Source organism: Myotis nattereri (assembly GCF_964212035.1).
Source record: "Myotis nattereri genome assembly, chromosome: 1".
Classification (NCBI taxonomy): Eukaryota; Metazoa; Chordata; class Mammalia; order Chiroptera; family Vespertilionidae; genus Myotis; species Myotis nattereri.
Window position 1 is genome coordinate 164,660,075 of NC_138075.1, and position 72,089 is coordinate 164,732,163.

At 40.2% G+C, this 72,089-nt stretch overlaps 1 protein-coding gene and 1 pseudogene across 2 annotated transcripts; one reads left to right on the forward strand and one right to left on the reverse strand.

Moving 5' to 3' along the window:
* The first annotated feature begins 10,578 nt into the window (after window positions 1-10,578).
* LOC308532751 (sodium/hydrogen exchanger 9B1-like) lies at window positions 10,579-11,733 on the forward strand (annotated as a pseudogene). Its single transcript has one exon. The product of its transcript is annotated as a sodium/hydrogen exchanger 9B1-like (transcript).
* A 2,448-nt stretch (window positions 11,734-14,181) lies between these two features.
* Window positions 14,182-46,455, reverse strand: PTCHD3 (patched domain containing 3; the record flags this gene model as incomplete). Its single annotated transcript, XM_081110432.1, has 6 exons — window positions 14,182-15,686; window positions 18,764-18,909; window positions 28,286-28,407; window positions 31,202-32,435; window positions 36,823-36,926; window positions 46,339-46,455. The coding sequence occupies 6 exons, from the start codon at window positions 46,453-46,455 to the stop codon at window positions 14,182-14,184; spliced, it is 3,228 nt and encodes a 1,075-aa protein (XP_080966558.1).
* Window positions 46,456-72,089: the final 25,634 nt, after the last annotated feature.

The window sequence follows — 72,089 nt, forward strand, 5'->3', positions numbered from 1 at the left end:
CTCTCCCACTATACTCGTAACTGGTCCCCACAGCCAATTGGCCCTGGAGGTCAATTCCTCCCAGTGACACCAACAGCAATCAAGGCTCAATTACAACAAAACTGTGCACACAGCCCACAAAAGAGTGCACCAAGGGTGTCCACCTCAGGTGATTGGGGAGCCTAAGCCCCTGGGCCCTATAGGACACCTACTAAAGAAGGTTACTATATCAACTCAAGGAGACTTAGTAGCTACCCAATACATTGAAACAACTTTGCACTTCCCTGGAGACCCAAGAGCCAGTGTACCAGTGTCAGTGTGAGACCATACCAGATTACAACTCATCACATCCATAAGCAACACACTAGAGGGGCAGAGTCAGTGAGCACCGAAGCCCCACTGAAGCAAGTCCTGCCCCATATGGGTTTCTCCTGCACAGCAGCTCTTCCACTGTAGACATGGCTGGTCCTCACAGCTAATTGCCCTGGAGGTAAACAAACACGGAAACAGCCAAATGCAGAGACAAAGAAATGTGTCACAAATGAAAGAAATGGAAGAAAGCAAACTACTGGATATAGAGTTAAGGTTATTTAAGAATCTTCTAGAAACCCCTGAGAAACTTAGTGAGACCTTTGAGGAACTTAGTGAGACCTTCAAGGGACTTAGTGAGACCTTCAAGGAACTTAGTGAGAATGCCAAAAAAATGGAAAAGGATCAGTCAGAAATTAAGCATACACTGACTGAAATAAAGAACAATACACAGAGATTCAACAGTAGAGTAGAGGATCCCAAGAATCAAGTCAAAGATTTGAAATACAAAGAAGCAGAAAACACTCAACCGGAAGAGCAAAAAGAAAAAAGAATCCAAAAATATGAAGATAGTGTAAGTAGCCTTTGGGAAAACTTCAAGTGTATCAACATACAAATTATGGGTGCCAGAAGAGGGGAGAACAAGATATTGAAACCCTATTTGAAGAAATAATGACAGAAAACTTCCCTTACCTGGAGAAAGAAATAGACTTACAAGTCCAGGAAGCAGAAAGAGTCCCAAACAAGAAGAACCCAAAGAGGACCACACCAAGACACATCAAAATTAAAATGCCAAAGACAAAAGACAAAGAGATCATCTTAAAAGCAGCAAGAGAAAAACAGGTAATTACCTACAAGGGAGTACCTATACGACTGTCAGCTGATTTCTCAACAGAAACTATGCAAGCCAGAAGGGAGTGGCAAGAAATATTCAAAGTGATGAATAGCAAGAACCTACAACCAAGATTACTCTACCTAGCAAAGATATCACTTAGAATTGAAGGTCAGATGAAGAGCTTCACAGACAAGAGAAAGCTAAAGGAGTTCATCACCACCAAAGCAGGATTATATGAAATGCTGAAAGGTATTCTTTAAGAAGAGGAAGAAGAAGAAAAAGATGAAGATAACAATTATGAACAACAAAGTGACAACAAATACATATCAAGTGAATCTAAAAATCAAATGAATAAAAAATATGATGAACAGAATAAACTGGTGAATGTAATAGAATCAGGGCATGGAAATGGAGTGGTCTCACAATTCTTGGGGGGAAAGGGAAGAGGGGAGTATGGGGAGAGATGGAACAAAGATCTTATATGCATATATGCTGTACCTATGGACATGAACAGTGGGATGGCGAGGGCCTGGGTGGGGTGGGAACCGGGTGGCGGGGAGCTATGGGGGGGAAAAAGAGGGACATCTGTAATAATCTGAACAATAAAGATTAAAAAAAAAAAGAATATTCATTCTCACCACTGATATTCAACATAGTACTAAAAGTCCCAACCAGAGAAACCAGGCAAGATAAAAAAAAAAAAAAAAGCATCCAAATTGGGAATGAAGAAATAAAACTGTCATTTTTTTCAGTTGACATGATTCTTTATATAAAAAACCCTAAAGACTCCACACACAAAAAAATTAGAAATAATAAATACAGCAAAGTTGTAATATACAAAATCAATGTACAAAAATCTATGGTGTTCCTCTATACTAACAATGAAATTTCAGGGAAGGAAATGAAAAAACAAAACAATTCCTTTTGAAATTGCAACAAAAAGAATAAAATACTTGGGAATAAAAGCAACAAAAAATGTGAAGGACCTGTACTGAGAACTTCAAGAAATTATTAAAAGAAAGTGAAAAAGACACAAAAATATGGAAAGATACTCTATGTTCATGGATTGGAAAAATCAACATAGTTAAAATGGACATATTATTGAAAGCAACATACAGATTTAATGCAATTACAATCTCAGTGGCATTTTAAAGAAGAAATAGAACAAAGAAGATTATATTTGTATGGAACTACAAAAGACTCTGAATAGCCAAAGGAATTCTGATAAAAAAGAACAAAGTTGGAAGTATTACACTCCTTAACTTCAAATTATACTACAATGCAACAATCATCAAAACAGCATGGCATTGGCAGAAAATCAGACTCAGACTAATGGAAGAGAAATGAACCCACAAGTATGTGAGAAAATGATTTTCAACAGAGAAGCCAAGTACATACAATGGAAAAAAAAAAGGCTTCTTAAATAAAGAGGGGAAATTGGAAAGCCATATGCAAAAATATGAAACTAGACTGCCATTTGTAACCATACACAAAAACTAAGTAAAAATGGATCTAACTATAAGACCTGAAACAATAAATTACATAGAAGAAAGCATAGGTACTAAACTTATGGACTTTGGTCTTAGAGAGGATTTTATAAATTTAACCTCAAAGTCAAGGTAAGTAAAGGCTAAATTAATGAATAGGACTATCTCAAGCTAAAAGCCTTCTGCACAGCAAATGAAACTGGCAGCAAAACAAAAATGCAGCAAATGGAATGGGAAAATATATTTGCAAATAACAGTTTTGACAAGGGTTAATACCCCAAATATATAAAGAACTCATACAACTCAACAACAACATAAACAAACAATCCCATTAAAAAATGGGCAGAGGACATGAACAGACACATACAAATGGCCAAAAGATATATGAAAAGAAGCTAAACTTTACTAGCTATTACAGAAATACAAATCAAAACTACAATGAGATGCCACTTCACACCTGTTAGAATGTCTATTATCAACAAGACAAATAATAACAAATGCTGGAGAGGTTGCGGAGAAGGAGGAACCTTCATTTGCTGCTCCTGGGAATGTAAAGCGCTATAGCCACTACGGAAAACAGTATGGAGTTTCCTCAAAAATTAGTACCCAGCAATCCCTCTTGTGGATATCTACCTAAAAATTTTTTTTTTAATATTTTTTTATTGATTAAGATATTACATATGTGTACCCTCTACCCCCCCCCCCCCCCGCTCATCCCCTCACCCCCCCGTTGTCCGTGTCCATTGGTTAGGCCTATATGCTTGCATATAAGTCCTTTGGTTGATCCTTCCCCCTTGCCCCCACCCTCCCCTACCTTCCCTCCAAGGCCCGACAGTCCAATCAAAGCCTCTCCGTCTCTGGATCAGTCCTTGTTCATCAGTTTATGTTGTTCATTATATTCCACAAATAAGTGAGATCTTGTGGTATTTATCCGCTCTGCAGTTCCATCCATGCTGTGGCAAATGGTAAGAGTTCCTTTTTCTTCTTCCTCTTCTTAAAGAATACCTTTCAGCATTTCATATAATGCTGGTTTGGTGGTGATGAACTCCTTTAGCTTTTTCTTATCCGTGAAGCTCTTTATCTGACCTTCCATTCTGAATGATAGCTTTGCTGGATAAAGTAATCTTGGTTGCAGGTTCTTGCTATTCATCTCTTTGAATATTTCTTGCCACTCTCTTCTGGCCTGCATGGTTTCTGTTGAGAAATCAGCTGACAGTCGTATGGGTACTCCCTTGTAGGTAACTGACTGTCTTTCTCTTGCTGCTTTTAAGATTCTCTATCTTTTGCTCTTGGCATTTTAATTATGATGTGTCTTGGTGTGGTCCTCTTTGGATTCCTTTTGTTTGGGGTTCTCTGCGCTTCCTGGACTTGTAAGTCCATTTCTTTCACCAGGTGGGGGAAGTTTTCTGTCATTATTTCTTCAAAAAGGTTTTCAATATCTTGCCCTCTCTCTCCTTCTGGTACCCCTATAATTCTGATGTTGGTACGCTTGAAGTTGTCCCAGAGGTTCCTTACACTATCTTCATATTTTTTGAATCTCTTTTCTTTTTTCTTTTTCGGTTGGGTATTTTTTGTTTCTTTGTATTTCAAATCTTTGACTTGATTCTTGGGATCCTCTTGTCTGCTGTTGGATCTCTGTAAATTATTCTTTATTTCAGTCAGTGTATGCTTAATTTCTAGTTGTTCCTTTTTCATGTCCTCCATGGTCTCACTATACTCCTTGAGGGATTCATTAAATTTATCGGCGGTTTCCATAAAATTCTTGACAAACCTTATAAACGTGGCCTTGAACTCTATATCCAGTCGTCTGTCCTCCTCCGTTTCTGCCAATTGTGACCTGTTTCTTTGTCTCCGCATTTTGGCTGCTTCCCTGTGTTGATAGAGTGGCCCTGCGCGCCAGGTGTCCTGTAGGGCCCAGTGGCTCAACCTCCCCAGTTACCTGGGGTGGACACTCTTGGTGCACTCTTGGTGCCTTGGTTGTTGTAGGATCACTGGGAGGAATTGACCTCCAGGCCAATTGGCTGTGGGAATCAGCTGTGTCTGAAGTGGGAGAATGGTCCCCCTCTGACCACTGGGTACAGTGGCTCCTGGATCTAAGGAGGTGCTAACTCAGCCCCTGCCTGAGGCCACACAGCCGGAGCCGCCACGAAGAGGCTCAGCTGTGAAGCAATGCAAGCTGCTGCAGGGCCTTGGGCCTTCTCTTGGAAGTTCCGGGTCTGCTTGGCTGGGCTGTAGTTAGGTACATTCACATGCAAAAGCCTCTGCCGCAGCCTGGGTGGGGCGGGGTCTCAGGGAGTCAAAAGGGTGGAGAAAGAAGCTATGGCTGATTCTCTGCGCCCAGAGTCGCGTGTCTCAGTGTCCCGGTAACGGCTGCAAGCACCTCTGAGGGAAATCCGCCCTCAAGATCGCCCGCTGCCGCCTGACAGAGCAGCCTCTCCCCGTATGAGTCCTGGGTCCCCAGAGACTTCCCAGAACCGGAGTTCAGAGCAGTCAGGAGCTTGTGATTCAAAAAGACAGCCGCGTCCTCAGGTGCCACCCCCTTTCCACGCGCGCGAGCCGCCGCCGTACCTCTGCACTCAGCCTCCGGAGCTCCTCTGGCTCTCAGCGTGCTTTTCTTTTCTTCTAGTTGTAGAAATTACACTCAGCCAGCCTTCCTGTTGTTCTGGACGATGTTTGCTCTGTCCTTTGGGATATTTCTCAATTGTTGTGGGAGGCGACTATTTCCCGGTGTTTATCTATGCCGCCATCTTAGTTTCTCCTACCTAAAAATTTTTAAAAATATATTTTTATTAATTTCAGAGAGGAAGTAAGAGGGAGAGGGAAATAGAAACATCAATGAAGAGAGAGAATCATTGATTGGCTGCCTCCTGCATGCTCCCCACTGGGGATTGAGCCTGCAACCTGGGCATGTGCTCTTGACCAGAATTTAACCTGGAACCCTTTAGTCCACAGGTCGATGCCCTATCTGCTGAGCCAAACCTGCTAGAGCTACCTAAAAATTGTTAAAGCATTAATTTGTAAATATATATGTATTCCTGTGTTCAATGTAGCATTATTCACAGTGTCCATGACATGGAAACAACTAAAGTGTCTTTTGATAGATGGTTGAATAATGTGGTACAAAGAGGGTGTCCCAAAAAATGTATATACAGTTTAACAGCTGATAGCTCAATGGATGTTTTTTTCTTTTAAGATTTAACCCATTGGGATTAATAATTATTTAAAGTGTGCATATATTTTTGGACACCGTGAAATCCTGCCATTTGAGACAATATGAATGGAACTTGAGAATACCATGCTAAACAAAATAATTCAGATGGAGGAAGTCAAGAACCATATGATTTCACTCATATGTGGGAAATAAAACAAAGCAACAAATGAACAAGCAAAATAAACAAAAACGTATAGGCACAGAAAACAGTATTATGGTTACGAATGAAGAAGGTTTGGGAGGAGGTAGTAAATGGTAAAAGGGGGTCACATATATGGTGATGGAAATAGATTTGACTTTCAGTGGTGAACATACAATGTAATTACATACAATGATCCTATATAATAAAGAGGTAATATGCAAATTGGCCATCACTCCAACACACAAGATGGCCACCACAAGATGGCCAGCAGGGGAGGGCAGTTGTGGGCAGTCAGGCCAGCAGGAGAGGGCAGTTGGGGGCAATTGGGCCTGCAGGGGAGGGCAGTTGGGGGAGACTAGGCCTGCAGGGGAGGACAGTTAGGGGCAATCGGGCCAGCAGGGGAGCAGTTAGGCGTCAATCAGGCTGGCAGGGGAGTGGTTAGGGGGCTGGCAGGCAGAAGCGGTTAGGGGCAATCAGGCAATCAGGCAGGCGAGCAGTTGGGAGCCAGCAGTCCTGGATTGTGAGAGGGATGTCCGAGTGCCCGCTTAGGCCTGATCCCACTAAACCGGCAGTTGATATCTCTCAAGGGGTCCCAGATTGGAGAGGGTTCAGGCTGGGCTGAGGGACACACACACCTTTCCCTGCCCCCGCATGAATTTTGTGCACTGGGCCTCTAGTGTATTACATAATTGTGCACTTGAAACCTGTATTATCTTATTAACCAATGTCACCCTAACAAATTTAAATAAAAATAATTTAAATGTTAATAAGTGGGTGATCTCTTGGTGGAGGAATTATATGCAATTTTTATTTTGTGCTTTCTTCAATCCATATATTCTAAAAATTCTAGAATAGCCTGTTTGGCTTAGTGGATAGAGCATCAGCCTGTGGTCTGAAGGGGCCCAGGTTTGATTCTAGTCAAGGGCACATGTCTGGGTTGCGGGCTTAGTCTCCAGTAGGGGGCGTGCCAGAGGCAGCCAATCGATGATTCTCTCTCGTCATTCATGTTTCTCTCTCTCTCTCCCTCTACCTTCCTCTCTGAAATCAATAAAAATATATTTAAAAATTCGAAAATATACAGGTATTACTCTCAAATAAATAATTTAAGCCCAATAGGTATGCACAGTCTTGGAATACACATTTTATTATGAACAGAAATCACAACAGAAATACATTTGCCCTTCTCACAATCACAAACTCGATTTCATTTATCAATAAATGCTTTGAAATTTTACACTCCATTCTCTCTGATGGTGATTCTGTTTTCTTATTCACCCCTCCAGAAATTGTATCTCTTTAATTGGCATCCTAATAAAAGTGTGTAAACACATACTCATAAATACACACATTATTCCTCCTTAACTTTTCTTTTAGTCTCTGATCCCACAAATTTTAATCATTTCTTTAAAGCTTCCTTTAATTACATTGTCCATAATTACAAGACATCAGGTATCCCTTCCTTTTTAAGTTTCAGCAAATTGAATTACATTCTGTTAGGTTTGATTCAAAAAATGGAATAGGTTCTATAACTATAATACTATGAACAAAAAGGTACTATAAAATTTCCAGATTATTTATCAGGTCAACTATTTTAATTTTCAAATTATATTATTTAAAATAAATGTGTTTTTCTCCAATGTTATTAGCTAATCCATTTAAAACCTCTAAAATAGTTAATGATAATTCAGTGCAGAAATAAAATAAATAAAATAAAATAAAGATCACACTTTTCCACCTCCCCTATTATTCAAAATAAAATGACAGGGAAAATATTAAAATGTATAATTGTGCTGGAAAGCAAGAGAGGATATCATTGATGAACAAATACTTCTAATAAAGCCCTTAAGAGACAGAAAGCAGATAGAACTGGCTGAGGAAAAAGCCATAGCAGAAATAACACAGAAAAGAGATGCTGTGAAAATTGAATGCTCTGAAACGATGGATACTAGGTGAACTGACCCTCCTCCTTCCCCAAAGATCCTCTCCCCGATTTGTCCAATAGAGGACAGCAGAGACCTTTGCTCCAGGTTGTAAAAGTGAGGTTGGACAGGTAAGCTGGAGAGACAGGGCAGTGCCCTTTGCAAAGGACGTCAACCAGTAACACATCTTGCTCCCAGTCCCCAACTTTGGAGAGTAACCTCCAATACAGGACCCAAACCAAGAATTGCCAAATATGTGAGGAAATCCAGTATCACAAAACAGGTGTACTAAAGTCATCAACAGAACCTAAAACCTGAGAAAAAATGCTTAATGGAGCAAATAAAAGGAGGCTTTAATAAAAATGAAATTAATATTCTCAATGATACAACAAATAAAAAAGAACAGCAATTACAACAAAGCAATTTTAGATCTTAGAAATAAAAAATACTACTATTAAAATAAAACTCAATATGTGGGCTGAATGATAGAATGGACACAATTGAAGAGTATGTTAATAAGCTGGAAATCACACTGACTAACTTACCCTAAATGCAGTGCAATAGACTACATGGGTTGGAAAATGAAATAAAAGTTAAGGCTAGAGAGAAAGTCCCAGAAAGTCTTGCATCCATGAAATGGAGTTCCAAGGAGAAAAAAGAGAGAGGCAGGGCTGAAAAAAACAAACAAAAGTAATGATAGGAGAATTTTTCAAAAACATAAAAAAAACCCAATTCTTCAGATTTAAAAGATTACTGAAAATTGAGCAATATGAAAAACAACCATAGATATCTATAATAATAAAAGAATAATATGCTAATTAGATTGGACAGCCGAAGACCTTTCAGACATCATTCCGGATGTCCTTCCAGATGAAGACACTGCGGCAGAGGCCGAGGTAGAGGCGGTTAGAGGCAATCAGGCAGACAGGCAAGCAGTTAGATATGATCAGGCAGGCAGGTGAGCAGTTAGGAGCAATGAGGTAGGTAGGCAAAGTGGTTAGGGGTGATTAGGCAGGCAGGTGAGCTTTTAGGGGTGATCAGGAAGGCATGTGAACAGGTTTGAGAGAGGTTGCAGGCCCCCTTCCCCTGTGCAGAATTTCATGCACTGGGCCTCTAGTGTTATTATAAATTATTAAAGAAGGATAATATCATAAAAGTTTTCAGAGAAGAAAATATCTGCCAAGGAAAAAGAATCTGATATTAGATTTTATTATTGCAATGCTGGATGCAGGAAGTCAATAAAGCAAATTTTTAAAGTAGCAAGTAAAAATAAATCTAATCTAATTTAAATTTGAATTAATATAAAAAACCCTAAAATATTCACTAATAGCAGGACAATTATATGAAACATAGTATATCCATATTATATTATTCAGCAGATAAATATAATGCCATCTCTAAGACACACTGATGGGAAAAAAAGTAAGTTACAGAAATATATACATATATAAGTTATACTGAGATATACATATATATCAGTCATGCCTCAACTAGAGAAACGAAATCACTAGGAAATATACATTAAGAGCTTTATTGCAAAGAGTTGGTTTATACAATTGTCAGAATTGGCTAGGCAAGTCTGAAAATCATAGGGCAGACCATCAGGAAGGGAACTGTTTAAAACAGACACAAACAGAATTTACTATCCTCCAACAGACTTTTAAAAAAAATAATTTTTGTTTTTCAATTATAGTTAACATACAATAATATTGTAGTTTCAGATGTACAATGCAGTGATTAGACATTTCTATAACATAGTTATCACCCCAATAAACTTAGTACCTGCTGATACCATACATAGTTATCAACAGTATTATAGACTGTATTCTCTATGCTATACTTTACATCCCCATGACTGTTTTGTAACTACCAATTTGTACTCCTTAATCCTTTCCTCCTTTTCACCCATCCTCTTAACATCCCTCTTATCTGGCAAACTATCAAAATGTCCTCTGAATTTATGAGTTTGTTTCTGCTTTGTTTGCTCATTTGTTGTTTTGTGTGTTTTTTTTTTTTTTTTTTAGATTCAGCATACAAAAGAAATCATATGGTATTTGTCTTCTGTATGATTTATTTCACTTAACATAGTACCCTCCAGGTCCATGTTATTGCAAATGCAAGATTTCATTCTTTTTTTATGGCTAAGTCATATTCCATTGTATATATTCACCACTTCTTTATTCATCTATAGATGGACACTAAAGTTGCTTCCATATCTTGGTTATTGTAAATAATATTGCAGTGAACATATGGATGCTTATGTCTTTTTGAATTAGTGTTTTGGGTTTTATTAGAAAAACACCCAAAAGTGGAATTGCTGGGTCATTCTTTGTCTCTTATTATAGCCTTTATTTCAAAGTCTATTTTTTCTAGTATAAGTATTGCTATCCCCGTTTCCATTTTCATATCTTTTTCTATCCCTTTACTTTCAGTCAGTGTATGTTTTTTAATCTGAAGTGAGTCTATTGTAAACAGCGTATATGTAAGAATCTTGTTTTCTTATAAATGCATTTATCATATGTAATTTGATAGGAGTATTTAATCCATTTAAAGTAACCTTTCAGCGAGTATTTTACCTTCCGGCCTCACGCGGAGTGTGCGGTGGTTGCTGGGCGCCAGGGTGGAGAGTTATAGATCTAAAGGAGTTATAGATCCTCAAAGATGATAATACTGGAGAAGACGAAGAAAATAAGGAAATGGTCTTCTCAGAAACAGAGGAAACAAAACCACAGGTGACAAAAAGTACTTGTCCTCTACAAGGACGATTGAATAACTGTATTACAAATGTTTTAAGTTTTATTCTATGGTTTGCAATCTGGTCAATCTCAAGCCCTAACCATTACCCTGATGAAAATTTATTCGAACTATTCATTGTCTTTTTTTGTTCCCTAATTGGGGGCAAACTTTTGGAAGTCATTAGAATACCTTCAGTGCCTCCACTTTCATCTCTTCTTGGGATGTTATTGGCTGGTTTTACCATTAGGAGTGCTCCATATATCAGTGAGTGCATCCATATTAGTAACAAGTGGTCTTCAACTTTAAGAAATACTGCCCTTACCCTTTCCTAATAAAAGCTGGACTTGGACTCGATCCACAGGCTTTGAAGTGTTTGAAGAGAGTTTGTTTAAGATTGTCTATGGGTCCATGCCTCATGGAGGCATGTTCGACTGCTATTTTCCACTTCCTTATGAATTTTCCCTGGGAATGGGGATTTCTTTTAGGTTTTGTGGTAGGTGTCTCTCCTGATGTTGTTATCCCCTCCATTTGCAAGAAGAAGGATATGGCATTGAGAAAGGCATTCCAACCTTACTAATGGCTGCTAGTGTGGATGACATCATCGCTATCGCTGGATTTAGTACATTCATGAGCATATCTTCTCCACGGGTGGCAAACTTCATAATCTCCTAACTTCTTTTCAGAATGTAATTATTGGTGTGCTACTAGGAACATTTTTGGGAATTTTTCTTTGATATTTTCCAAGTGAAGACCAGACAAATCTTCCAATGAAGAGAGCATGCCTTATTTTGGGTTTGTGTGTTTCTGCCATCTTAGTCAGCAATAGCATCAGTACACGCGGAGCTGGAGGATTATGCACACTAATGTTGACTTTCATTGGAGGAATGACCAAAGATAAGATTGGAGTCCAAAAAATTATTGCATTTGCATAGGATATTTTTCAACCCCTTCTTTTTGGTTTGGTTGGATTGGAAGTATCTATTGCAGCTCTTAAATCAGATGTTATTGGTATTTCTATTGCTAGTATGAATTTGGCATTATTGGTTCAAATTTCTTTTACAGTTTTCTTGATGTCTTTTGCTGGTTTTAATTTTTTTAAAATATATTTTTATTGATTTTTTACAGAGAGGAAGGGAGAGGGATAGAGAGTTAGAAACATCCATGAGAGAGAAACACCGACCAGCTGCCTCCTGCACACCTCCCACTGGGGATGTGCCCGCAACCAAGGTACATGCCCTTGACCGGAATCGAACCTGGGACCCTTCAGTCCGCAGGCTGACACTCTATCCACTGAGCCAAACCGGTTGTGGCGCTGGTTTTAATTTTAAGAAAATATTTATTGTTCATTTTGGCTGCCTCTCTGCTTTTTTTTTGTTTCTATGTATGAGGTAGAGCTGCTACATCTCCTACGCTTAGCAGCATGGCCTAATGTAGTAGATGTCCTTTAGGGTCCAGTGGAATAGCCTCCCTGATCACCCCAGCTGGGAATTTGAGGTATGCCCCTCATGTGGGCTGTATCCCCTTCTATTGTAATTGAGTCTTGATTGCTCTTGGCCCATCAAGGACTGGCTTTGATCACTGACCACCTACCTGTGACCATCTTGGAAGATCGGCTGTGCAGGGGCCCGCCACACAAAGCAGTAGGGCTCTGGTCACCACTGAGTCCACCCCTTGAATGTATCAGAGGTGGTTGAATGATGGTGCTTCAACATGGTCTGAAGTTTTCCACTGGTTGTACTGGCTCTGGGGCCTCCCAGAAGGTGCAGGCCAACATCAGTCGCTGTGTTCTGCCTGGGGCCACCAGGCATAAGTTACAAAGTGGTCTGTGGATGGCTACTTCTTGTGCTGGGCTTAGAGGTACCCAGGCAAGGCCAAGCTGTGAACCAAGGTTGGATGCTGCTAGTGCCAGGCCTGGGACCACTTAATGAGAGGTATGGGGTTTGCTGAGGCCAGATGCTACTTGTCTGAGAGATTTTAGAAAAATCTGAAGCCTGAGCCAGGACAGGGTATTCCTATGATAAAGCCACTGGAAATAGCTTGGGTGGGCCTGAAAGTTGGGTGGGGCAGGGTCTCAAAATAACGGGGGGGGGGGGGGGACGGGTTGCGAACAGTATGAGCCATATTAATAGAGTCTCAGACATGGCACCCATCTGCTGGCTCTGAGGGTCAAGGGCTCAGAAAAAATAGCCTCTACAAGCACTCCTGTCTGGGAGAAGGCTGCCCCTCTAGCTTTCACCCTAATGCCAAACAATTCACTTCCTTTCCATATGTCTCTCATGCCTTTTAAGCTGCTGCCTTTGAGCTGGAGCTCAGAGGGATTGAGTCCAAGTAAGTCCATATGTGGACCCTTTAAGAGGAACTGCCTGGGATTCCAGCAGTCTCCCTCAGCTTCAGTCCATGCTGGTTTTTACAGCCACAAGTTATGGGACTTCTGTTCCTGGCACTGAAACCCTGTGGCACTGAAACGTGAGCTGGGGGAGGGGGGAGCTTTACCCTCATGGGGGACCTTCACAGCCAAGATATCTCTCAAGGTTATTACCTACCACGTGTGGGAGTGGGACCAGCCCTTCCACGTCTCTGCCCCTCCTACCATTTTTGATGTGGCTTCTTCTTTAATTTCATAGTTGTAGGACTTCCATTCAGCTTGATTTCAGGAGATTCTGAATGATGGTTGTTGTGGAGTGTAGTTGTAATTTTGATGTGGTTGTGGGGGGAGGTGGAGCACCACCTTTACCTACGCTGGACAGATGAATATTTTCTAATCTTGGAATAAACAAACATTTCTTAGAGAGGACACTGAAAACACTAACCAAAAACATAAGATAAATTGGATTTCAAAACTTTAAAAACTTCAGTTCATTATAATACCATTAAGAAAACACATAGAATAGCCCAGACTTGGAGAATAAGTAAATTAAACTTTTACATAATGATACATATAGGAAGTACAATAAAAATAATATTGCCCCAGCTGGTTTGGCTCAGTGGATAGAATGTCAGCCTGTGGACTGAGGGGTCCCGGGTTCCATTCCAATCAAGGGCACATACCTAGGTTGCAGGCTCAATCCCTGGTCCTAGTCAGGGCACATGTGGGAGGCAACCAATCGATGTGTCTCTTTCACATCAGTATTTCTCTCTCTCTGTCTCTCCCCCACCCTTCACTCTCTCTAAAAGTCAACGGAAAAAATATCCTCGGGTGAGGATTAAAAAAAAAATTCCTTTTATGATACAATATATAAAATACTTGCATTCCAAGCATGGACTTGTAATGATGAATGGAAAAAAAAACCTGGAAATTTATACTTTATACTTCATTGTGCATAGATTATAATAAAAATGACAACAATTTCTAATTTAGTAAAGATATTTTAATGAAAGACTAATGAATTTTTCTCAGGATATTTTAAATAACATATTAAAATGGGATTTTCAATTCAAGGAAATGTGTCTTTGTTTTTAGTTTGTTGACTTTTGTTACTAGTGCATTTTTATCAGATTGAGTTGGGGCAATCAGAAATTCTATAATTGGTCTTTGATTTGCTAGTGGATATTCAAACAAACCTTCAAATAAAGGTTAAGAATACTGGAATGAAAATTAGACCATGAGCAGTCCCAAATACCATAACAAGAAACATAATCTTAAAAAATGTCCTGAAGATGTATGCTTTGGCTGCAGATAAGACAGACACCCCTATTATTGTTGAAATTGCACTTTGTAATACAGGGTAGCCTAGCATATACAATGCCTCAATTGTTTTTAGATTTACTGAGGGCTGAGAACTGGAAACAAATGCATAGGAAATGTGTGCAGAAAAATCAAAAGAAAAGCCTATACAAATGACAAGATTAATCATGGATATGGAATCAAGATTGACCTTCCAGAATGCCATGAAACCCGTTACTCCTACAATAACAGAACCAATAGCAAAAGTTACCCACAAGGAGCACAGTGGGTGAGGAATTAACAATAAGGAAACAACAAACATAGCTGCTGATGCCACAATGACATTTCGAATAGTGTTTTCTATTATTGCAGTATACTGGTCAAAATATATGAATGCTGGGTTATACACCATTAGGGGAATTTCACAATTTTTGGCCAAGTCTCGGAACTGGATTAACATCTTCTTCTTATTGGTTGAAGTAGAAATATGCATGGTTTGAATGAAGGCACGGGAAGAAATGATTTCATGTGATGATGAAATATTAACATCATACTTAAAATGTGGAAAATCCACCAAAAAACTGGAAATACTCTTCATAAAAGTATTCTTATCATTTATATCTTGCTTTTTATCTTTCATATATTGCACATATTCTCGTAACCAAAACTCTGTAAGAGCTTTATCTACATAGCCATTTTTTTCATAATCTGCCAGACATTTTTCCAATTTTTGCCTAGCATCTTTATCCCAGTAGTCAAGAGTTTCAGTAACAATAACCATAACCTTGGGACCGTAACGTGGAAAATGTTCTTCCTCTACATCAAAATATGGTGTAATGTAGGAATCGTCACTTGCCAAATTTCGAAGGTCTAAACCTTCCTGCACTTGGAAACATCCATATATACTACCTATGAGGTACGATATGTACAGAAGCACTACAAAAAACTTGGTCTTAGTGCGTGTGAGAAAAGGACCAAAATAGTCTCTAAAGAACAAATTCATTGGATGGATATCAGCTTCTAGTTCATCTGGGAGAGAGTCAAATGGGAGACAGCAGCATCTTTTTAATGAAGAACATTTCTTGTCAGCCATATCTGGCTTTTTTAACCAACGTAGACAGGCTACTTCTCTTTTACCATCCAGGGCCATAACTGCTCCAAAACAGGTGATGGTATACAAATAACAAAAGAACAGGGTTGTTCCTGTATAGATGCAAAAGTACTGTATAGATCTGAAGGAGGTCATAATTCCTGTATAGAAGGCCAGGATGTTAGTGACAGTGGTGATTGTAATGGACACTGCCACTTTTAAATAGGTCCTGGACAAACGATGTCTTATACTATTCACGAGTTTGGTCTTCTGCCAGCCGGAAATCATAATAAACATGTCATCGACCCCAACACCTGTTAATAAAAGAAACAATCTTCATAAATATTAATTTCTATTAAAAAATTAAACAGATCACCCTGGCCCATGTGGCTTAGTTGGTTGAGTGTAATCCCGTGCACCTACAGGTCACTGGTTCGATTCCCTGTCAGGGCAAATGCCTAGGTTACAGGCTGATCCCCAGTAGGAGGTGTGCAGGAGGTGATGGATCAATGTGCTCTAACATCTCTCTCTCTCTCTCTCTCTCTCTCTCTCTCTCTCTCTCTATATATATATATATATATATATATATATATATATATATATAATCTCCCCCCCTTCTCCTTTCCTCTCTCTCTGAAGTCAATGAAAACTTATTTTAAAAATTCAAATAGATCAATTCAAACCATCTTATTTTTCCATTTCTTTCAGGTCTTATTTACCTTGCCCAATCTGTGCTTTGATGCTACTTTCTCTCATTGCCTCTGAATCCACAACAGAATTCATCACTCCTTCTTCTGAAATAACTCTGTGCTTTGTACATATTCCTATTCTTTGGACATAGCACAATATATTCTACTCCTAATCTTCATTTAAGGAGTTTCAATGATGAGTCAGGAAACCTGGTTGACTGGTTGTTAGTGGAAGCAGGGTTAGCAATGCATCTTTGATTTTGCTAGATTACTTGAGAAACCATTTTCTCTCATAAGTCGTTTCATACTAATGCACAAACACAATGAGCAATAATTCTGTTGCTTAAAATATAAGTTGGATTTACCTGTTCTACAGTAAGCATCTAGCTATCAATGTGGTATCATTTGAGAGGCACCACATAGTTTATAGACACACACACACACACACACACACACACACACACACACACACAGAGTTTTCCTGCTGGTCTGTTTTTGATAGACAGAATGCTATCATTCAAACTTCACTTGCCCAGTTTAAAGTCTTCTCTCATTAAAATGAAAGGATTCTTGATATCAGAATTATGTCCCAAAATAAATATCAAGGACCCTTTACATATTAACGCCTACTAGGTGATTAGTTCTTTTCTACATTGACATTTCATGATTGGTTTGAAATAAAGGAGACTTTGAAATTGTCATTAAAGACTGGGAAAGGAGGACTATAAAGAAGAAAGGGGGTTAGAAAGAAAGCATGAGCATGCTGCAGATACATTTTACTTCCTCACGCTTTCTACTAGAGCAATGATACAGTCAGTACTTGGAAGTAAAATGCTGATCTTAATTTAAATTTGGGGGGATCATCTCTATGGATTGCAATGGAGATTGCAAGTCTGCCTCTAATTCAGATGTTCTATGGGTATAATCGAGGTAGAAGTACCTACATTAAAATAACCAAGAATGAACTCATTGATATTTATTAGATATCTAAAATCTAGTTTTTGCCCAGCCACCATGGCTCAGTGGTTGAGCGTCGACCTCTGAAACAGGAGGTCACAGTTTGATTCCGGGTCAGGGCACTTGCCTGGACTATGGGCCTGATCCCCCATGGGGAGTGTGCAGGAGGCAGCCAATCAATGATTCTCTCTCATTATTGATGTTTCTATCTCATTCTCCCTTCCTCTCTGAAATCAATAAAAAAAAATATAAAAGACAAAAACTAACAAACTAGTTTTATTATTTATAGGACACTGTTAAGAAATTGTCCATATACAGTTTTTGATTTGCTGCAATCACAAACACACTCACACACAAACACTCCTATGTACACACAGACTATACAAAAAATGGTTTATATTAAGTCACTTATATACACTTTACTTATTTATGGCTGTGGGGAAGATTGAGAGATTAAATGTGGGTGTATAGGAAGAAGGTATGCACTTAAGAGCTAGAATAAATAAGCTGAATTCTGGTGTATAGCTAATCCACTATCTCCCCCAGGAAACCAAATATTATTTCTTTCAAGTTGCTTGTTTTCCAAAATATAAACACCTTTGTTTTCTCATGCTTACTCTAAAATAAATTCTGAAATTACAGAGAAATACAAACAAAAAATTTAAGTGACTGTAATTCCATCCTTGTGATAATTCCTGCTAACATTTTGATGTTTATCCATTCAGAATTTGCTCTATACAAATGTACCACTCTATTTTAAAATTTCATTTCATAACCAGTATTTTTTCATTTAATATTTCATTAAATGAAATATTTCATTTTTCATTTAATGTGTCTACTTCTTTTTAAAGACTGAAAATGATTTAAAAATTTTAATATACTATATTTGAATTGACCAATCCCATCTTGATATGGGATTAGGTTGTTTTCAATATTTTCCTATTCTAAATCACACCAAAATGAACATGTTCTACTTTTCGAGCAATTGTTCAATTAATAGGACAAATTCCTAGCAGTGTAATTGATAGATCAAAGGTATTTCTTCTAAAATATTTATTAAAATATATTTTTATTGATTTCAGAGAGCAAGGGAGGAGAAAGACATAGAAATATCAATGATGAGAGAGAATCATTGATCAGCTGCCTCCTACATGACTCCTACTGGGGATTGAGCCTGTAACCCAGGCATGTGCCCTGACTGGGAATCGAACCATGACCTCCTGGTTCACAGGTTGATGCTCAACAACTGAGCCACACTGGCAGGGCCCTCTTTAAATTTTTAAGTATTTTTTATTTGTTGCAAAGTTGCACTAAAAGAAAGTGTGTCCCAATTTAAAATTTTCCCCAGCAAAATATGCGTGCTCATTTGTACACAATTTTACCCAAAACTTCAATCTTACTAATTTTTATTAATCTAATAAGAAAACGAGGTATCTCACTCTTGGTTCAATTTGAATCCCTTGATTAATGGAGAAATCAAATATTTTTTTTCTTATATTTTCAATTTTTGGTGTGTATGTGTGTGTACAGCCTGTTCATGTTCCTTGTACTTCCATTTGGGGTGCTTGCTTTTTCAACTCTAAAAATACATAATTCAATGTTATTTTCTTGTTTCTGGCACCTTATTTTGGATCTGTAGAGCAACTTAAACATAATTATTTTGCTTAATATAAAATAAGCTCCTTTCTTAGGTATTCTATAGCCCCAAATACTCAGTGTGTAGTCTCACATTTTGTTTTACTCACCTAGAACAAGAAATGGTGCATTTTTAATTATGGTCACAAATGGCACCCCAATGAACAACATCAGGCCAAAGCCGCTCAACACTGCAAAGGCAGTAGAAATCACTCCAAAAACTGCAACAAACATTTTGTTTCGTACACAGTCACACCTGCAAATTTGGAGGGAAAAAAATCATGGAATTCGTGATGGTACTAAAATTCCATCAATTCATAACAGTCTTGACTTAGACATGTATTTAGAAACCTCTTGGGCAATAATTCCTAAACCTGTCTGCTGGAGACATTTAAGTTCCTGGCACTATGCAAGGGGGAAAAAAAAGGAAGCAGAAAAGTTGGGAATCTTTACTTTTATCAAACTTTCCTGGGTGATTTTTATTTATTGATTGTAGCAGGAGAGAGGAAAGGAGGGAGGGAGGGCGCGCGCGCGCGAGAGAGATGGATTTGTTATTCTACCTACTTATGCAGTCATTGGTATATTTTGTATGTGCCCAGACTAGGGATGGAACCTGCAACTTTGGCGTACTGGGACAATGCTTAACCAACTGAACTACCTGACCAGGGTCCCTGGGTGATTCTTATATAGTTAGATAAGCACTCATCTACTGGCTGGCATTTTAGAACCATAAAGTTACACCAAAACACTGCAGGTGGTTCATTTCACTCTGTTTTTCAAAGGGATGTGGATAGAATACAATAGAAGTGGAGGGCAAGCCTCACCTGTATCAGGTCTTAAATACTCCTGCATTTCAAAGCTAGGTCAATATATACTGTGGTTAACAAAGATTATGCAAAGCCTCCTTCTAAAATATTTTCATGATTGTCATCTATTGGTGAAGTGGGCTGTAGAAAAGTTGCTACTAAATGCAAAAAAAATTTTTTTTGAATCACACAACCAATGTTTGTTTTTTTGTTGTTGGACAAACATAAATGGGGAGATATACACAGCATTTTAAAGTATGGATTCAATACTTTACCTCTCCAACAACCACAACAGCATATTTTAATATATTGACAACAATCTCTGGTTTTATATTTTACTTGGTTGTTAACTGCTTCAAAACAAATGACTGATACCTGCCTCTAGATATGTTTAGTAGAAGAGAGAACTTACGTTTGAAAACTAGAAATGTCATCTATAGCAGTGGTCCTCAACCTGTTTGTCACGACCCCTTTGGGGGTCAAAACACCCTTTCACAGGGGTCGCCTAAGACCATCGGAAAACACATATATAATTACATGTTGTTTTTGTGATTAATCACTATGCTTTAATTATATTCAATTTGTAACAATGAAATTGGGGGTCATCATAACATGAGGAACTGTATTAAAGGGTCACGGCATTATGAAGGTTGAGAACCACTGATCTATAGAAATAGAGCCACTGATTCCAAAACAGAAAGAACATGACTAAAGACCTTCTTCTGGCAATACCACATTAAAATAGCTGAAATTTCTTATATTAAAAAACATTCTACAACATGGCTGTATTTTATTTTTTATTATATTTAAAAACTTTTAAAATTATATTTGACGTACAATATATTCATTTTTAGGTGTAGAACCCAAATGATTAGACATTTATATAACTTACAAAGTGATCACCCATTAAATCTAGAACTCAAAATTAACCCCAAGAAATCTGAGGCATTTCTATACACCAATAGTGAACTTTCAGAAAGAGAGACTAAAAAAACAATCCCATTTACCATCGCACCAAAAAAATTAAGCTACCTAGGAATAAACTTAACTAAAGAGGTAAAAGACCTCTACTCAGAAAACTACAGGACGCTGAAAAAAGAGATAGAGGAAGACATAAACAGATAGAAGAACATACCGTGTTCATGGATTGGTAGAATCAACATCATTAAAATGTCCATACTACCCAAAGCAATCTATAAATTCAACGCACTTCCCATTAAAATACCAACGGCATACTTCACAGACCTAGAATGAACTCTCCCAAAATTCATCTGGAATAAAAAAAGACCCCAAATAGCTGCAGTGATCCTGAAAAAGAACAAAGTAGGTGGGATCTCAATACCAGATATCAAGCTGTATTACAAAGCCACTGTTCTCAAAACTGCCTGTTACTGGCACAAGAACAGACATATAGATCAATGGAATAGAATAGAGAGCCCCAAAATCGGCCCGAACCAATATGCTCAATTAATATTTGACAAAGGAGGCAAGAACATACAATGGAGTCAAGATAGTCTATTCAATAAATGATGTTGGGAAAATTGGACAGATATATGCAAGAAAATGAAACTAGACCACCAACTTACACCATACACAAAAATAAACTCAAAATGGATAAAGGACTTAAATGTAGGACGGGAAACCATAAAAATTCTAGAAGAATCCAAAGGCAACAAAATCTCAGACATATGCCGAAGCAATTTCTTCACTGATACAGCTCCTAGAACACTTGAAACTAAAGAGAAAATGAACAAATGGGACTACATCAAAATAAAAAGCTTCTGCACAGCAAAAGAAACCATCAACAAAACAACAGGAAAACCCACTGTGTGGGAAAACATATTTGCCAATGTCATATCTGAGAAGGGCCTAATCTCCAAACGTTATAGGGAACTCATACAACTTAACAAAAGGAAGATAAACAATCCAATCAAAAAATGGGCAAAGGATCTAAATAAACACCTTTCAAAAGAGGACATTCAGAAAGCCAAGAGACATATGAAAACATGCTCAAAGTCACTAATCATCTGAGAGATGCAAATCAAAACAACAATGAGGTACCATCTCACACCTGTCAGACTGGCTATCATCAACAAATCAACAAACGACAAGTGCTGGAGAGGATGTGGAGGAAAAGGAACACTTGTGCACTTCTGGTGGGAATGCAGACTGGTGCAGCCACTATAGAAGACATAGGAGTTTCCTCAAAAAACTAAAAATGGAACTCCCATTTGACCCTGTGATCCCTCTTCTAGGAATATATCCCAAGAAACCAGAAATGCCGGGAGCAGGTCCATGCTTGCTGTTTCAAGGGACCTAGCATATATGGCATACTGTTCTTAATATGTTTGCTCACCTTCTTGGCACTATGTGTTTTAACCAAGGTCTCTGAGAAAGGTTGTTTCCCCAGGTAGGGATTTTCCCCTGAAGTTAGGGAGGGAATAAAACCTCTTAACTAAGTGCCAGGCGTGTAATTAATCACTTTAACTACGAACAATCATGCTTAAGCTACATAATCTTTACTCCCTGGAATGGAGATAAGAAATGCCCTAACCTTTGAAATAGAGATTGATAGGATTGGAATCAACTGGTATAAATACAGATGTAAGAAGACAGAACGAGAGAGACAGAACCTAGGCACAGAACCTACACAGAACGTTCTCTAGAGACAGAAGAACTTCGCTGGAGAGAACATGGCAAAAGATCCTGGACAGAAACTGGCCTCAGAACCTAGAGACAGAACCTAGCGAGAGAACATGGCAAAAGATCCTGGGCTGAACCTGACTACAAAAATTGGCAAGAGAACCTGACTAGAACCTGGTGACTGAACCTGGCTGGAGAACCTGGACAGAACCTGGCTGGAGAACCTAGCGAGGGAACAGGGCCATAGAACCAGGCTGGAGATCCGAACCAGAACTTCGCTGGAGATCCTAACCAGAACTTCGCTGGAGATCCTGGCTAGGCTGCTGATCAACTGAACTCCGTCTCCATGTCATTCCTTCTTTGCCGTCTCTGTCCACACCTTTGGGGACCCCTAGACCTGCTGGGGCTTGACCCCAACATATGGCGCCCGAACAGGGACCCCTAGGTAAGCGCCCCGCACTCGGGACGGATCGGACTCCACCGTAGGAAGAGGGTGGATAGTCTTCGCCGACTCCGTCCACACCTTTGGGAACCCCTGGAACAGGATTCCCATAGGTAAGCCCCCCCCCCCCCATTGAGAACCCCACACTCGGGACGGATAGGACTCCACCACAGGGTACTGCAGACCCCCCTATATAGGGTAAGTATGGTAAGAAGGTGGATAGTACAGAACTTAGATTGAGAAGATGTGCCATACTGAGTCCAAAGAAAGAAGACTGTATTGATCTTTAGATTAAGAAGATGTGCCATACTGAGTCTAAAGAAATAAGACTCTGTATTGATCTTTTAACACATATGCTTGCTAGCAGAGGAATTAAGGTTACTCCCAGTCAGACAGAACGTTTTATACAAGAAGTATGTCCATGCTTTTCTGAGGAAGGAAAGGTAAATGTAAAGGCATGGGAGGAGGTAGGCCCAAGGAGCCTTATCCTTAACCCCACTGCAGCTTTTCCACCCCGGGAAAGTGCAGGATTGGCAAGCTCTCCCTGGGGTGATAGATCAGGACTCAGGTAATAGCGGAAAGCGCCAATCCTACTCTTAAAATGGATACAAGAGAGCATTTCGGGTTTTTCTTTTTAATGCCTGCTTTTAAAAAATAAAAAAGGGGGAATTTGCCGGGAGCCGGTCCATCCTTGCTATTTCAAAGGACCTGGCATATATGGCGTACTGTTTTTAATATGTTTGCTCACCTTCTTGGCACTATGTGTTTTAACCAAGGTCTCTGAGAAAGGTTGTTTCCCCAGGTAGGGATTTTCCCCTGAAGTTAGGGAGGGAATAAAACCCCTCAACTAAGTGCCAGGTGGGTAATTAATCACTTTAACTACAAACAATCATGCTTAAGCTACATAATCTTTACTCCCTGGAATGGAGATAAGAAACACCCTAACCTTTGTAATAGAGATTGATAGGATTGAATCAACTGGTATAAATACAGATGTAAGAAGACAGAACTTAGAACACAGAACGTAGAAGACAGAACCCACACAGAACCTACAGACAGAAGAACTACGCTGGAGAGAACATGGCAAAAGATCCTGGACTGAACCTGACTACAGAAATTGGCAAGAGAACCTGACTAGAACCTGGTGACTGAACCTGGCTGGAGAACCTGGACAGAACCTGGCTGAAGAACCTAGCGAGGGAACATGGCTACAGAACCCGGCTGGAGAACCTGGACAGAACCTGGCTGGAGAACCTAGCAAGAGAACATGGACACAGAACCTGGCTGGAGATCCTAAGCAGAACCTCTCTGGAGATCCAAACCAGAACTTGGCTGGAGATCCTGGCTGGAGATCCTGGCTAGGCTGCTGATCAACTGAACACTGTCTCCATGTCCTTCCTTCTTCGCCGACTCCGTCTACGCCTTTGGGGACCCCTGGACCCGCTGGGGCTGGACCCCGGCACAGAAACACCAATCAGAAAGGATATATGCACCCCTATGTTCATAGCAGCACAATTCACCATAGCTAAGATCTGGAAACAGCCTAAGTGCCCATCAGTAGATGAATGGATTAGAAAACTGTGGTACATCTACACGATGGAATACTATGCTGCGGTAAAAAAGAAGGAACTCTTACCATTTGCAGCGGCATGGATGGAACTGGAGAGCATTATGCTAAGTGAAATAAGCCAGTCAATGAAGGAAAAATACCACATGATCTCACTCATTCATGGATAATAAAGACCATTATAAACTTATGAACAATAATAGATACAGAGGCAGAGCTGCCTCAAACAGATTGTCAAACTGCAGTGGGAAGGCCGGGGAGGGTTGGGAGGCAGGAGGGAGGGGGGTAAGAGATCAACTGAAGGACTTGTATGCATGCATATAAGCATAACCAATGGACATAAGACACTGGGGGGTAGGGAGGCCAGGGGATTGTCAAGGGCGGGGGGAAAAAAGGGGACACATATGTAATACCCTTTGTAATACTTTAAGCAATAAAATAAATAAAAAATAAATAAATCTAGAACTCATCTCACACCATACATACTTACTACAATGTTATTGACTATATTCCCTATACTGTACTTAACATCCCCATGACTAGACTGTAACTATAAATTTATACTTCTTAATTCATTCACCTATTCCACCCACCCCCTTCACCTCCCGCTTATCTGTCAATCATCGAAATGTTCTGTATCTATGAGTCTGATTCTGCTCTGCTTGTTCGTTTATTTTGTTTTTTTTTTTAGATTCTACATGTAAGTGAAATCATATGGCATTTGTCTTTTCTTTCTCTGTATGACTTATTTCACTCAGAGCAATATCTTCTATGTCCATACGCGTTGTTACAGATGTCAAGATTTCATTATTTTTTACTAGAGGCCCAGTGCACAAATTCATGCACCAGTGGGGTCTCTCAGCCTGGCCTGTGAGGATCAGGCCAAAACCAGTTCTCTGACATCCCCCAGGGGTCCTGGATTGTGAGAGGATGCAGGCCAGGCCGAGCGAGGGACTCCACTGGTGCATGATTAGGGCTGGGGAGGGACTGTGGGTGAACTCCAGGGTGTGTCCAGCCTGTCTTGCCCAGTCCCGATTGGCCAGACCCCAGCAGCAAGCTAACCTACTGGTCAGAGTGTCTTCCTCTTGGTGGTCAGTGCGTGTTATAGCAACTGGTCGAACAGTTGAATGGTCTGACACTTAGCATATTAGGCTTTTATATATATAGATGGTTGGGTCATATTCCATTGTATAGATGCACTACTTGTTCTTTATACATTCATCTATTGATAGGCCCTGAGGTTGCTTCCATATTTTGGCTATTGTAAGTAATGCTTCAATGAACATATGGATACATGTGCTTTTTGATTTAGTGTTTTGAGGACCCAGAAATGGAATTGCTGGGTCCTTTTTTGTCTCTTTTTATAGTCTTTGTTATAAAGTCTATTTTGTCTGATATAAGTATTGCTACCTAAGCTTTTTTTATTTTGTTTCTATTTTCTTGAAATATCTTTTCCCACTGTTTTACTTTCAATCTGTGTATGTCTTTCAATTTGAAGTGAGTCTCTGATACACAGCATATGTTTTCTTATACATTTAGCTACCATATGTATTTTGATTGGAACATTTAATCCAAAGATATCACAAGAAAACTACATAGCAATATCTTTATGAATATAGACATAAAAGACCTCAACACAATTCTAGCAAGGCCAATTCAATAGCATATTTAAAGGGTTATACACCTTATAGACCAAGCGGGATTTATCCCAGGAATGCAAGAGTAGTTCAACATAAAAAAATCAGTGTAATACACCATACTAATACAACAAAAAATAAAAACCATATGATCATCTCAGTAGATGTAGAAAAGGCATTTGACAAAATCCAAAACCCAAAACCAAGGAATAGAGAGGACTTCTTGTACAACTAACATCATACTGAATTGTGAAAAACTGAATGCTTTCCCTCCAAGACCAGAAACAAGGATGCCCATTGTCACCAATGATATTCAACATTGTGGTGTTAGCCAGCAATTAGACAAAAAATAGAAATAAAAGGAATCCAAATTGAAAACGAAAAAGAGTAACTAACTTTTCCCCCAGATTACACGATTCTATATGTGAAAATTCCAAAGAATCCATAAAAAAATGCTAGAGTAAACAAACAAATTCAGCAAAGCTACAGGATACAAAATCAACACACAAAAATCAATTCTGTTGTTATCCATGTGCAATAAACAATCCCAAAAGCCAATTACAAAAGCAGTTCCATCTAAGTAGTGCCTAAAATAATACTTAGGGTCTAGCTGGTTTGGCTCAGTGGATAGAGCGTTGACCTGAGGACTGAAGGGTCCTAGGTTTGATTCCAATTAAGGGCACATGCCTGGTTAAGGGCTTGATCCCCAGTGGTGGGTGTGCAGGAGGCAGCCAATCAATGATTTGCTCTCATCATTAATGTTTCCACTTCTCTCTCCTTCTCCCTTCGTCTCTTAAATCAATAAAAATATATTTTTTAAAAATAGAACAATACTTAGGAATAAATTTGACCCAGGAGGTAAAATGCTTGCACACTGAAAACTATAAAACAGAGGTGAAAGAAACTAAAGAAGACCCAAATCAATGAAAATATTTCCTTAGTTCATGGGGAGGTAGATTTAATATTGTTAAAATGTCAACCTCATCTAAAGCAATTACAGATACAACATAATCTCTATTAAAATTCCAATGGCCTTTTTTTCTATTCATAAGTGGAAAAGTCAGCCCTCAAATTTTATATGAAATTTTAAGGGGCCTTGGATATCCAGAATAATCTTGAAAAAGAAGAAGGTTGGAGGACTGAAATTTCCAGATTTAAAAACTTTTAACAAAGCTACAATAATCAAAATTGTGTGGTATTGGCATATGGAAAGACATATAGACCAATGCAATAAAATTAAGAGTGAACAAATAAACCCATGTATATACCGCTAATTGATTTTTTCTTCTACAAGTACAAGAAAGGAGTTGAACACTTATTCACACCATATACCAAAATAATTTAAAACTGATCAACAACTTAAATATAAGAGCTAAAACCATAAATTCTTAGACGAAAACATAGGATAAATGTGCATTACCTTGGACTTGCTAATGGATTCTTAGATATAGCACCAAAAGCACAGTAGCAAAAGAAAAAATAGATAAATTGAACTTCATAAAAATTAAAAACTTTTGGGCATTAGAGGACAGTATCAAGAAAGTGAAGAGATAATTCACAGAGTGGTAGAACCATATATCTTTCTGTTAAGGGTTTAATAACTAAAATATATAAAGTATTCATCAATAACAGGACTCAACAACAGAAGGACAAATGACCCCATTAAAAAATGAGTATAGGCTTTGAATAGACATTTCTCCAAGGAAGATATACAAATGGCCAATAAACACATCAAAAGATACTTATCATTAGTAATTAGGGAATTGTGACTCAAAACCACAATGAGATAATATTTTGTATCTACTTGAATGGCTATAATCCATAAAACAGAAAATGACAAGGTTGGTGAGGAAGTGGAGATGTCGCTGGTGGGATATAAAAAGGTGTTTTCTGTGGAAAACACTTTAGCAGTTCTTCAAGAACTTAACCTGGAATTATCACACACCACCAATTCTACTTCTAGGTAGATAATGAAAAAGAATTGAAAACTGGGGTTCAAATGGATATTTGTATACTAATGTTCATTGCAGCATTATTCATAATAGCCAAAAGGGAGGAATATTCCCAAGTGCCCATCAAAAGACAAGTGGCTAAATAAAATGTGGTGTATACATACAATGGAATATTATTAAGCAACAAAAATAAATGAAGTTCTGATACATGCTACAATATGGATGAACACTGAAAACATTGTGCTAAGTGAGGTAAACCAGTCACGAAAGGACAACTTTTACATGATCTTACTTATATGAAATCTGTAGAATAGGCAAATTCACAGAGACAAAGTAGATTGAAGGTTTACCAGGGCTGGGAGGAGGCAATGGGGTGTTATTGCTTAATATTACAGCATTTCTGTTCGGAGTGATGGAAAATATTTGGGAACAGAGTTGTACCGATTGCACAACAGTGTGAACGTCATTAATACAACTGAATTGTAAACTCAAAATGGTTAAAGTGACATTTTATATTATCTATATATATGTTTTACCTCAATAAATTTTAAAAAATAGTTTACAAAAACAAATAAAATGTTTTACCTGTAGCATGATGCGATTGAAAATAATATGATTAGAAAGTATGCCACATAAAACAAAGGGATCACCGTCTTAGAAGTTGCCTCAAATTCCAGTTGTCTAGAAAGTGATGTAAAGTAGACCACCTGCCACAAAAATGTACTCAGATGAATAACTCTTAGTTATAATATTTGTGAATGAGTTACAAACACTATTAAAACACTCTAGCCTCTTTAAGCAATAAAAAATAAATAAATAAATAAATAAATAAATAAATAAATAAATAATCTATTATAAAAAAAAACCAAAAAAACACTCTAGCCTATTGGTGAAAAAAATGTTCAAATTCATTAAAAGATCAAAATACATGAATTATCATTTTAGAATAAAGAATATAGATTTGCTTCCCCCCTCCCAAATCTCTGACATGCTCTCTAAAGTTTCTTACAAAAATCCAAAGTTTAAAATGTCTGAAAATACGAAATCTAAATTTTACATAAGACTGTGAAATCCTACATAAAACCCTAAAATGCAAATCGACCAAACAGAGAAACAACAGGTCACTATGATGTGCACTGACCACCAGGAGGCAGACACTCAAAGCAGGAGCTGCCCCCTGGTGGTCAGTGCGCTCCCATAGGGGTGCCGCTCAGCCAGAAGCTGGGCTCACGGCTGGTGAGTACAGGGGCAGTGGCGGGAGCCTCTTCCACCTCTGCTGCAGGTTGACAGTAAGAAGCAAGGAGTCCCAGACTGTGAGAGGGTGCAGGCTGGGCTGAGGGACCTCCCTCTCCTGGTGCACAAATTTCGTGCATTGGGCCTCTAGTTATTAATAATTAAAGGACGTGTGGCTTTTTTCTAAAATTTTAGTAGGTTGTTATATTTTACTATTTTAATTGCATAAATATCCTTTCAGAAAGGCCTGGTATTCAAAGGCTTTTTCCAGCGGGTGACTCACTTTCACCAGGCTATTCAGAAATATTAGTAGGTTTCCTAGCCCAAGAATTACTGAACAGTTACCATGTTTCTGGCACTATAATCTAATTTATGTGAAAAAAAATGCTGAGCTAGTTATCTTTTTTCAGTAACACTATGGAACATTTGTTTGAAGTTTTTTTGTTTGTTGCTTTTTATTCCAGTGAACTTCAAACAAATTTTAGGGGGCTCCTGAAAACAGCAAAGATTAACTAAAAGTATGAATTAAAAGTTATTTTAGCACATTTTTGTGGCAGGTGGTCTACTTTACATCACATTTTAGACAACTGGAATTTGAGACAACTTCTACAATAGTGATCCCTTTGTTTTATTTGGCATATTTTCTAATCATATTATTTTCAATTGCATCATGCTACAGGTAAAATACTTTCATTTAATTTTTTTAATAGCATGCTATGAGGTTGGCTGAAGCAAAATAAGCCAGTCAGAGAAAGACAAATATCACATGATCTCACTTATATGTGGAATATAATGATCACAATAAACTGATGAATAAAATAGAACCACAGGCTTGGAAACATGGAACAGACTGATGAATCTCAGAGGGAATGGGGTAGGAGAGTGGTGGCAGGAAGAGATTAACCAAAGAACTTACATGAATGTTTTCACTGCCCACGAATACAGACAATAGGGTGGTGAAGGTCTGGTGCAGGTGCAGGGTGGGAACTGGATGGAGGAGAGTAAGGGGAAAAGAAAAGAGGGGTGTATCTGTAATACTCTCAACAATAAAGATAAAAATAATTAGTTCATCTGAGCCAGGGGAGAAGAAGAAGTTCATAAATATTGTTGTTTGCTTTGTATTTTTCTTTAAATGATAGAGTCAGCCAACTTCATAGCATGCATAAAAAACAAGACAACAAATAAAAATATTTTACCTGGGCATGATGCGATTGAAAATAATGTAATTAGAAGGTATGCCACATAAAACAAAGAGGGAACCATCTTAGCAATTGCGTCAAATTCCAGTTGTCTAGAAAGTGACCACCTGCCACAAAAATTACTCGGATGAATAACTCTTAATTACAATATTTGCGAATGAGTTACAAACACTATTGAAGCACTCTAGCTTATTGGTAAATAAAATGCTTAAATTCTTTAAAAGATCAAAATACATGAATTATCATTTTAGAATAAAGAATATAGTTTGCTTCTTTCCCCAAATCTCCAGCATGTTCTCCAAAATTTCTTACAAAAATCTAAAGTTTACAATTTCCAAAAAATAAAAAATCTAAATTTTACATAAAACTGTGAAATTATAACTAAAGAAATTGTGGCTTTTTCTAAATTTTTATTAGGTTGTTATATTTCACTATTTTAATTGCATAAATATCATTTCAGAAAGGCCTGGTATTCAAAGGCTTTTTCCAGTGGGTGTCTCACTTTCACCCAGCTATTCAGAAGTATTAGTAGGTCTGCTGGCACAAGAATTATTGAACAGTTACCATGTTTCTGGCACTATGATATAATTTCCTTGAAAATAAAAAATGCTGAGCTAGTTATCTTTTTCAGTAACACTATGGAACATTTGCTTGAAGTTTTTTTGTTTGTTGCTTTTTATTCCAGTGAACTTCAAACAAATTTTAGGGGGCTCCTGGAAACAGCAAAGACTAACTAAAAGTAAGAATTCCCATGTAATTTGGCTGGAAAACCAATCCCCAAAACTAAGCCTGAAGATCAATGTCTGTACTGAACAGACCTACCTTGAGGATGTAGGATTTGTGTTTTCCACCCAAATGTTAACAAGGATCTAAGATTTGTGGCATCCTTCTGGGTGTTCAAGAAAGTTGGATTAAGTGCCAAATACAGTAGCACACGCTCAGCTTCAAATCCAGGACTCCATCACTCAGGGAGTGCTATTGCTATCTATGGGTCTATGGTCCTTGGAACAAGTCGTCTTATCCCTCCCACTTTCTCCTGGCCTCCCTATCAACCCCAGCTGCCACGTACCCGCATCATCTTCAAGGCCAAACTCTCTTCAATATTGCTAAATTCGTCCAGGAAATGTACGAGCCACCTCTTGCTATGCTCACTACTCTCTTTTTCTTGGGTTCTCAGGTAATATTGCAGCCGCATGGCTCTGGCCTGCAGGAGTAAATAGTTTGGTCCCATCTGCTTGCCTAAGGTGGTTCCACCAAGGGTGCCCGCCAGGGAGACAGGCTGGCTGTTTTGGATGTAGATGGGGAAGGTGATGCTTTTCAGGTCAAGCTTCTTATTCACCTGCCAGGCAAACAGGAGGGGATTGGAGGGCACACAGATGCCCTGGTTCTTGGCACACACCTGACTGAAGAGGATCGGGGTTCCATCTTCCTGAGTCGCATTCAGAGCCTGCACCGCACTGTCTAATCTGCTAACTTCTGACAAGAATTCTTGTTCCAGCAGGGTGTCAGAGCGTGACACCACTAGAATGGAAGCGAATTGGACCTCAGAGCTCATCCTGAAGATGGAGAAGTGAAAAGAGTCATTAGTGGTGAAATGTCCCTGCACAAAGCGCCGTTCTCCCTTGGCCGGGCTCCTGACGGGGGTGTACTGCTCCTCGAGGTCCTCTTCTTCATCCTTGGGCAGGTAAATGAAGCCAGTGCTCAGAGCAGTTGTCAGCAGAATGGGCACCAGCAGGAAGACCCAGGGGTGTGAGCCCACCTCCCACCCCAACCATCGGAAGGCCCGGGAGAGCGGAGCCTCCAGGCAGTTGGTTTGGCAGCGGTGCTTCTGAGATACTTCGGTTGAGGACCGTCGCAGAGGTGAATCCCACCCCACCGAACTTGACTCCTGCGTCTCCATAGCTCCTGGTGGCTCTGCATACTGCCCCGAAGCCCAGTCCAGCTCAGGTTTCTGTTCCAAGAGCAGCTCTGCCTTCTGGGCCGGGAGTGGTGCTGCCTGCAGATCTGCCCCTTCATCCAAGTCTGGTCCAGGCCCCGATGGCTTCGGCAGGGACTCTGGTTGTTGCTTCTCTGTGGACTCAAGCTCCATAGATGTGTTGAGACTCATTTCCATGAAGGAAAGGCTAGTAGCTGCTAGGTGAGCACCTATCTCTACCGCAGCAAACGGTTTCCCAACGGATTCCCAACGGTTTCCTGGATATTCTAAGAAGTCTGAACATGGCTGCTCCTGCCTGGATGCTGGAGCTTCCACTGGGGAGCACGTGACTTGTAGCCTGACTAGCCCCAAATGTGTCCTCTCAGGACTTCGTTAATAGAAAAAAATACTTCAGTATTTTAGCGCTGCTCCCAGGGGCTTCAAGTTGTGGCTCCTCAGAGAGAGGGAGCTGAGTGATTTTTTTTAAATTGAACTTATTGGGTGACATTGGTTAATAAAATTATATAGGTTTCAGGTGTACAGTTCTATAATACATTGTCTGTATATTATATTGTGTGTTCACCACCCCAAGTCAAGTCTCCTTCCATCACCTTTTATCCCCCCTTTACCTTCTTCTACCTCATCCCACCTTTTTTCCCTCTAGTAATCACTCTACTATTGTCTGTGTCTATGTTTTTTCTTAATCTCTTAAATGCTACGACAGAAGAGTAAACTGGTTAGTGGTGGTGTGTATGCATGTGTGTGTGCGAGCTAAGGAATCAGGACTTCTTTTTTAGCAGCTCACAGAAGTCTTCTTAGGGCTGTTTATATTACTTTTCATGCATGTTTTGATCTATGAATTTATCTTTACTCCCTAATCTGTTGAGGAAAACCCTACCATATTTTAGACCCTTAGCTTTTAGTAGTTCTCTTGCCACTTGGTAAGGAAAATGTGGAAGGTCAAGAAGAGAAGAAAAGGTTTGAGAATTTGTGTGGTAAGTAACATCTACTCATTTTTATTCTGTTGGGAGAATGACATTCACTTAATATATGCCAGTGATTCAAAATGGGTGGACACTGTTAGAAAATGGTAGGGATGTTAGGCATTTGATTCTGATCACAAGTTGGCCCTCTCTGTGAAGTCAGTATCGACATCTGAGGGCACAGATGCATTGCCCTAGGAACTGGCTTGAATCTGGAGTTGGGATCAGGGGTTGAAAGATTAGGGTCAGCAACAGGAGAGGAAAGCAGAGAGTTGAGCCTGGAGCGGATTCTGAGGATAGCAGTGGTGAAAGCAAAGGCAGGCAACGTGGACTTGAGGGTCTCCTGAATTAAAAGGCAGGATGAGTGGGAGAGAGGGTACTGCTGGGAGGAAGGTATTTAATTAAACTGAATTCTACTGAAGCCAGCCCCTGGACAGTGCTGACACAGACCAAAGCAGGACTGACTCAGGGATACAAACTGCTGCATAAATTATACTAAATGAGTAACACATGGAAAAGGTCTCAGACCCGTCCCTGACACATAATGAAAATTCAATTAGTATTTTTTCATCCCCTTCCTGCTCTTTTAAAAAATAAAAAATAATTTATATATATTTTATTGATTTTAGAGAGGAAGGGAGAGGGAGAGAGAGATAAGAACATCAATGATGAGAGAGAATCACCAATTGGCTGCCTCCTGCAACTCCCTACACTGGGGATTGAGCCTGCATGTGCCCTCACCAGGAATCGAACAGTAACCTCCTGGTTCATAGGTCAACGCTCCAGCACGAAGCCATGCCTGCAGGGCCCTTCTTGCTCTTGATGATGCTACCAGGTAGCACATAAAACACACTGTGTTTGCTTGGGCCAAAAGCATCATTTCGACAATATTGTCTCAGCAGCATTTCCAGTGCAATTAAAAGTTGAACTCAATGTGTGAAATGGTGGAGAAAAATAGCAGTCACTGATCAGGAGAGAACACTTCAGCCTTAGCTGGAGTTGAGAAAGAAATAATAGGGGTCTCCTTTACCCTGGGGGAAGCAGGAGTATCTGGAGGCCCAAAGCTGAGGGGCTTAGTGACCATGACTGTGAGAGGCCTAATCAGCCTGAGTTCCCAGACCTCAGCATCAGACCTGAGGCCTAGGAACTGGGCAAGCACATTTGTTGAAAGAATGAACAAAGGGCTCAAAAGTGGTCACTTTTCTCTTCCTCCTCCTTCTCCTCCTCCACATCCTCTTTGTTCTCTACAATTCAGCATGGAATTGCTGACAGAGCACAGGATGCTGGGAAGGAACCTGTGTTCCCTCTCATATGCAAACGAGTTGGGTGGCCCTGGGCAGCAGCCTGCACTACATCCATGGCTTTCGAGTTTTCACCGTAAGGAACAGTAGGAAAATACATATTACATGGCTGTCCCAGCACATACCTATTTATGAAAGACAGAACATACTCTTACTATGTGTAATGGTATTTTTTATTTTATTTCATTTAAAAAATGCAAGCTTTGACCCAATACACCAATTCTTGGACCCATTCATTAGCAACCAACCTGCAGTTCCTCCTAAAGCCCCCTTCCCAAAGAAACGGGACCAAATAAAATTCATGGACTTTGCAATCTCTGGTTTTATCTCCGTGCTCTTCAACTGCATATAAATATCTAGTTCATTGCTCCAGTGACTTAACAATGACAATTATTTTCCCTTTCCCTGGGGAATTCTTCTTCATCTCCATCTCCTCTAGTTGAAGGCCTGTAGAAAATCGCACACATTCACGAAGAGCTCTCTCTATTTTTTCTTTCCCAGTTAGCATGCAAACAGGACTGCCTTCTTCCTCCTCTGAAATTTAAGGGCCCTATTCGATATATTTATGTGGGCCTCATTTTATGTGTTTTTGTGTTTATTGGTGCAGACCCGTGTTACACGAGCCCCACTGCCACCACGCGGCTTAAAACTCAAGAGAGTTGGTTTCTAACCTTCTCCAGCACAGTGAAGAATAGACCCTCACTGTGCTTCCTGTTCCTCCTCAATGTGCCAGTGAAATTCCTCGGGGTGGAGGGGTAGGAGAATGGGAGAGAGATATAAAATCTCACAGCTCTGGAGCACAGCAAATAATGCGGTGGGGTATACATTTATTTAGAAAACCACAGAGCAAGCCTCAGGAAAAAACATGTAATCGAAAGGCCAGGGGGAGAGCTTGGGTGATCAAGAGCACTCCTTGCCCAAAGACCTTCTGATAAAAAGGAACTCTCTTTGCAACAGCATGGATAGACCTGGGGATTATTATGCTAAACAAAATAAGCCAGACAGAGAAAGGAAAATACCATATGATCTCATTAATATGTGGAATCTAATGAACAAAAGAAACTGAGGAACAAAACAGAACCAGAGGCATGGAAGTATGGAACAGCTGGGGGGGGGGGGGGCAGGGGGCAGGAGGACTGGATGAAAGAAGGTGAAGAGATTAGCCAAAGAACATATCTGCATAGCCCATCCACACAGACAACAGTGTGGTGATGGGCAGAGGGAGGGGGGCGGGGGGCTGGGTAGAGGTGGGTAAAGGGAGGGAGGGGGATTGGGGACATCTATAATAGTGTCAACAATTAAATAAATTTTTTAAGAGAACCTTTAGATGTTGAAGGAAGGTATTTTCTGTTCCTTGAAACTTGGCTCAGCATCACGTGAACTGGAGAACTGGATGCAAGTAATGGCTTCAGAGTCAGGGAAGAGGGGTCGCCAAGCTGCCTGCGGGTCACATTACCTTTCAGAAGGGCACAGGTGTGACAGAGGAGGGCACAACCAGAGTAGGTGCGCCTGTTTGCGCCTTGCAGTGAAAACAAGGCTGGAGAGGTGAAGGAAAAGAACACCTCTCTGCATTTTCTCCCCCCCGCCCCCCTGCACATCTGAAATAGAAATAGCAACATGGGACAAAATGCTTACAACCATGTTATCTCTGCACGTACCTTCCTCCCTCTGCAAAGCATATAGGGTATAAGGTGCAGATGGCGGCTATCGCCACGGGCTAGCCTCGGAAGCAAAGTTTTGGGCTGGAGTGGGTGGGCGCGCGGGTACCCACCTTTAGGGAGGCCGGCTTCCTGCCCTCTCGCCCCAAAGCCCGGGCTGACCCCACCCCGCCTTCGCCTCTTCTCCTGCCTCTTCTCCTCCCTCTTTCCCTGCCCTCCCCCTGGCAGGTCCCCTGCGCACCGGCCCCCCCCCCCCCCCTCCCCGGGAGGAGCTGGCGGCAGGAGCGCCGCCTAAACTCCGTCCGCAGCTCTTGGTACCCGGGGACTGGCTTTGGGGCGCCCGCGCACCGCAGGGCCGGGGTGAGCCCACCTGCGCTTGGAGGCCCTGGGGGCTGCTGGGAGCTCTTGGCCCCGCTTCCTGGGGCGCCGGCCACTGCTGGAAGGCAGGACTTGGGCAAGGACTCAGGAGTCCTTGTAAACTTTGTGGCTGCTCTGTGGTCTTTCACATTTCTTGCTCTGTATTTTCAGGTGATGAAGAAACAAGAGCAAACACATAAAAACAGAAAAAGCAATGGGTTCAAATTCCATTTGACTGAAACTAGGGTGCTAGCCCAGAGCCGAGAACAGAAAGAACCAACATAGGCATAATTAGCAGGTAGAAAGGTCTGAAAAATGCCTGCGCTTCCTTATTTCCATCTTATCCCAGGGGTTCCCAGAGACTTTTTTATAAAGGAAGAGAGCAACATACACCTGCCTGCACCACAGTTTCTTAGAAATTGTGTGTGCAAGTTTCTTCTTTGCAAGGAGATCACCCGCCTACATGCATACAGTACCTATTGCCAGTACTGCCGTTTAATTGCATCCAGGAGGAGCTAATATCGTGGAGAATTCCCTTTGGGGACTTGGGGGCCATGCTCTCCATGGGAACACTGTGCACCTAAAAATAAGGACAGTCACAAATGGTGCAGAGATCGTTCTCTTTTATGTGAAGTGCTTCACTTAGGTATTCTGAAATCCTTACAAGTGCGGCTAATTCATCTCATAGTGAAGGCATTTGTTGCCCAGACCTTACCCAGATCTTTTGATCCCATGTTGTCTTGCTTCCTCTCTGGGCCAGCAATTTTCAACAGGTGTGCCACAAGAATTTTCTAAACATGCAGCACCTGGCTATTTAGTCAAAGGCACTAACCTCTTTCCCCTTAGATTGTAAAAAAAAAAAAAAAAAAAAAATGACAACAGCCAATACAATAGCTGTCCTGTGTAAGTAAATAAAAAATTTACGTATTTTTTGACAGATTGGAAAAATATATTATATACTAGAGGCCTGGTGCATGAATTCGTGTATAGGTGGGGGTAGGGAGGGGGCGGGACGGGATCAGCCATTGGGGCAGGTGGTGGGACACCCTTGCTGGCCAGGGATCCGGATCCGTCCCAGGGAAGCAGCCGCGGTGCCCAATGCTGACTTCTAGGAGGCCAGTGGCACTGTTGGGATCTTGCTGGTGGCCCTGGTCTGTTGGTACTTGGCCCATTCCCCGAGATTGGACCTGCAGGACTACTGAGGGAGTGAGTGCCTGCCACCAGACTGGTGGGCTGCCAGGATGGGTCTGTCAGCTGAGTGGCGGGCGCTCCCACTGTGGGAGTGCACTGACCACTAGAGGGCAGCTCCTGTGTTGAGCGTCTGCCCCCTGGTGGTCAGTGTGTGTCATAGCGACTGGTTGACCTGTCATTCCAGTCATTCTGGTTGTTTGGTTGTAATGGTCGCTTAGGCTTTTATGTATACAGTGGGGCCTTGATGTACGAGTTTAATTCGTTCCGTGACGGAGCTCATAACTCAAATTACTCGTATGTCAAATCAAAAAGTGAACAAGTGAGACACATGATGCTGGGCTGATGTTGTGGCGTTCACTGTGATGTTTGCTGCGCCAACTAGCGGTGGGGTATCTGAAGCTGGCTCGTAACCCGAATTTATCTCACAACTCAAAGCAAAAAATCGGCTGAGAGACAGCTCGTATCTCGAAAAAATCGTTAGTCGGGACACTCGTAAGTCAAGGCCCCACTGTATAGATTTTTATAATGAGTCACTAGATTCACATAAATATTTAACTTTGGGAGGTGGGGTTTGAATGGAGACTCTTGCTCTTACAGAGGATGGATGTGTGTGATTGTGTTAAATCCCAGGATTTCTCAGTCCATACAGATTGTCTTAACTACTGCAAGATTATGCTTATAAACTATTTCAGTCAAGTTTATATTCATCAAGAGCTGGAGGGTTTGGTTGAATAGCTATGGGATCAGATTCTCCTTTTATTCTTGTCTCTCCTTTTAATTGTTTGACACTATTTAGGTAAAAGTCACCCAGAGTACAGAGGGCCACGATCAGCCACAATTGATAAAAATATTGCAGATAAAAGAACACTTTGGAGAAAAAGCTCTTATCAGATGAATCCATGAATTTACATATACTAAAATAAATCTTTGATTGCTTTTAAGTTTAACTACTCATTTAGAATTGTCAAATTAAGCTATCAAATTAATCACAACTAATGTCCAGGAATTATACTTTTGCACAGGAAATAAGTTAGAAAGTCATAAGTTTGCTAGTGAAAACAAGTGTTCTATTTGAAATTGTAGTTGAAAAAAGAGAGAGATTAAGTCAAAATTATAATTTTCTCAAGAATGAGTTTTTATACTTCCAGGGTTTGAAATATTGCCAGTTTTCCCTTTTTAAAAAAAGTCACCTGCCCAACTAGTGTGGTTCAGTAGTTGAGCGTCAACTTATGAACCAGGAGGTCACAGTTTGAATCCCTATCAGGGCACATGCCCAGGTTGCGGGCTGGATCTCCTGTAGGGGATGTGTAGGAGGTGGTCAATCAATGATTTTCTCTCATAATTTATGTTTTTATCTCTCTCTCCCTCTCCCTTCCTCTCTGAGATTAATAAAAAAAATATTTTTAAAAAAGCCACCCTTGCTGGTGTTTCTCAGTGGTTAGAGTGTTGACCTGAGAATTGAACGGTTTTGGATTTGATTCCCAGTCAAGGGCACCTGCCTGGGTTGCAGGTTTGATCCCCAGCCCTCTGTGGGAGGCGACCATTCCATGTGTCTCTCTCATATCAATGTTTCTCTCTTTCTTCTGTCTCTCTCCCCCTCCCTCCTTTCCACTCTCTCTGAAAAGCAATGGGAAAAATGTCCTTGGGTGAGGATTAATACATACACACACACACACAAAAAGTCGTAATGACTTCACATATTTTGTGTGCTTTTTAAATGTTGTTATTGACTTCAGAGAGGGAGAGAGAGAGCGAGAGAAAGAGAGAGAGAGAGAGAGAGAGAGAGAGAAATATCGATTTGTTGTTCCACTTATTTATGCATTCATTGGTTGATTCTTGTTTGTGCCCTCACCGGAGATCAAACTGGCAACCTTAGTGTATCAGGATGATGCTCTAACCAACTGAGCTACCCAGACAGGGCTCTTCTGTGCCTTTTTTTTTTTTTTTTTTATCATCATGACAAAAGTCCTATATTTTAAAGAATTTTTAACAGCTCATTTTGCAAGTTTTAGGAACAACTTAAAATAATATATTTGAAATTTCTACCTGAACCTTAGGTCTTTTGAGGTATGAATTTATTTAGTTGACCTAACTTACGGAAAAAGTATTTATAAAAGTTAGTCAAGTGTTTCAGGAGACACTTTGTACTTCCTGGAATTCAGAAGACAACCTCAAGTCTGAAGAATTACTTTTTCATAAATGTAAATAACTATAAAAGATCAAGTTAAAGTTTTGAGAAACCTTTTTTTTTTGGAGTTATATTTGTTTATAAGTGAATACTTGAAATTAGTTAAGAAGTCCATTGAAATTTATGTTATTACTATTGCTTTTTCCATAAAATAAATAAAATAAAATCACATGCTCATAAAGGGAGCAGTACTTCCCTTCATTTATCTTCCCCAACTTTTGTGTAGAAAGCCCCAGTTCTGCTTATTTGTGTGTCAGGATCACATAAGGATGGAACAAAGAGAGTGTCCATAAATTAATAACTGAAGACATATTTTATTATTTAAAAATCATAAGGCTATTATTTTTAAAGAAAATTCAACTATTTAAACTTAATGTTATGACCATTATGTTAACAATTTAGAAAATGAAATTTAAACACAAGTTGCATTTTTCTTTCCCATTTTGTAGCTGATAACAAATTTTAATAATAGGGAAATTATCCTTTTTTCGCTTATTTGTGACAGAATAAGATGCATTCATGTAATATAATTATGTCATTTTATTCAAGACTTCAGTGTATTTGTTTTTAAGATTTACAGATTATGCTCATACCTCCAAGCAAAACAACTAAAGTGTGAAAGTGCAAAGAACTTCATGAATGTACTATAGAGTCAAAATAGCTTTTGAAAGGAAATATACTGTTGTTTTGCTAGCCAATTATAATGTTTTTCATGAGAAACATGGGAATTTATATTTAATATAAACACTGAACTCCCCAAAGCATATGAAAGCATAAAGCTAAAATCAATGAGGAGAGTTGGATATAAATATTTTTTACATTTTTGTGCATTTTTATGCTATCACTTATTAGGGCCACTGACTGTGACACAATATTCCTTATATTCTGTAGTATTTCCATGACTTGACGTTAAATAGTCCCAGGTGTTCTTTCAGAATTTTATGTGCAAAAGTAAATCCATGGCACTTACACAGTTACTGTGAAAGAAACATGTGCATTTACAAACATCTAATACTTCTGAAGTGTTTGCAGAGAAGTCTAGTCAAAATGATGACACTGACAAGTGAAAAGGCTGCCATACCTTTTCTCATTTTTGAACTCACAAATCAAATAGTTGGCCTACATCCAAGATCACATCTGTATCTACATATCTATAGACTAGAGGCCTGGCACACGAAATTTGTGTACGGGTATGGTCCCTAGGCCTGGCCTGTGATCAGGGCCATCTTCCTCAGCCACCAGCAGCCAGCCCGGGCCCCCTGCCACCACCCACCCCTGGTTCCCCATTCACCATCAGGCAATTGGAGCCTGCCAGCTGGGGGGAAGGAACCAAGAGGTTGGCCATTCCCGCCCACTCACCAGCTGCCCTGGTTCCCTGTTCGCCATCGGGCAATTGGAGCCTACAGGCTCGGGGAAGGGACCGAGAGGTTGGCCAGGCGATCGGCGCCTGCAGCCTGGGGGAAGCTCCTGGGTTGAGTGTCTGCCCTCTGGTGGTCAGTGCACGTCATAGTGACTGGTCGTTCTGCCATTTGGTCTATTTGCACATTACCCTTTTATTATATACTAGAGACCCGGTGCATAAAAATTTGTGCACTCGCGGGGGGGGGGGGGAGGGAGGGGGGGTCCCTCAGCCCGGCCTGTACCCTCTCACAGTCTGGGACCCCTTGGAGGGTGACCATCTGCTGGCTGAGGCCTGCTCCCTGGGGGATTGGGCCTAAGCTGGCAGTCAGACATCCCTCTGGCAGCCCAGAAGCCCTCGGGGGATTCCACTTGCCAGCGGGGAGCAGACCTAAGCTCAGAGGCTGGCAGCGGCAGGTGGGGAACCTTGGCTTCCTCCATCGCCAGGGCAAGCAATCCTCCTGTTCGCTTCAGCTGCCTAGCTGCTGGACGCCATCTTGGTTGGCAGTTAATTTGCATATCGCCCTGATTAGCCAATGGGAAGTGTGTCAGAGGTACGGTTAATTACCATGTTTGTCTATTATTAGATAGGACTAGAGGCCAATGCATGAAATTCGTGCATTGGTAGGGTCCCTAGGCCTGGCCGGCGATCAGGGCCAATCTGTGGGGTGACCAGAAGGGTGATTGGGGCCCCCGCTGGCACCCATCTTGGCTGGCCTGGGCCTGTGGGCTGTGGGCAGCTCCTGCATTGAGCATCTGCCCCCTGGTGGTCAGTGTGTGTCATAGCGACTGCTCATTCTGCCAGTCATTCGACTGTTCGGTCTATTTGCATATGAGGCTTTTATTATATTACTAGAGGCCTGGTGCACAAAAATTTGTGCACTCGGCGGGGGGGTGTGTGGAGGAGGGGTCCCTCAGCCCGGCCTATGCCCTCTCGCAGTCTGGGACCCCTTGGGAGATAACGACCTACTGGCTTAGGCCTGCTCCCGGATGGCAGAGGGCAGACCCAATCCCTAGGTGCAGCCCCTGGTTGGGCTCAGAGCAGGGCCGATTGGGGAGTTGGGACGCCGCCCCCTGTCATGCACAGAGCAGGGCGGATTGGGAGGTTGTGATGCCACCCTTAGTGATGCTCAGGGTAGGGCCGATTGGGGGGTTGGGGCACCGTCCCCTGTCACACTCAAGGCAGGGTCGATGGGGAGCTTGTGGCGCCACCCCTTGTCACGCACAGAGCAGGGCAAATCAGGGGGTTGGGGCGCTGCCCCGTCACACGCAGAGCAGGGCCGATCAGGGGGTTGGGGAGCTCCCCCCTGTCATGCACAGAGTAGGGCTGATAGGGGAGTTGGGGCACCGCCCCCTGTCACACACAGAGCAGGGTGGATCAGGGGGTTGGGGCGCCGCCACTGTCACACTCAGGGCAGGGCCAATGGGGAGGTTATGGCTCTACCCCATCACACACAGAGCAGGGCCAATCAGGGGGTTGGGGCACTGCCGCCTGTTACACACAGAGCAGTGCCGATCAGGGAGTTGGAGCGCCGTACCCTGTCACACACAGAACCGCAGGGTGATCATGGGGTTGGGGAGCTCCCCCTATCAGGCACAGAGCAGGGCTGATCAGGGGGTTGGGGCGCCTTCCCCTGTCACGAACAGAGCAGGGCCCATAGGGAGGTTGTGGCCCCGCCCCCTGTTACACACAGAGCCGCAGGGTGATCTGGGGGTTTGGGCGCTGCCCCCTGTCACGCTGATCCTGGTGCCGGGAGGCCTCTTGGCTCCGCCGATCCCAGTGCTGGGAGGCATATTACCCTTTTACTATATAGGATAGAGGCCTGGTGCATGGGTGGGGGCTGGCTGGTTTGCCCTGAAGGGTGTCCTGGATCAGGGTGGGTGTCCCCACTGGGGTTCCTGGACAGCCTGGGTGAGGGGATGATGGCTGTTTGCAGTTGGTCACACCCCCTTCAGGGTGGGGGTCCCCACTGGGGTGCCTGGCCAGTCTGGGTGAGGGGCTGAGGGCTGTTTTCAGGCTGGCGAGTGACTGAAGCTCCCAACCACCAACCGGTCCTTTTTTCCTTTTTTTTTTTTTTTTATTCTGGGCCAGCTTTAGCTTTGAGGCTTGGCTCCAGCTCTTAGGCCTCTGCTGCTGAAAGCAGGTTTCTGGCCTTTGTTTACCTTCTGTATTTGAAACAATGTTGCGATCCTGCTGGGTGAAGCCCGACAGACTAAAGCAGGTTTCTGGGGTTTTGTTTAGCTTCTATATTTGTAACATTGTTGCTTAGAGTTGCAGCTCAGAGACCAGCAGCGGCAGGCGGGGAACGTTGGAGTCCTCTGTCACTGAAGCAAGCAAGCCTCATGTTAGTTTCAAGCTGCCTGGCTTCCGGCCGCCATCTTGGCTGGCAGTTAATTTGCATATCACCCTGATTAGCCAATGGGAAGGGTAGCGGTCGTACGCTAATTACCATGTTTCTCTTTTATTAGATAGGATATATAGCATATGTACATGCAAGTTGAGTACAAACTACCCAGTTCCCAATTTGAAGGCTAATCAAGCTGAAGTGTTATCACTGATGTCTTCTAGCAAGGACCCTGTAAACTTGGGAGGGACTATGAGTTATGTCAGAAAAATCTCTTGATGCTAACTCTCCGATAGCAGACTTCTCTGGAATATAGAGATGGGTTGCCAAGGTTGTCTCTGTCCCATCATTAAAGGAAAATGAAAGAACTATTCTTTGTGTGATGCCCCTTTTGAGGAAGTTGCCTAGAGCAGTCTCAATGTACTTGCTACTCCAGGTTACTTTATGAATCTTAGAGCACTGAGTACCTTAGGGATGTGCCTTTTTTTTCAGTGTCTTTAGTTTATAACTAATAGAGGAAACTAATTAAACAAAGTCTTTAAATACTTCACCCAATGCTTGACCCATTGATATTCATTAGGTTACTAAATTTACCATCATTAGAGTGCATGCCACAATTCATTGTATTTAAGATATTAATTCTATGATGCACCATATTATATACCTCTGAGAAAGAAAGATAATGCTGTTAATTACAGTATGACTCATCATCAATTGTTAAGATATGTTCTGATTTTAGAGATTTTAATGGAAAGTGTACATATTAGATTCTATGAAATGAAAGTATTTTAGTATTATTTAATTCATTGGACGATAGGGCAATAAAACACTTTCTTTGGGTTTTATTCTTGTTTGGCCTATTATATGTTAACTACTTAAATGTTTTTCCAATAAATTTCTCCGATCAGTTAATTTCGTTTTTGCTTGCCTATCCATTAGCAGTTCCCGTTTGATGAGAGGAGAGGCATTTTCTGTGGCTTACACAGGAGCAGCATGAGATTCCATACGTAATTGCTGTCACTGATTTCTCCATGTTCCGCCTGCAGTTATCTTCTTGTCCCCTGAATTGCTTGTATGCATAACCTTTATTGAAACATATTTCAAATGCTTTTTTTGGAAAACGATGGGGTATAGCTTTTGACATTAAAAAATGCATAGTTTTTGGAAGATTTAAGTGATGGTGTTTTGTACAAAGAATCAAATCCTAATAAAAGTAGGTGTTTAATTTCTACCTGTGGAAATTGACTTTCCTGTTTTGTTTTTTTCTTCAGTGAAGATGTCAGAGCACCTTGAAATTTGTCAATTATGATATAACTTTAAAGAAACCAGCTATCAAAATAAACATGATTCAAATGTTCAGAAACCAATATACATTTAAATAGATTTTGTTTTAAAATGGGGAAAGAAGTAAACATTAATTCAGGTTTAATATATAATTTTGAAAAAAGTACGTAATTTTATTTATAGGATATCAGTTTGTTTTCCCTGCCACTAAATAAATGTTGAACAAGCATTTTAAAAATCATTAGTCTATGAAGGTTATAAAACGTGTGTCAGGTTGTCCCTAATGGCATGTGAGCTCCTTTATCCCCGATTGTATCTATACATCATTGGTATTAGTCAATAAGTTTTCTTAAGTGCATGGATAAGTGAATTATTGAAATGAAATGGATCTATAGAACTTTAATATGTAGAGTTCCTCTCTCTAATTTGATTGGTTTTCTTTCCTGGCTGTGTTTGTCTTGGATGATTGAGTGTGTATATCATTTGAACAAATGATCTTAATTCCTGTTATACATTGTTATTTATCTCAAAAACTCATACAATGAAGCCCTATCCTATCATTCCACAAAATGTGACATTATTTGGAAATAGGGCTGTTTTAGATTTTAGTTAATATGAAGGTGCATTAAAATAGGGAGGGCCCCAATCTAGTACAACCGGTGTCCTTATAAAAAGAGGAAACTTGGACATAGCCATGTACACAGTGAGAGTGCAATGGGAAGACAAGGCAGAGATCAGGATGATGTCAGAAGCCGTTTTTATTTTTCATCCTATATAATAAAAGCCTAATTTGCAAATCGACCAAACAGTGGAACAACTGGTGGAATGACTGTCACTATGATGCACACTGACCACCAGGGAGCACATGTTCAATCCAGGAGCAGCCCCAAGCCTGCAGGCCCCAGGCCAGCCAAGTCAGGTGCCAGTGGGGGCCCCAATTGCCCTGCAGATCGTCCCTGATTGCCGGCTAAGGTAGGCCCAAGAACCCTACCTGTGCATGAATTTTATGCACCGCACCTCTAGTATATATGTAAGAATTTAAGAGTGGTTTAAGAATCTCCTAGATCACAGCTCCGCTCATATTAATCCCAAGATCACCAACATTTCATAGCTTACCATTGACTATTATGTAAATGCAAAGACTTCAACTTAAATATTGTGGTCCCAGACTTTCCATTCTAGCCCTATCTTCTCTATTCTTCATCCCTCCCATTATTCTGTTTGTCTACTATATCATCTAATGAAATTACACTAGTTAATTCCCAAACCATGCCTTGTTTTGTTTTGTAAAGATTTTGTTTGTGTTGGTTCCTTCATCTAGGAATAGCTCATACCTATCCTATATAATAAAGAGCTAATATGCTAATGGTTATGACGCTCTCACACCATAATGACTATTCAGCAGGAGGCTGTGTGTGCAGTGGGGCAGAGCCACCGCATTGCTCCAGAGATGGGGCGGAAGCAGGGAGGTGCCCGGAGGAGGCGGGACCATCCCGTGGCAGGGAGGGCGGGGGTGAGAGCCCATAGTGTCCCCCTCACCAGTCCTTTGCCACCCACCGCTCTCACTTAGTGTGCCCACTGCTCACCTGCCAGGGGAAGGAGCGCAGCATGCACACCTCCAGGAAGCACCACTCGAAATTCTGCAGCAGGCAGGAGGCTTCCATGCTTTCCTCCAGTGCCATGGTGGGGCGAAGCCGCCGCATTGCTCTGGAGACAGTGGAAGCAGGGAGGTGCCCGGAGGAGGCGGGACCAGCCAAGGCGACTCGCAGGACCTAGGGTGGGGGCGGGACCAGGCGCACTAGAGCTCTGGGTGGAGAGGTTAGGGCAGGGGTGGGCAAACTTTTTGACTCAGGTCAAAATGGGTTCTTAAACTGGACCGGAGGGCCGGAACAAAAGCATGGATGGAGTGTTTGTGTGAACTAATATAAATTCAAAGTAAACATCATTACATAAAAGGGTACGGTCTCTTTTTTTTTTTTAGTTTTATTCATTTCAAACGGGCCGTATCTGGCCCACGGGCCATAGTTTGCCCACGGCTGGGTTAGGGTGTCAAGGGTGGGCAGGTGGGTGGGGCCATGTGATTTCCCATGCCGGGTCACTAGTTTAACATTTCCTCAAAGCTTGGGACTGAGTGTATTTAATCTGATTTCATCCCTCTGTTTGCAACCACTCTGTTTAAATGCACAACACTAGGTGTGGAGGATAATAAACTAACCTTTTGGGCAACATCAATTTAAAAAATGACTATTGTTCAGAATACCACCAAATTGTAGCTATTAGCTTTTGGTACTTGCGTCCATACCTTAAAAAGAAACAAAACTATATAAGACTTAAAAATAAATTGGATAGTTTTCTTTATTATCTCTCTTTCCATCCATGCCTGAAACAAAAGCGACTTTAACATGAATTGGTTTTGTGGAGGCTGTGTTTCCAGATGCTTGTGATACATATTATTGGCCTTGTCTGTTTTCTCTCATAATTTTCCTGTGGCCTTTTACCTGAATTCTTCTAGCCATGCTCCTTAGGAGGGCTTATGATGTTGCAGGCAGCCTGGTTTTGAATCTTCCATCTGCAGATTAGTTCCAGTCCACCTCAGGCTGGAAAGACAGACTCTAGCCACTATGCTTCTTAGTTTGTTGTTGTTTTTTCATTACAGGATAGAGAGGTTGGAGAGAATATAAATGAATAAGTTTCTTGCAGCTGTGATCAATTTTAGAAAATGTCTTCACCATTGATGTAATTCTTTGGTTCATACTTGATAGTTACCAGAAGATACTACGTGCTGAAACTGACAAAACTATGGTCTGAGTAGATAATATGCATTGCTAACGATGACTGATTATGCAAACTGAGGAGCACAGTTTTATAGCATCCAAAATCAAAGATGATATGTGGGTTTTTAATGAGAACTATTTAATTTTCTTTGAGTGTTTAAATAACAACAGAAAAAAATTATAATTTAAATTATAATTGCAAAATTAAAATGTTGAAAATTACTCTAGAAGTTGGAGAACTAAGGTGGCTATCTTAGAAATTTGCCAGAGTATGTTCCACAACGTTACCTCTATGAGGAACTGAGGGGGGCAGGGGAGTTCACGATCGAACGTGTGGTGGGACATGCACACATTGTATTACTCCTTTGTAATGTGAGAATTAGAATATCACAGGCGCTGCCATGACCCGCATTAGAGAAACCTGTTTTAACCTTGTTTAATCCAACTTTCCCTAAAAGCATTTGTCTGGAGAGCATTTTATATGTATGACATCAATTAACATCTGCAAAACTTTAATTCTGCAGAAAAAACCTGGGGAAATATTGTTTTAATACTTAGAAAAGCAAAGGTTTCAGTTATTTTGCAAATTTAATAAAAGATAAAACATGAATTGTCAACTCTGCTTGAGTTTAGCCTATTCATTTGGCAAACATATCACTTTTTCACTGAAATACAACAAAATCTATGCTGGAAAATTAGTTATAGGTGATCACACTCATAAAAGACATTTTATTTACATTTCTCACTAATTTGTTAAGGAATATAAATATTTAAAAGAGTAAATGTAAAGCTAATATAGAACCATAAGATAGACACATTATTAACATAGAAATATATATGAACTAGAGGCCCGGTGCACAAAAATTTGTGCACTCGGGGCAGAGCAGGGGGTGGAGTGGTGGGGGGGATGTCCCTCAGCTCCACTTGTGCCTTCTCACAGTCTGGGACCCCTCGGGAGATAACGACCTGCTGGCTCAGGCCCACTCCCAGGTGGCAGAGGGCAGGCCCAATCCCTAGGTGAAGCTCCTGGTTGGGCTCAGAGCAGGGCCAATTGGGGAGTTGGGGGCGCCGCCCCCTTTCATGCACAGAGCAGGGCGGATCAGGAGGTTGCGATGCCACCCTCAGTCACACTCAGGGTAGGGCCGATTGGGGGGTTGGGGCACTGCCCCCTGTCACACTCAAGGCAGGGTCGATGGGGAGGTTGCGGCGACACCCACTGTCATGCACAGAGCAGGGCCAGTCAGGGGGTTGTGGTGCCACCCCTGTCACATACAGAGCCGGCCAATCAGGGGGTTGGGGCGCTGCCCCCATCATGCACAGAGCAGGGCCGATCAGGGGGTTGGGGCTCCGTACCCTGTCACACACAGAGTAGGGCCGATTGGGGAGTTGGGGAGCTCCCCCCTGTCACGCACAGAGCAGGGCTGATCAGGAGGTTGTGATGCCACCCTCAATCACGCTCAGGGTAGGGCCGATTGGGGGGTTGGGGCGCTGCCCCCTGTCACACTCAAGGCAGGGTCAATGGGGAGGTTGGGGTGCCACCCCCTGTCACCCACAGAGCAGGGCCAATCAGGGGGTTGGGGCACTCCCCCCTGTCACACTCAGGGCAGGGCCGATGGGGAGGTTATGGCTCTACTCCGTCACACACAGAGAAGGGCCGATCAGGGGGTTGGGGAGCTCCCCCCTATCAGGCACAGAGCAGGGTTGATCAGGGGGTTGGGGCGCCTTCCCCTTTCACAAACAGAGCAGAGCGGAGAGGGAGGTTGTGGCCCCGCCCCATGTCACACACAGAGCCACAGGGCAATCAGGGGGTTTGGGCGCTGCCCCCTGTCATGCTGCTCCAGGGTCCAGGAGGCCTCCTGGCTCTGCTGATCCCAGTGCTAGGAGGCCTTGCTGCTCTGCTGATCCTGGTGCTGGGAGGCCTTGCGGCTCCGCTTGACACAGGGGCAGTGAGGCCTCGCTGCTCCGCTGATCCTGGTGCTAGGAGGCCTCGTGGCTCTGTTGATCCCAGGTTCGGGAGGCCTTGTGGCTCCACTGATCCCAGGCCGGGAGGCCTCGCGGCTCCGCTGATCCAGGTGCTGGGAGGCCTCATGGCTCCGCTGATCCCGGTGCTGGGAGGCATATTACCCTTTTACTATATAGGATAGAGGCCTGGTGCACGTGTGGGGGCTGGCTGGTTTGCCCTGAAGGGTGACCTGGATCAGGGTGGGTGTCCCGCTTGGGTGCCTGACCAGCCTGGGTGAGGGGATGATGGCTGATTGCAGCTGGTCACACCCCCTTCAGGGTGGAGGTCCCCACTGGTGTGCCTGGCCAGCCTGGATGAAGGGATGATGGCTATTTGCAGCTGGTCACACCCCCTTCAGGGTGGAGTCCCCACTGGGGTGCCTGGCCAGTCTGGGTGAGGGGTTGAGGGCCGTTTTCAGGCTGGCAGGTGACTGAAGCTCCCAACCTCTCCCTTTTTCCTTTTTTTTAAATTCTGGGATTTATTTACGTTCTATGGCTGTCACTGGAGCTGAGAGCCGGCTCTAGCTGTGAGACCTTGGCTGCTGAAAGCAGGTTTCTGGGCTTTGTTTATCTTCTGTATTTGCAACATTGTTTCTTAGAGAGCAGCTCAGAGCCCAGCAGCGGCAGGCGGGGAACGTTGTCTTCCTCCGTCACTGGAGCAAGCAAGCCTCCTGTTCGCGTCAGTTCCCTGGCTGCCGGCCGCCATCTTGGTTGGCAGTTAATTTGCATATCGTGCTGATTAGCCAATGGGAAGCATGTCGGAGCTATGGCTAATTACCATGTTTCTCTTTTATTAGATAGGATTAGGTGCATATTAGATCATAACTTTTTTATACAGTTATCTGGGACTTTAAATTATCTTTTAAAAAACATACAGAACAAAATTTCTCATCTTAATAATTTTTTAAAGCTTTTATTATTGAAAGTATTACATTATGTCCCCTTTCCCCCCCACCTCCCACCTTCACCACCCTATTGTCTGTGTCCATGGGTTTTGCATATATGCATACAAGTTCTTTGGTTGATCTCTTCCCACCCACCCACCAAACCCCTGCCTTCCCTCTGAGTTTGAACACTCTGTTCCATGCTTCTGTGTTTCTGAATCTATTTAGCTCATCAATTTATCTTGTTCATTGGATTCCACATATGAGTGAGATCATGTGATACTTGTCTTTCTCTGATTGGCTTATCATTTTTAAGTGTACAGTTCAGTGGTATTAAGTACATTTACATTGTTGTACTACCATCACCACCACCATCCACAGAACTCTTTTCAATTTGCAAAGCTTGAAACTACCTATTAAACAATAATCCTCACTGCCCCTGGCAACCACTATTTTACTTTCGTCATGATTTTGACTACTATAGGTACCTAATGTAGGTGGAATCATACACATTTTCTTTCTTTTCTTTTGAGTTGGTTATCCTTTTATCCACAGTGGGAGCTTCCTTGATCACTTCTTGTTTGCATTAGTTTTTCTTGAGGACTGATGCATGTTAGTCCTGGGCTTTCATTTTACTAAAGTGCTGCCAGCACTGTATGTTCCAAAGTGTCTTCATTTTTCTCCTGCATTTTCCTATCTGGCTTCATTGGCTTCTAATGTCCAGTTTTGCTGATGCAAATATAATCAGATGGCATTGTATACATTTTTTTCCCTTTGTAGGTGGCTTGTCTTCCTTTCTGTGGAAACACTCAAGATTTTCTTTTTATGCTCAATATTCTACCACTTTACAATGAGATATCTATGGCTGAGTATTTTTTTTTTTTTTTTTTTTTTATGGCTGAGTATTTTTTCTAAATTGCTGTAGTCAGGACCTTTACATTTTAAGAGTCCTTTTACATTTGAGAAATTCTTTTTCCTGTGGCTGTTTTTCTTATCTCATTGAGCTTGCTATACCCACAGTTATGTGCTCTTAGAATAATTCTTATCTCTGCTCTTTCTTTTATAGAGACAATTAGAGGCCTGGTGCACAAAAATTTGTGCACTTGGGGAGAGGGGGGTCACTCAGCCCGGCCTGTGCCCTCTCGCAGTCTGGGACCCCTCGGGAGATAACGACCTGCTGGCTTAGGCCTGCTCCTGGATGGCAGAGGGCAGGCCCAATCCCTAGGTGCAGCCCCTGGTCAGGCTCAGAGCAGGGCCAATTTGGGATTTGGGGCACCGCCCCCTGTCATGCACAGAGCAGGGCAGATTGGGAGGTTGTGATGCCACCCTCAGTCACCCTCAGGGCGATTGGGGGGTTGGGGCACTGCCCCCTGTCACACTCAAGGCAGGGTCGATGGGGAGGTTGTGGCGCCACCCCCTGTCACGCACAGAGCAGGGCCAATAAGGGGGTTGGGGCTCTGCCCCCTGTCACGCACAGAGCAGGGCCGATCAGGGGGTTGGGGAGCTCCCCCCTTTCACTCACAAAGTAGGGCCGATAGGGGAGTTGGCACACCGCCCCCTGTCACACACAGAGCAGGGCGGATCAGGGGGTTGGGGTGCCGCCACTGTCACACTCAGGGCAGGGCCAATGGGGAGGTTATGGCTCTATCCCATCACACACAGAGCAGGGCCCGTGAGGGAGGGGTTGGGGCACCGCCCTCTATCACCCACAGAGCAGGGCCGATCAGGGGGTTGGGGCGCCGACACTCTCACACTCAGGGCAGGGCTGATGGGGAGGTTATGGCTCTACTCCGTCACACACAGAGCAAGGCCCGTGGGGTGGGGGGGGTGGGGCGCCGCACCCTGTCACACACAGATCCGCAGGGTGATCAGGGGGTTGGGGAGCTCCCCCCTATCAGGCACAGAGCAGGGCTGATCAGGGGGTTGGGGCGCCTTCCCCTGTCACGAACAGAGCAGGGCCCATAGGGAGGTCGTGGCCCCGCCTCCTGTTACACACAGAGCCGCAGGGCGATCGGGGGTTTGGGCGCTGCGCCCTGTCATGCTGATCCCGGTGCCGGGAGGCCTCTCAGCTCTGCTGATCCCATTGCTGGGAGGCATATTACCCTTTTACTATATAGGGTAGAGGCCTGGTGCATGGGTGGGGGCTGGCTGGTTTGCCCTGAAGGGTGTCCTGGATCAGGGTGGGTGTCCCCACTGGGGTTCCTGGACAGCCTGGGTGAGGGGATGATGGCTGTTTGCAGCTGGTCACACCCCCTTCAGGGTGGGGGTCCCCACTGGGGTGCTTGGCCAGTCTGGGTGAGGGGCTGAGGGCTGTTTTCAGGCTGGGACTGAAGCTCCCAACTGCTCCTTTTTTTCTTTTTCTTTTTTTATTCTGGGCCCGCTTTAGTTCTGAGGCTCCAGCTCTTAGGCCTCCGCTCCTGAAAGCAGGTATCTGGTTTGTTTCGGTTCTATAATTGAAACTCTGTATCAACTCCAGCTCTGAGATCCCAGCTCTCTGAAAGCTGGTTTCTGGGGTTTTGTTTAGCTTCTATATTTGTTACAGTGTTTTTTAAACTGCAAGCTCAGAGGCCGGCAAGGCAGGCGGGGAACATTGCAGTCCTCCGTCACTGAAGCAAGCAAGCTTCATGTTCAGTTTAAGCTGCCTGGCTGCCGGCCGCCATCTTGTCTGGCACTTAATTTGCATATCGCTCTGATTAGCCAATGGGAAGGGTAGTGGTCGTATGCGAATTACCATGTTTCTCTTTTATTAGATAGGATATTATTATAAATGTTATTATTATTAAAATTATAAAACTTAGCATGTTATTTGATTTTTTAAAGTCTATTTTTTCTAATCTATCTTTTTTCTGTAGGGTCAGTTTTTAAAATTTATTTTGGCCCTGGTCTTTCATGTTACTAGCTCTTCTCATCTGCCAGGTGGTCTTTGGTGTTTGTTCACATATTAAAAAGACTATCTATTTGGGGGCTCTTTGGGTCCACTGACATAAGTGGTACTATTCTCTCCTTCTCTTAGCATCAGTTCTGATTTGCAGCTCTGTCTTATTTGGCAAAGGCAGGGATTTGTTGAAGAGTGGGCTTTGCTTTAGCATGAGTAAGAAGTGCAGCTGACTTCCTTTGCACTATAATACTCTGTACTCACTTCCAGGTGCTTTTTTTCTCTTAAATGCAGGCGTGAAGGATAATAGGGAGTGATGGGCAGAAGGACATTACATTGTATCTTAAATTGCTTAGTCATCAAGGAGCAAAGATCAATCAACACAATAGACAAGAAGAGTTTGGAAGCAGTGTGTTTTAAGGTGTTTTCACTTTTTTTGAATTGTATTATTTTAAAAAGTGCTTTAGTAAATTTTACAATGTCTAGTCATGGGAGTGTAAACCTGAAACTAATTTAGTGTTGTATGTATTCAAGTGTAATTGAAAAACAAAAAAATGATTAATAATTAATTAAAACAAGAGAAGGAAAACGCAAATTCCCAAGAATTTAAGCAACTTTGAAATGGGAAGTTCAGCAGTTTCATTTGGGATAGTTCACAGAATGCATTTATTCTAGGCTAACCACGCCCCTCTGAAGGGAGTGCCTTTGGCATACGTGTTATCTTGTGCATTAGGAACACAGTCTGCAGTTATTGCATAACCAATCCCCCCAGTGACACTTGAGCTAAAATGGTATTTCAGGGAGAAGGATTAAAAAAAAGAAGAAGAAAGAAAGGAAATAAAAAGTACTTTAATAAAGAGCTGTAGAAATAATATCTTTTAAATTCACATATTTGTGCTTAAAAATAAAAAATAAAAACTCAGAGAACTATAACTTGATAAAGATTATAAATTATGCACCAAACATTGTGCCTAAAGGAAGGAAGACAAGGACCCTCACTGTTACCATATATTTGCAAATTATATTTCCAATAAGGAGCTAATCTTCAATCTATATAAAGAACTTATATAACTCAATAGCAAAAGAAATGAGTAGAGGAATGAGTATATGCTTTTTTCTTGGCTTATAAGCCATAGAAATTTATTTCACACAGTCTGAAGCCTAGAAGAACAGAGTAGGTGGTTCACATCGATACCTAAGAATAGAGTACTTACGAACATAGGAGAAGTGGAAGGATTGAAAGAGATAAAACTCCCTTTAATTTCTGATTAAAGCATCATATAGCAAAACAAATTTTTTTTTTTTTCAGGGCCCACATTTCACATTTTATTGCATTTTTTTCCACAATCACTGAATCCTGCTGGGCTGTGCCCAGGGCTCCGGAGGCAGGACCTGGAAGGTGAGGCTGCACAGCAAGCCATTGCCGCGGAGGGGCTGCCCCAGGGACCTAGTGGCCATGGTTGGGACACCCGTCGAGGACTGAACCCCACACCCAGCGCCCACTTAGGTGGCCCTCATGACTCCCATCCCCATCTCCACACCGCCTCCTGGATGCTGCCCCCAAACAGGGAAAACAAATTTTTAAATGCAGAAATTACTAAAACTAGTAAAAATATTCAGCACCCTTGCTAGAATTTGTAATTTATTAGAATTTGTAAATTCTAACAATCGTCTGAATAAAAGCTAGCTAATTCAAGGCTCTTGAATGGGATTACTTCATATAACAAATACAGCAACTTTCCTTATTTTAATCTATAAATGTAATGCTACTTAGAATTCTAGTTAGATTTTTTGAAGAAACTGAAAGACCCACTAAAATTTATGCAAAATAAAGGTACACGAATAACTGAATAAAAAGGAAAGTAATGAGAAACTCCCATACCATTTATCAAGACATATTGCAGGGCTATATTAAAAACATCATGGGTTTTGGCACAAAAATAAGATAAATGAATAATGAAATGAACAGCTCAGATCCATGCATCTATAAAGACAATTTATCATAAAGATGTCACTACAAATAAGAAAAAATTTAGTAGCACATACTAGGAAAACAAATACATGAACTAAAGAAAAATAAGTTTGGATCCTTACAAAATACCACATTCAATGATGGACTCCAGATGGATTAAAGACCTGAATAAAAAGGTAAAACTACAAAGTTAATAGAAGAAAATACAGAGAAAGACTTCTTAATAAAACTTCAAAAGTAAAAGCCACAAGGCAAAAAATTGTATGAACTTGATTATATCAAAACTAAGGATTTCAGTTCAACATTGGGCACCCTAGGCAAAGTTAAATAGATGACAGAGGAAAAAGATATCTACAATATTAAAAACTGTCAGAGATTCAAATCTCATCTGAACAGGGAATTTATAAACTTGAGAACAAAACAAGAAACCCAAAGAGAAAAATAGGTAAAGCACATGAAATTATTTTATAGTCTCTATTGATTACTGCTTGCTTTATTCCTTTCCAGAGAGATTTAACTTATTTCAGGAAGACTCCTGTTCCTTCTTCTTAAAACTCATTTATTTTTATGTTAATGCAGTTAGAGTATAAAATATATGTTAGTATTTTAGAGCCTCAGGGAATAACAATTATTATAACTCCCTTAAAAAGTCTGGCGATTATACAACAAACACATAGGATTCTGACTTCAATAATAAAGTTCTCTAAAAAGACACATTGGAGTTACAATTATCAAGTCATTTCAGAGGAAAGGATAAAATGCATTTTGTAAAACAAATTGGCATGGGAAGTAATGCAGTATCCGTTTCATCTCCATGTAGAGCTCACCATTTCCCCTTGAGGCTTAGACACATATTACATGAGTGAGGGCTCTTGTAAAATATTATGTTTTGGAATAGATTTCATTAATGGTTTCTGGTGATAATTTATTTTCCCTTTATGCACAAGTCTCTTCTCATACTAATAATGGATAGCTTATTTGCATATAAATAGATTTCAGTCTTTGCTGAAACAGAGACTAAATATGTTTTTTTTCCCCCTCCTGGATATTGTTAAATAGGAAAAAAAAAAAAATAGAGGGGAGGGGATATTACAATAATTAGCAATCAGGATTTGTAATCATTTTCTTTGATGTTTTGTTGGTATACTTTATGTTAAGGTTTTGAGCTCTATTAAAGTCATTATGAGATGCACAGTTTGCTCAGTGACGCTTTTGGGTATACCTAGGGTTCAAACGCAAGGAAAACAGGAAAGCAGCTTCAATTGGTTATTGAAATGTTTATGTACTATCACCCTCTGGGTATCTTCTCTTAATTAGTTTTCCTGCTTCTGATAAGGTAGCATGTTCTGTTTTAGAGAAGGTAAATGTCATTTCTGTGACTATATTGCTTAATTAAATAAACCCTTTATTTTTTTGGGGGGGATACAACACGTCGTGCTCTTAGAGGGAGATTTTGTTCTTTTCAGTTAAAAATATACAATTGCTAGTATTTCAGTTATCAAATATTTCAAAGCACCAAATCTCAAAAAAATTATGATAGAATATATGTCTTTCCCAAATATGTCTTTTATTAAGAAGGCCTTGTGAGGCTACTTTCATTTCCACTGACAATGGTAATTAATAGAGAACAATTAACTCAATGTTTTTTAAAGATACCCATTTGATATTTGCCTTTTGACTTTCAGTGTTTCAAATAGGATATGTAGCTGTATCATTGTTCTTTAAGGAACAGGGGGCATCATCTTATGGCCTAAGAAGAAAGAAGAAAAAATAAAAAATACGGTTAGAACAATTGTTGATCAGTAATTCCTTCAGGAAATTAAAAAAACAACAACAAAAAACCAGCTGCTTTCTGGTAGGTACAATGTCTGTTGATAAGTGTGTCTTTCTGACCAGCAGAGGTCACTCAATATAAAGTGAATAATGACTTCAGCTTCCAAAAAAGACAGCCAACGGATGACTCTATTTCAGCACTTCTCTTTCACTTGATTTGTTACTTGCATAAACACTACTTTCATCTGTTGTGACACATGCTTGCCTGGTGAGGGGGACAGTTCCTTGGGGCCCAAAGACCTTCCCAAACATGGAGCCAAAAATACCCTGAAAGAAGAGGTAAAAACACTGTATTTAAATCTATGTATTTTGGATTATTACACAGATCTTTTCTACCAGTTAAAAAAAAAAAATGAGAGAGAAAATTGTCCCAAATAGAACATGGCACATTGCATTCTGCCACAGAGAGGCAGCCTACACCAAAAGATGGGAGTTAGAGCTATTTGATTTCCAGGAAAATAACATTTCACCCTATATTTTTAAAACAACATTGTCTGTAACAGGTTTAGAAAACAGTAATATATGACAGTTTTGACAACTAGCAGTGTGAAAACACGGAGATTTTTTGAGTTTGTGACATTATGTTTTTTTTAAATGTGCATGTAGTTATAAATTTAAAAGCATAGGTGTAAAACCAAAATTACATTCATGTTTGGTATGCTAATGAATTAATAATCCAGGAATAAAATCTTCTAAACTTATTACATAGACCTCAGTTTATTCCATGTCTTAGACCTAATTCACCTGGTAGGGAAATGTCATGTTCAGGTAAAAGCATAACATTCTCATTTAATTAACATGATACTTGTTTGGCAAATTTGATGCTTTTGGAAGCTGCTAGAGATAGCTAAAGAAGATTAAGAAGGCTGTGTGAAATAGTAAAAAGAGTTGTTAAAACCACCGAGCCAGTCACAGCTCAACTATTAACTCATTTGCCTATAAAATTTAAATAGTTTTATTTTTTCTTCTTCTCAGGGATGAGACACGTATTAAAAGTGGTTAAATAATTTGGTTCTTACTCCTTGTATGACTTTGTGGAGGTTGCTTAACTTTTCTGGACAATTTTATCTCCTTTATGAAAGGAACTAAAACTAAACAAGGTTTAGAGAATTTATGAAGGTTACATGGCTAGAAAATTTGGACTTGAACTTAGGTTTAAGGTTTATTTTGGAAAATAATAGACTACAGTGAAATAGAGGTGGTAATATACTTATACTTCAAAGAATTGCAGCTACCATGACCATAAAGTAAGTTTTGCACATTTGGTTCAAAATTGAAATAGCATGACATGTCTGTGACAGAATTCATAATGGTTAAAGGATGTGCACTCAGAAGTAAGTCTGTTTTCTATCTTAATAATGCCAGTCTCCTGCTAATCTCTTTTCTCAGGGAATAATTGTCCTGACCTTGTTCACAAACATTTCTGTGATATATCATCTAAACATCATTTTCACATTGTAAATAGGCATATGAATTCAAGGTGTCCATTTTTCCATAGAGAATTACTGAAAAGGAAAGTATAATGAGAAGAAAATGATTAAAAAGCTTAAAGGTGCAGGTGTAGATTCTATTGGACTCTTAAATTGACTGTTCCTTCCTGGTTTGGTTCAGTTTAGCTCCACAGGATTGATTGAAGTTACACCACAGGCAGGCACAGGGAGAGGCACAGTGTTTCAGATATATTCTAGAGGAAATGGTAGTCTCATCCATCTTTTAAGGTTTATTCTCTAGATTACTAGTTATTGAGATTATTTGAGCAAGAGATGATTTAATGTTAAACTATAGCATTTGAGAATTGGCTACATACTAAATTGTTGTAGTTAAGAGGTCTAAAGCAGTGGGTTTAGTTAAAATTATGTTCTCTTGATTCCACTTTCAGAGAATGCGACTTATATTTTTTGGTATGAATCCAAGGAATCTGCATTCTGACATTAATCTGGGTTATTCTGATGCCTGTGATTCATGAATCACACTTGGAGAAAGACTAGTTTAAAATATATAATGCTAAATAGGAGGTTTTTTTGCTTTTTTAGTGTTGCTATTTCAAGCCATAGAACAAGTTCAGCCAGAGGCCAGTGGAGAAACATGTCCAAAGCCACAAAATGTCTGTGAATAGGCCTAGTGGATCATGGGTATGAAGCCAGATGATAAAACTCTTAACTATTTGGGAAAAAAACACACATTATTAATATAAACAAATCCCACTGTGATTTGTCTTGGTTAAAATTAATTAGTGGTAGATGAGAAGGCTTGCAAGGGAAGATCCTAATGAATTCTCATAGTAAACTATTATTCTCATGTGAAGGTGTGGGAACAGAGATAGAGAATATTTTATGTTATATGATCACAGGAAGGGAACACTGTTAAAGTAAAGAAAATATTCTTATTTTGGCTTAAATTTTTGTATATTTAAGTTACTGAAAATGAACAAGAAGTTTTCTGAGATATTCAGTGTTTAATAATTTTTGTTTAATCTCTGATGAATGTAAACAAAACATTTGTGCAACAAAGCAAGAAACTCCATTCTGTCATTCATTTACTCTATAAAATGTTTGTTTTAAGATGCAGAATTTATTTATTTAAGTCACAAATGAAAGCATTAACCTTTGTTTAATTGACTTGTCACTATATAAATTACGCAGACTCTTCTTTCAAAAAATGCTAAACTCTGAGTTTAGCTTTATTGTAGTAATCCTAGTCAAAGAAAGATTCAAATAGAAACTCTTCTAGGAACCTAACCATTTTCAGCAAGCTATGAAAATGGCAAATAGTTATTTTAAAAGTTTTCTTTAAATCACATATCATTTGCTATATAGCTTTCTTAAAGAACTTAATTTGATTAATATTAATAGAATGTTTTAGTTATTTTAGAAATACAGTTGATATAAAAATACAGTTGATATATATTTAAATAACTGTACATAACTTGATCTATTACATATGTTTTATTAAAGGCATAATCCTAATTTTTACATATATAATAGTTAACAGAAATAAGTGCCAGTCTTAAGAGAGAAAAATTTATTGCTAATATGTAAAGCCAATTGTAAGGTATTTAGCCCTAAATGAGTATTAATATAATGATGGTCTTAAGAGGGGAATATCTTACTAATTCAGCCCTAATTGAGTATTAATATAATGATGGTGATCTAAGAGCACTTGGAATATATGTTGAGAATTCTGCTTTTTTGCTTGGATAAATTTCTTGGCATTCTGACTCCAAATCTTTAAATATGGACAGTGGAATATAAAAGCTAAAATTAAATTATGAAAGAAAAATTTATTGCTAATATGTAAAGCCAATTGTAAGGTATTTTATTTACCTTGATGACAATTTCATACTTTATTGATGTTTTGATAACTTTGTTCATTCATCAATAAAAATCACTCGTCTGTTACATTTTTATATATTACCTACTAAAAGTGGTATTAGAGGGAAGGTGATCATCCTTCCTTCCAGTTGGTTCTTATAATTTATACAGAAAACATGTTCTACCTACACTTACAAGACTGATGAAAGTTATTCAGATTTGTACAATGTACTTTTTTAATCAGAGAGTGAAAGTATTTTTATAGGAGAAGTTTAAAGACTTTATTTGATAGGGCTTATGGATGCACATCTTGCTAAGTTTATACTTAGAGATACACAGGTGAACAGACATTGCTGTCTGAAGATATATATCAGTCAAGCCAAGTCCATGTGATTCTGTATTTGTGTGTCGTAAGAGTGACGGCCCTGTTGCTTTGTCAATGCTGAGAACACACGTTTCAACAGATGGATGATTTAGGTAGACTCCAATAGGTGAATTTCTTAGTCTACTGAGATTGGAGTGCATTATAATAGTCCATTGCTTAGAGACTGTGTTGGTAATAATTCCTAGATATTCCATAGTAACTTTAAGATATCGTCCTTAAGTATTTAAGACACTAGAGACCTGGTGCACAAAATTCATGCACGGGTAGGGTTCCTAGGCCTGGCTGGCAATCAGGGCTAGCCGGGGCCTCCCTTCCTCAGCTGCCAGCTGCTGGCTGTGGGGCCTTCCTTTGTTCCACGCCACCCCCTGGTGGTCAGCGCATGTCATGGTGAGCAATTGGTCTCTGGTGGAACTCCTGTAGGGACAACTTGCATATTAGGCATATATATATATATATATATATATATATATATATATATATATAGTTTCTTAAAAATTATAATACCCATTTTGTTTTTGGAGAGAGAAGTTAACAGGATGGTAAAAAGTACATGGAACTTTTGGTTAGAAGTTTATGCATTATGTGGGCTCTATTTTTTCTCATCACATATACACTACATTTAATAGTCTGTGCGATTCTGTGGTCATAATCTGAAATGCCACTTAATCAAATCAAGTCTTAGAAGCAGGAGAAAAGTGTTAAACCTAAATATAGCCTTGACATTGATTATCATACTTCCTTGTGTACTAATCTTTTGTTTTATTTTAGTGGTAGAGCTGAAGGATAAAATAAGTGTGAGGAAATGTGTTCCATAGAAATTTGAATTCTCTAAATGACATTTTAAAGCCATGTAGTCCATTTTAATGAAGAATTTCATAGATCCTTTTTAATTTTTAAAGGTGTGCTCCCATATGGGATATTTACTTTTCAGTAGCTATCTGAGTATTTATAAGCACAATTGACTACATGATTTATAAATTTTAGCACATTATGAAAACAGGCATACTTTAATCTGAGGTTTTGCAGCTTTATTTATAGACGTAGCTATTTCTGAGTCCATTCTAATGTATCAAGATGAATTTTATTTTACGCATTCCTCCTGTTCTATCCCATTTTTTTTTTGCCCTGTAGCATTGGTTGACATTTCATAGAGTTGGCATAGGGCTGGGAAATATGTAATTATAAGAATCACCTGCTTTTGAATTTCCCGTTATGTAGTAGCCCTGATGCAAGCAGACTTTTCATAGGTGTTTGACTTGGAATGAGAAGTTTTCTTCTTTCATGACCAGTGATTAAAATGTGGCATTTTGGTAAATAAATAAAAGATAGCTTCTGCATAATACCAGCTGTGAATCAGAGCTGGTGAAACAATGTAAATCTTTATCATATAAGCAGTAGCATATTTAATTGGAGATATATTTTAAGAATAAGACCATTAATTTTTTTGAATGCTCTATAGCTTAAAGCAAGCTAAGTGCTAAAATACAGATGATGCATATTTTGCTTCACTTAATGCTTCTCAAAGGAATTCTAATAAAGGGAATCCACTACAACTACATGTGAATATTTTCTTTTTTTTAATGAGTTATAACCATGAGTATAAATATTTATCAGTTACTGTAGCATGGTGGTAAAGGCAGGGTATAGACTATATTTCTTCATAATTGAAAATGAAACTTACCGTTACAATAGTATCTGGATACTAGCCTTACCTGTTATATTAAGCTTTATAAATCTTTGTGGTTAAAGTTACAATTTTCAATAAATTGTGGAATTATGCACCCTGTTCCTAATTTTGATTTGTATTCTTTTTTTGGATACTGAAGTAGCTGGTATAATCCCCCATACATGGTTTAGTTTGTATATTTAATTCTGTCTGTAAATATGAGTGCATAGCCACATTATCTCTCTCTACTATAAATCATATTATCCAAAGTCATACATGCTCTTGTTTTACATGTCATTTAATGGACAAAACACACTAGCTCCTGTCTTATTCAATTTGGGCTGCTATAACAAAAACAGCATAGACTGGGAGGATGAAACAATAGAAACGTATTTTTACAGTTCTGGAGTCTGGGAAGTTCCAGATCAAGGTGCCCAATGTGCTGACCAATTTGATTCCTAATGAGAGACCTCCTCCTGGTTTCCAGGTAAACATCTTGTTATCCTCACATAGAGGAGGGAGGGAGTATGTGTGTGTGTGTGGGTGGGGAGAGGGGAGAGAGAGAGAGAGAGAGAGAGAGAGAGAGAGAGAGAGAGAGAGAGAGAGAATAAGTTCTAATGTCTCTTCTTATATGGACACTAATCTCATCATGAAGACTCCACTCTTGAGACCTAATCACAGGCACCATCTCCAGTTACTATCCCTTTGGGGATTAGGATTTGAATATATGAATTTTGGGGGAACACAAGCATTCAGCCCATAGCGACTTCCTACAAGGGCTTTATAGCTTTGGATATCTATCATATTAATTGAATTGGTATTAGAATGATTAAACTAGAGCCAAATGCCATCTTCTATTTTAATTTTGAAATGTCCTATGTGAATAGAGTGAAAGTATTAAATTATGTTAGATGAACATATCAATTCTATAATAGCTTAGATATAAAAACATCAAAATTCTTCAAAGTAGATGGTTTCAAATTGTGTGTTTACTAGGGAGATAGAGGCATTGATTTTGTGTTCTTTTAATACCTTTACATTTAGTCTACTATTTCACTATTCAATATTCTATGCTCAAAGTTTTTATTTTCTTCTCTCCACATAGTGTCTCTTCATTGCCCTCTAATTTAGTTTTATTCATCACCACTCTACTAAAGTTCTATTCTACATGCTCAACAGTAACCTCACTATAAGTCTCCTCTTGAAATAGTTGATATAGTAGACATACCTTTAACACTCTTAAAATATTAGTACAAGGCTTAGCATGTGATAGACACTCAATAAGTATTGGTAAATACGTAAATAGAGAGAAAAAGTAACTCATTTTCTCTCTAAAGTGATGAGAAATAAAGTACTAGCTTTATTTCTCGAGAATAAACTTTATTTTTCAAGTGCTTTTATTCATGAGACTATCTTCTTCTTTTACTCTTCTCTTCCCTGTCTATATGCAGCCCCCAAGTTTCAGTTCTCAGTTATTTCATCATTTCTCTTCATACACTTTTGCTTCGAGCAACCTCAGCTATCGCCTCTACATGTCTAACTCCATACTTTTTCTCGAGACCGGCTTTCTCGTGAGCTCCAGTTACATGTCTACAGTCGTCCTCTGGACATTCCCATTTGGATGTCTTGCCACCTTTTAAAACATTACTGGCTGGAACACATCATGTTTTTCTTTAATGATATCATCTTCCTGTGTTTCCAGTTCCTGTCACAGTATTACCTTTTTCATAGCCGCTCTTCATTTTTATCTTTTTCCAGTCAATGTTGTTGCATATCTTAGAAAATATTCTGAATCGTTCTTCACTGTTAGTAAATAACTTGTTTGTTTCCTGGAAACCCACCATCTTCAAGGCATTCCATCCTATAAATTACTGCTGGAGTTTATTTTTTAAGCTATCTCTGTTTTCATGAGTCTCCTTTCGTCTAAAACCTTCAAGAGTTGTCCACTGACTATGGAACTGGTTTACAAAAGATTTTTTTTTTAAATTACTAGGCAGTGTTGTTCAAATAAAATTTTACATGAGACCCCAAATAAATAAAACTAAATCTAGAGTTGTTTTGATTGGTAAGTCATGCCTCTGCTTAGGCGTTGCCTACATATTGTCCTCTAGGCACTTCTGTGGAATTTTGGGACAATTTAGAATACAATTGGAAACCCTTTGACACTAATACAAAATCTTTATTTAGGAACTAGAGGCCTGTTGCATGAAAAGATTCGTGCAATAGGCCTTCCCTTCCCCTGGCTGCCTGCACCAGTTTTCCTCCTGCACCCGGGACCCAGGCCTTCGCTCCGGCCGGAGCCGCCTTCAAGCCTTCGCTGACCCGCCCAGCCGCCCCCGGGTCGCACACAGGACGCCAGCCAGGATGGGCTGGCCGATTGCTGCTGCCCCACCCGGCCGCCCTGTGTCGGGTTGTACACGGGACGCCCGCCACCCTGGGTGGCAAATAGCAGGCCCGGATGGCGGTGGGGCAGGCGGGATGGTGCTGTCTCACCCTGCCTGCAGTATGCAAATTAGCTGCCATCTTTGTTGGCGGTTGATTTGCATATTGTGCTGATTAGCCAATGGAGGTGTAGTGAAGGTATGGTCAATTACTGTTTGTCTATTATTAGATAGGATAGGCCTTGTTACATTCAACCAATCTCTTTACTACCTCCATTGATCCATGTAAATTCCATCTTTGTGTCTTGGTTTCTATCATGTTTAGTGCCCAGAATACTATTAAACCAACTTCCTGCTTCTTTAAGTCTTATTCATATCTCTAAATGCAGCTCAGTCACTACCTTGTCACTGGACATCTGAACGAATATTAGAAATTTAAAAGAGTTGAGTATTTTTTCCTGATGTATATTTAGCTTGAAGGGTACTGTTTTCTTTTCTTTGAAATTACTTCTACATTACATTTAATTATTGGATAAACAAATGTCACTATTTTATGCTTTTCATATTTCAAAGCCCTGAATTGAATGATTTTAAGCACTTAAAAAGATTGTGTCCAAGATTGTTTGATGCTAAATTTATATACTAGGAGAACAAATTTAAGAATAATATCCGTGTGACCAAAATTTTTACATTTGTTTTCTCTTATGACCTGCAATGGACAGTCTGCTTTGTAGAAATCTTGCTCCATAACCTTATTTGTTGAAGCATCAAAGTGTTTTAAGGTTTCCAAAGAAATTACTTCTGGTCCAGTGACATAAGAGGTTTGTCAATGATATTTATTTTTATGAATAACATAAGAATAGAATAGTTTCCAGAAAGTACTGAAAATATCTACATTAAATTCCTTTTCATATATTTTATTCATATTAGTCACTAATCAAAATATTTTCACTAAGGGAAGATTTTTAAAAGGCATATTATGATATCTTTAAAGAACTATTTAATAATTATTTAATAATTTGTCTTTAAGCATCCCTGCAACTTTAAGTATTTATTTGTTTATATACACAAACTGAAATTCCCACGTGTTTATTGAAATTATGAATTTATTAGAAGGCTCAGAAAAAGTCCTGTGTGTTTAGTAAAATCAAGGTTTGATCTTTTATTTTCTTTGAATAAATGTAGACACTGTATTTATAATAAATAAAAAGTTCTTTTAAGCTATAGGCCTCCTTATTGTAAGGAGATGTTTTAGAAATGGTGCTCACTATAGGCCTTAATTCCCCATTTGGAATGAAATACTGTAACTCTCCATTCCCACCCTGCTAACTACTAAGAGTCAAATATTTTATGGTGGCTGATAGCAATTAATTTAATTAATCCTCAGGGCAAATGACAGTGAATGTTCCTTTCCTCAGTAGTTAATGACAAGTTTATTTTTATTGAATGTATGCTTTTCTACTTACTTAAAATGTTACAATCTAAATGATATTTTAGCACTGTAAAAAGCAGGTTACCATTATAATATTAAAAAAAAAAAGAAAAGAAAATGAATAATGAAATAGTTGCTGACTTTACTTGTGGGCTATTGATTCCCCCAAAAGACCACTGTGGATGCCTACTGAAAAAGCAAAGGTACTTTTACTAGACTTACTTCAGAAAGAAAGAATCTACTAGGCAGTCTTGGTAGTGTTTCAGAAGATAGAGGCAAGGGAGAATATTTACAGTGTTTTAGGACTTGGGACATGTAATGTAAGGTAAGTTTTGAAAATGGGGAACTGGTTGGGATTTGGCAAAGTTTAGAACATATCTATGTTGTATTTTGGTTATAATGAGGAAGGGTCTTGAAGCAATTATCGAACAGTAAGCTATTAGTCTTCATAAATTAGGTATTATAGCTGTTTATAGTGTGATCATATTAAATCTTTAGCTGAATGATTTCCCTCCTCCTTTTAAAAACTAATTTCAGTGTTGTCCACAAAAAATAAATACCAGTAAACCTAATGGTTACCCCTCTTCATTGTGATACACTTGTCATAGGACATGTACAAACTTGTCTTCCTAGTATTTAAAGATGTTCTTTTTTTTTCTTTCCTTAAGATTTAAAAGAAGCCCGGTGCATGAAATTTGTGCATGGGTCGGGGGGTCCCCTCAGCCCGCCTGCACCCTCTCCAATCCGGGACCCCTTGGGGGATGTCTGACTGCTGGTTGGACATCCTTCTCACAATCTGGGACCACAGGCTCCTAACTGCTCACCTGCCTGCCTGCCTGATCACCCCTAACTGCCCCCTCTCATGGCCTGGTCACCCCCAAATGTCCCTCCTACTGGCCTGGTTGCCGACCCACTGGCCTGGTCGCTCCTAACTCCCCCCCCCCCCCCATCCAGCCTGCTTGCCCCATACTGACCTGCCCCTGCCGGCCTGGTCGCCCCATACAGCCTGATGCTCAGTCATTTGGTCGGCCATCACTAACACCCCTGCCGGCCTGGTCACCCCACACAGCCTGCTGCTCAATTGTTTGGTCAGCCCTCACTAACCCCCCTGCCAGCCTGGTCGGCCCATGCAGCTTGTTTGGTCATCTGTTCGGTTGTTTCAGTTGTGACAGTTGCTTAGACTTTTATTTATATAGATTTTATCATAGTCACCTTCAGGGTGGGGGTCCCAGCTGGGGTGCCTGGTCAGCCTGGATGAGGGGATGATGGCTGTTTGCAGCTGGTCACACCCCCTTCAGGGTGGGGGTCCCCAATGGGGTGCCTGGCCAGTCTGGGTGAGGGGCTGAGGGCGTTTTTCAGGCTGGTCAAGCCCCCTGGCGACGGAAGCTCCCAGCCTCTCCTTTTTTCCTTTTTTTTTAATTCTGGGATTTATTTACCTTCTATAATTGAAACTTTGTAGCCTTGAGTGGAGCTTAGAGCAGGCCAGGGCAGGCGGGAAGCTTGACTTCCTCCATCGCCAGGGGCAACCCAAGCCTCCTGCTCGCTCCATCTCTGTGGCCACGGCCAGCTGAAAGTAGGTATCTGGGGTTTATTTATCTTCTATAATTGAAACTTTGTTGCCTTGAGTGGAGCTCAGAGCTGGCCACGGCAGGCGGGAAGCTTGGTTTCCTCCATCATTGGGACAACCAAGCCTCCTGCTTGCTCCAGCTCCATGGCTGCCTGCCGCCATCTTGTTTGGGTTAATTTGCATATAGTCGCTGTGATTGGCTGGTGGGCGTGGCTTAAGGCATAGTGAATTTTGTGCATTGGGCCTCTAGTTTTCTAATAATAGCTTCTGATTTTCTTCCTTGATTTTAGACAGCTTTATACATCTCCAATTTGTTAGTCTGGGTGGGGTGAAACCAAACTTTCTGCCAAGCTGGGAGAAGCTGGAGAAGCTGGTCACGCATCCACTCTTCCTTTCCTGTGCTACTCTCTCTAGCTTGAAAGTTCCTTCCTGGTGCTGAACAATGCCATCTGGGTGATAGGATGATGCAGGCACCATTGTTGTCTTTTGTCTCCTCTTGTGCAATTATTCTCAGCTCTTTTGTTCCACTGTGCTACTAAAGCTTCCTAAGTAGACGATAGAGGTCTCCCAGAGCTGTGTTGTTGTGGGTTTTTTTCTTGTGGATTACTGTCATATCATTGGTCTTTGTAGGGGGCAGAAAGGGAAACTGGTTTTTCCCACTTTACCAGTTTTTTTTTTTTCTCTCCAAAATATCAGCAGGTTTTTCTTTCAGCACTTCAAATATATCATCCCACTCCCTTCGGGCCTGCAAGGTTTCTGATGAAAAATCCACTGGTACTTTTGTAATGTTTTCTTGTACATGACAAGTCACTTTTCTCTTGCTTTGTTCAAAATTCTCTCTTTGTGTCTGACTTTTGATAATTTGATTACAATGTATCTTGGTGACTATGTTAAACAATATGCAGAGTTTTTGTTTTCCTCACTGTAGATAGACAGTCAAGATTTCTGAGAAGTGTACTGTTACATATTAATAGAAATTAAGCAAATTTCAGTTCTTTTCTTTTTAAATGTATTTTTTTTTACTGTTGATAGTACTACAGATATCTCCTATAGTCCCCCTGTACCCCCCACCTCCCAGCCCCTACGCACCCCCCAGGTCTTCACTACCCTATTGCCCATGTCCATGGGCTATGCATATCAGTATATAAGTTCTTTGGTTTAGCTCTTCTCTCCCCCTACAGTTCTAATTTTTTAATATTTAAAAATATTATTTTCTTTTTGATAAATTGCTAATAGAGAATTATAAGGTTGATTTAAAGTATATAGGTTTTTTGATGGTTAGTTTCTATTTTCACTTTCAAATGCTCACATTATCTTTGTAGAAAATATATGGTTGTACTTATAAAATATGTTTATTTTTAAATGTACCTTAAAATTCTGCTTTTAAAAACCCAATTTTATACCTTAGTTTTAAAGTTTGTGGGTTCGTAATTCATATCCTTTGGAAATGTGACTTAAACTTTTCTTGCAGAAATCAGTTTTGCACGTCAATTGTAAAGGTCATGGCACATTACTTTAAAACCCCAAAGTGAATGCTTAAAAGCTACTTGTCATTTGCCATTGCATAAAAAGGTCTTTGAGTCTCCCTGGACTACAACCTTAGTCTAATTTTCCCCCTTCCTTTCTGCTTATAGAGCTCTTGATATTCCTATGAACTTCCTCAGTCACTAAGTTTTGGAAGACTGTGAAGGTTTGTCCTGGAAAATCTGTTTTCAGCCTATTGTATTAGTTCTTGAGATGCCTATCAAAGGTATGCTCTGCTCTATGATGTGCCAAGAGGATTCAGGTTAATTGTGTTACTAGTTATTACATTGGAATAGAGATGAATCTCTGCACCTTAAGGACTAGTTTCAACCTAGAAAGAAATATTATGAATTATTTTCATGGTAACCATAAACCCTTTAAGAGAAAAGAAAAATATTGTTTGCTCATACATTTGTGTATTTTCCTGTCAGTAGTTTTCATAATATACTCAAAGGGAACTGTAAGAATCACTGTTTTTTTACCAAAAGAATAACTTTAGCTATTGATAATTTAGAGAAAGAGAAGATAATTAAAGTTTGTATCTTACATGAGGTAATGCTGTCAAGGAAAAAACTAAGTTCTGCCCATGCTAGTTGTTATAACTGCAAACATTTTTATCGCTTTCCTACCTATGTATACTCAATTTAACATAGAACTTATTTATGGAATTACCTGTATTAAATATTATTTAAATACACGATATTTTACATAGACAATAGAGTACTATGATTTTTGCAGTGGCATTGGGTGATAACTTGAATGTAACAATATCAAAAATAGGGAGAGTGGAAAGGAATCAGGCTCATATCCGTTTAACCTATTTTTAATTTAAAACAGTATTATTTCAGTGGGTTACATTGAAATACATTCAGTTTTTGTGTGTTTCAACATGTAAAAACTTATTTATGACATCACTATTTTTATTATGAAAAAGAGTTTTTACATAAAATATAATTTTAGTTTGAGCTATAAAGGCATGGAAAATCTTACCCACATGAAAATTGTGTTTTTCTACTCTGTTCTGATTACGATTTAGCAATTTTATTACTTGTTAAAATTAGTATTTTAACATTTTGATAAAGAACTATGCTTGCAACCAAAGAAAATATTTTTTATAAACAATTACCAAATTCTTATCTCTCATTATTATAACTCATGTCTACTTTTTTATATAAATAAATAAACATTGGTTTACCAGTCTAAAGCCTCCGGTTTTTAAGTTGAGGTTTGTTGATTAGAATTGTTAGACGAGAGTCAGTAATAATAAAGGTAATAAGGAAAATTTGAATTCCCAGCAGTAAGCTTTTTAGAAATATCAACTATGTATTTTCTTCTCCAAGAAAGTCAGAGATTGTTCTTTTTGACAATAAAAAATTTATTTCATGATAAATGCCAAAATGTACTCCCTCTGGCCCTCTCTTTCTCCTGATCCTCCTGGTTCCAAGGATGATGCTTCTGAGTGTTCAGTGTGTCCCTTCCCTTAGCCTTTCCTGTGCTAACACATTCTGACTAGAGATGGGCACGTTAGTGCAGTAATGTTTCCTCTTCACTGATTCTGTCATTGATGTTGACCTAGTCATTCCTGAGGCAATTGATATTGACCTACTTATGTTCCTGATCAGTAAGTAGTTCCACTCTAGAAGAAGGGAGGGTACAAAAGAATATACCTTTTCACTCAACAGTTTTTAGAGTCCCAGTTATGCTATTTTCCTTGATCATTGTTTTTCCCCTTAGCATCTTTGTTTAGCTCTAGAAGTTGGAAGAATGAAATATTGAGATCATATAAATGAATAGCCTCATGTATGAAAAAATGCCATAAGGGTTGTTTTAATAAGCTAGGGTACCTTAAACTCTTTCTTCCTTCACAGTGAGCTCTCTGCTCACCAGGTATTTTATGGAGAGAGATATTAAATGGTTGGTTTCTTCAACGTAGGTTACAAATATTAGACCTTGGAGAAGATAATCTGTATCAGTTTGTATAATCATTACACATCAAAATTGGTCCTTTTAAAAATGGAAATGGGACTACCTATTGACTACTCTTGGTGGTTAGTCCTGATGTGCCCAAATAGATTCATATTTTTGCCCTGAGAATTAGAATAGGCCATCTTCTGTCTTTTTTCTGTATCGGTGGTGTTAAAATTTTGTAATGTAGTCAATTTATGTCCTGAAAAATATTTTCTTCATTATTGACTCTGATATGGTAGGTCAAGCCTAATTATCATGAATCTGAAATATATTCTGAGTAGCTGTTGCCAGTAAAATGTAAAAAAAAATCAAAAATCAATTATTCTAATTTAGTTAGATAAAGGCGATGATCTTATTCACCTTGTAAAAGTGGTGTTACTTTTGCCCTAACCGGTTTGGCTCAGTGGATAGAGCATCGGCCTGCGATCTGAAAGGTCCCAGGTTTGATTCTGGTCAAGGGCATGTACCTTGGTTGCAGGCACATCCCCAGTTAGGGGTGTGCAGAAGGCAGCTGTTCGATGTTTCTAACTCTCTATCCCTCTCCCTTCCTCTCTGTAAAAAATCAATAAAATATATTTTTTAAAAAAGTGGTGTTACTTTTGTATTCTTAATTACTGTCTATCTACTTTTCTATTTGAAAGATACTAATTGTTTTTCTTTTTTTTTTAAATTAAATCTTTATTGTTCAGATTATTACATTTATTCCTCTCCCCCCCCCCCATAACTTCCCCTCCTCCCAGTTCCTGCCCCACCCTCCGCCCTCA